Source organism: Cupressus sempervirens, chromosome 6, assembly GCF_028749045.1.
Source record: "Cupressus sempervirens isolate cs-2001-9-10 chromosome 6, ASM2874904v1, whole genome shotgun sequence".
NCBI classification, from domain to species: Eukaryota; Viridiplantae; Streptophyta; class Pinopsida; order Cupressales; family Cupressaceae; genus Cupressus; species Cupressus sempervirens.
In genome coordinates, this window is record NC_143123.1 from 624,235,827 (window position 1) to 624,307,915 (window position 72,089).

Sequence of the window (72,089 nt, forward strand, 5' to 3'; positions counted from 1 at the left end):
GTTTGAGAAGTAGAAGTTTGAGAAGTAAAATTCTTCAAGTGTAATTTCTTGTAGAAGCTCTTCGTATACAAGCTAGTTGGAAGCTCTCTCATATTGTAAGAATTTGGAGTTCTCTCATTTGGAGAATATTGTAAGGATTTTCAAGTATGATAAAAGCATGCTTTGTGAAGCATTTTTACTTCTCTTGGTCTCCATATTGTTTCATTCTTGGTTATGAGTTGGTAGGGTGGTGTGGCCCTTCATCAAGTGGTATCAAAGCGGGAGTTCCTAAGCATGTGGACAGAGTGTCAATTGTGAGGCAATCTACACTAGGACTTGGGTTGGAGAAGTAGATCTGAGTTTATCTTGATCTAGTGGTGGATTTTCTTTCTAGAGACCTAGATCTCTTAGTTGTGAGGTGGCAGATCATGGTTCTAACTTGCAATTACAAAGGGCTTGTGAATGGATCAATGGATGTGAAGATGGAAGATTGAGGCATGATCATAGAGAGCTTGTGGATTACAGATCTGTTGTCCTAGACTTGTGATGTGGTTCCTGATTATTCATGTGAGGTGGTAGGTTACGATCTAACTTGTAAAAAAATTGAGGTTGTCACAAGAAGCATGTGAAGGATTTTTTGTAGAGGATTTATGAAGATCTTGGGAGATGGCTCCAAGAGGATTGGACCGTGAGATGATTGTGAATCTCCATGATGTGGTGGAGAGGAGATTTTCTAAGATGACTACTCAACTTGAAGCTAGCTTGGCTGATCAAGTTAGGGATGGAGTGAGGAAGGAATTCCTTGAATGTTTATGGAGCTGGAGTCTACCGATTTGGAAGAGATTTGTTTGGCTGATTAAAGAGACTTGTTCGAGAGAGAAGATGGCATCATAAGGTTGAGGTGGAAGAAGTTGGTTTTATTGATCAGATTATGGAGTCTAATACAGAACTTGCAGAGCAACTAGAGGTAGTTGTTGAGGATATTCCTAACCTTGTTGATGTTGGGATGGAGATTAGTTTTTATGATCAGTTGGTTGAGTCTAACATGGAGATTGTGGAGCACTCAGTCGTGGATGATCTAGTTGTTGTTGGTGATGATTTGTATGTTGTAGAGCATCTCATTGTGAGCAATGAGACTCCTGGTGTTATGAGTTTGGCATATGTTTCTGAGAAGCTACATATTATTGTTGATATGGAGTTTTTTGTTGCTGGTGTGGATTCACTAGTTGTTGATGTGGATGAGGGTTTGGCGATGAAGCATTATGTTCAATTTTTCCTTGGGAGTGAGCATGATGATTCGATGGTTGAGATTCTAGTGTTTGACATATGGATGCAGATATGGAAGATTCGAATGTTGGTTTTCTTGTCCTTGTTGAGGTGGAAACCTTTGGTGAAGATGAAGATGGTTGTAGGTCTTTCCTTTGGCATCAAAGTGTGGGACACACTTTTCTATCTACCTGGGGAGTCTGATGTAGGAGCATCTTGCATGGAAAAATTTATTTATAAAAAATATTTATTAAAAAAAAAAATGGAGAGAGAAAGTGACAAAAATAGAACGAAAAATAATAAAAAATAGAAAAAGGAAAAAGAGGAGAGAAAGAGGAATTTCTATTTTCAAAGTGCATAAGTGGCGTAATTAGAAAAAATAAGAAAATAGTTGTCATTCCATTTCTCGAAGTGTGTAGGTAGCATCTTAGAAGCTTGTGGAAAGTTCCTTAAATCATGCATTTAATATTGGTTGTGATCCATAAAGGAAATGTAATTTTCTAATTAGGCCACATGGTGGTGCTTAGTTGTATTTGGGTGAGAATTTAATATTTATTGTAAGGTAGTTGCATTTACCTTTTATCCCACATTGGTTGTGTTTGTAATGTCTTGGGTTGGAAGTGCCTATTTAAGCAAGGCATATGAGCATTTCTAATCAGATTGGAAGGTGTGAAGGCTTCAAGGTGTGAAAGCTCTCAATGTGTAGCTCTTGAAGTAGAAGTTGAAGAAGTAAAAGTCTTCAAGTGTAATCTCTTGTAGAAGCTCTTGGTGTACAAGCTAGTTGGAAGCTCTTGGTTTTGGAAGCTCTCTCATATTGTAAGAATTTGGAGTTCTCTCATTTGGAGAATATTTTAAGGATTTTCAAGTATAATAAAAGTGTGCTTTGTGAAGCATTTTTACTTCTCTTGGTCTCCATATTGTTGCATTCTTGATTATGATTTGGTAGGGTGGTGTGGCCCTTCATCAAAATAAAAATAGGTAGAGGTGGAAGATTTCAAAGAAGTAAAGGCAAAACCTATGGAGAAAGTAGTAGATATGACAATGCAATGCAAGATAAAGGAAAGGAAAAATGGAAAGAGGAACCTGCTGGAAAAAGAGGCAATTACACTAGTAGTAGTTATACTAGTTACTCTAGGAATAATAATGGTGGAAAGAGAGAAGAAAGATCTTGGTTTAAGGGCACTTGTTTCAAGTGTAGAGAAAAACATAGAGATTTTGAGTGAGATAACTCTAGAAAGAAGATTGGAGGTAGTAGCTGAAACACTTTGACTTATGAACAAGTTGTTGAAACACCTAATGAACTTGAAACTAGTGAGAACCTAATACTGAGAAGGATCTTATGGAATGAAGAAGCTAGTGAAGAACCTCTTTTGAGAAGGAGTTTGTTCAAGATCAAATGTAAGATCATTGGAAAAATGTTTCAAAGTAATCATTAATAGTAGAAGTTCTAATAATTTAGCTTCTGAGGAGTTGGTTAACAAGTTGAAATTATAGAGATTGACACATCCTAGACCTTACCATGTTGCTCAGATCTAGAATGAGCATAATTTACTTGTAATTGAATAATGCCTTCTTAAATTCAAAATTGGGAATTATTATGATGAAGTATTTTGTGATTTATGCCTATGGAATTGTTGTCATATTATTTTAGGTAGACCTTGGCAATATGATAGACAATATTTTCATGATGCTAGATAGAATCAGTATACTATTTGGGTTGATGGAAGGAAACAGGTATTATTACTTTTGGTAGAAAAGCTTGAGGATAATCATTGTGCCACAGTCAGATTATGTTTGGTTGAAGGAAAACAGTTTACTAAGTATATGAAGGAACAAAATGTTTTTTTTTTTTTTATTCCTAAAAATATTGAGAAACAAGATAAACTAGAACATGTACCTAAGATTGAATCTTTGTTGGTGAAGTTTCAAGACATCATTTCTGATAATGTACTTAATGGTTTATATCGTATGAGAATTATTAGTCATTATATGGATTTGATAGCTGGGGCTAGTTTTCCTAGTAAACAACCACATAGGTTGGCACCTACTAAAAATGTTGAGTTGCATTGACATGTGCAATAATTTCTTGATAAGGGTCTTATTATAGAAATTTTAAGTCCTTGTGTAGTATTTGCAATATTAGCACCTAATACAAATGGAGAGTGAAAAATGTGCACTAATTCTACAGCTATTAACAAGATAATAGTGAAGTATAGATTTCCTTTGCCTAGGATGGATGACATAATGGATTTGTTTGAGTGGAACAAAGTTTTTTACCAAGATTTATTTGAAAAATAGCTATCATCACATTAAAATTTGAGAAGGATATAAATGGAAAATTTCTTTTAAGACTAGTGAGGGTTTGTATGAGTGGTTGGTTATGCTTTTTGGTTTAACTAATGCATCTAGTACTTTTATGAGGCTAATGAATGAAGTTCTCAAGAAATTCTTGGGTAAGTTTTTGATTGTATATATTGATGACATTCTAATATTCAATGAAACTAAAGAGGAACACCTTGAGCATATCAAACAAGTAATGTAGAGATTGAAGGATGATAAATTGTTGATTAAATTTAAGAAATGTCATTTATGAAGAAATAAATCGTGTACCTTGGTTTTTTAATTTTGGTGGATGGGTTGTAGATGGATCATAAAAAGGTAAAATCTATTTTGGATTGGCCTACACCTAAGAATGTTACAGGAGTGAGATCATTTCATGGATTGGTAAATTTTTATAGGAAGTTTATTATAAATTTAAATTATATTTGTAATACTATTACTGAGACTGTGAGAGAGGATAAAGGGTATTTTAAGTGGACGGGTTTTGAAACATTGAAACAAAAGATTGCAAAATTACCAAGACTTGTTTTCCCTTATTTGACTAAAGTTTTTCAAGTTGAATGTGGTGTAAGTGGAAGTGTTATTGGAACTATTTTGAGTCAAGAAGGAAGACCTATAGCTTTCTTTAGTGAGAAGTTAAATGATGCTAAGAGAAAATATTTAGTATATGATCAGGAGTTCTATGTTATTGTTCAAGATTTGAAAAAATGGAGATATTATTTGATGCCTAAAGATTTTGTGTTATACACTGACCATAAAGATTTTCAATATTTGGGAAGTTGGAATAAGTTGAATTAGAGACACATGAATTGAGTTGGGTATTTAAATAACTTTTATTTCTTAGTGAATCATAAGAATGGAAAGTCAAATAAATTTATTGATGCTTTGAGCCAAAGGAGTTTGTTGATAGAGATGAGAATTCAAGTAATTGTATGAAATTGATCCTAATTTTACGAAACCTTGGAGAGATTGCAAAGATTAGATGGCAAGAGATAAGTGGACAAATTATTTTATTTAAGAAGACATATTGTTTAAGGGAGTTCAGTTGTGTATACCTAAAGGATCTATGAGAGATAAAATCATGAACGAGAAGCATAGTGGCAGATATACAAGACACTTTGGGATTGATAAAATAGTAAAGTTGATTTTTGATAGGTAATTTTGGCCACAATCTTATAAGGATGTGTAGAGATTGGTTAGAAGTTGTAGAATTTGTCAAACAAAAAAAGGAACTAGTCAAAATTTGGGATTGTATTCACCATTGCCTGTACCTAGTAAGCATTGGGAAAATATCGACATAGACTTTGTTCTTGGTTTTCCTAGAGCTCGGAGAGGTGACAATTCTATTTTTGTAGTGGTTGACATATTTTCAAAGATGTCTCATTTCATACCTTGTAAGAATAAATTTTATGCTATACATGTGGTTGACTTATTCTTTAAGGAAGTGGTAAGATTACATGGTTTGCCTAAGATTATTGTTTCAAACAGATATACTAAGTTTAATAATTATTTATAGAGGACACTTTGGAAGAAGTTGAATATAGAGTTGAGGTTTAGTTCCACATTTCATCCACAAACAATGGAAAAACTAAGGTTATGAATAGAAGTTTGCGTAAATTGTTAAGATGTTTGGTTGGAGATAAGGCTGCTAATTGGGACTTGGTTTTGGTGCAAGAAAAGTTCATATATAAAAATTATTTGAATAGAAGCATTAAGAAGATACCTTTTCAGATTGTTACTAGAATGAATCATGAAGGAGCTACTAAATTTATGGATCTAAATATTGAGATAAAAAGAAGTTTCAAAGATGACGAATTCATAGATTTCATGAAGACTTTGCATGAGGAAGTGAAAAGGAATTTGAAGGAAAATAATTTGGGATATAAACATAGAATAGATAAAAGGAAAAGACAAATCTTTTGAGGTTGGAGATGAGCTTATGATTCATTTGAAGAAGAACATATTTCTATGTGGTACCTACAATGAGCTAAAATTGAAGAAATTTGGTCCTTGTTAAGATCTTGAGAATCTTTCACAATGGAAACACTTTTGAAGTTGAATTACCAAAAGATATGGATATTTCACCTATATTCAATATTACAAATATCTTTAAGTATTTTGAATCAGGTGATAAATGGAAAGATAACCTAGATTATCCTAAGAAGAAGATAGATAGCATTGACATGATCTTGAATAGAAGAATAAGAAAAAGTGCTAGAGGAAAAGACTACATGGAATACCTAGTTTAGTGGATAGACAAGCCAATTGAAGATAGTTCATGTATTACATAGGCTAAGTTAGATCTTTATGATTTAGCTTAGAATATCAAAAATTCCTAATGTGGACATCAATCCTTTATTAACCTCAGGTTTCCTATATGGGAACATCTTGGTGTTGGAAATATAGGATAGTATAGGTTACTAAGAGGGGAGGGGTGAATCAAGAAGCAATAAAATTTAGTCTTATTACACCAAATAATCCTTCATTTATATACTAATTAGATTGCATGCATAAAAGACTGAAAGCATTAAAACATTCATAACACTTTGACACATGATATAGTGACCCAGAAACCTTCCAAATAGAAAGTAAAACTAGGGTGGGGATGATACCCACAAGCTTTAGAATTGTATTATAAAGTTTGTTAGTTAAGGCTTACAATTGATCACTTCTAATGATCTACCCTATTAGGAGCAATAAGGACTACTAAGTCTACCTTGTTAAAGGATTTACAAAACATACAATGAAGTATGCACTCGATAAAGAGATTTACAAAAGATTGTTAAGTCTACCTTGTGAAAGGATTTGACTATTCCACCTATTAGGATGAACTAGAGGTTGATCTCTGATCTACAACTCTAATTTTCTGGTTGAGATTCCTTTGAAGTGCAATGATCACCTTGTTGTGATAGATAAATCTTTGTTGCTCCTTATATTAATTGTAGCCTTCTCAATTTGTACTTTTACTCTTATTATTTCTCACATATATTATCCTTTTGGATGTGATACAATACATTTCATATATACCAATCCAAATTACAATTCATCAAAGTTAGCTATAATACAAGCTTCTCCAAAATACACAAAGTCGGCTCAATTGTTGGCACTTGGGTTCTAAAGACAATACTTAATGAGGTTCTGATACTCAACAACCATTGCCCAACACTTAGCATCATCATACTCTTGGTAGACGTAAAATCTTGATTCATACTAATCACTTCCAAGTAGTCTTAACTCGGTCAGCACTAGTGACTCGGTGAACACTGTGAAACTCAGCATATAAATTGAATCACTTCGTTAATACTGCATGGCTTGGTCAACACTAACATTGTGAGCTCAGTATTAATTGAATCACTTGATTAACACTTCCTAGCTCTGTGAACACTAGATTCACATCATTGATATTGCAAACTTGGTAGACACTGGAGACCACAGTTGACACTGTGCAACTCGGTTAATAATAAGAAGCTCAGTTTGCACTATTACTTATCAACTCGGTAGATACTACTTGGTGTGAACTAAATATTGATTCTGGAACTTGGTAGCAACTGTAGAACTCGATAGAACCTGAATTACTTGATTAACACTGTAAACTACAAGATAAGCTCTGTAGCTACTAACCATTTGACTAAGTGTGAGTCACTAATAAACAAACTTGATCATAATGTCAACACTTGGGTCTTGAGAAATCTTATGTACATGTCTGTTGTTCATGAAGTAGTCATTGATGATTTTGTTCCAAGCTATGCATAGTTGATATCATGTCAAGGACCTATCCTAGATCCTTTTCCTAAGTGTATGTATTGTGATGTTTCATATTCTTCAAGTTATGTGTCATTCTTTACAGTTTGTGTTTCTTGCAGTTTTCATCCAATGAGGTGCATTGTTTCTTTTGGCAATGTTTCCTATGTTGACATGGAACCTTGCAAAGTTTGGAGCCAACTCCTAACTTTTGTTTCGACCTATTTCTAAGAGCACATGATCTCATGTTTCTTTTTTCTTGGGTTTTACTCTTCCAATGCTAGACTTATAATGTAATTAAATTCCTGATTAGCTAACTTGTGGCTTAATTGGCTATAAAAAAGAATTGGTTAGATATAGGAAGGAGAAGATCTTACAGAGAAGTAGATAGAAGATGCGAGCTTGGACTTTGATTTTTTTAATTCTTTGTATAAGGCCACAACCCAGATGGCCTCATAGACAAGCATATTGTTTTCTTTATATGTGAAGTGAAATAATTATGCCTATGTATCTATTGCATATGGCCTCATGTGCCCTATTGATTTATCCAAGTTAAGATTTTGTGTCTAACTCTTAGGGTGTTAGTAGGTTTAAGTTGGGTTAATTCCTCCTTATTCCTCCTAGTTTCATTCTCTTGCATCATAATGACTGAAATTGAATCTCAGTGAATAGTTGAGATTAAAAACAACTTAACAACCAATAACAAAGTTGGTTGTAAGGTGTCATTAGGGAAATCAAATAATTCATTAAATAATTGTCTCCACGTTAACAAACATTGTTTTAGAAACAATTATCTACTATTGTTTAGCAAATAGACAAATTGTTTTTTAAGCTAACCAACTAATAGGTTGAAGGTAGGGCTTGAATACTTTTTCATTAGCCTTTCCTTTATTTGACTCTTAAGGAATCTCTATGTTTGATAAATGAATGTAACTTTAAGGAAAAGTCTCATGGAATAATTTTGAGCTTTATACCATGTTAGAGAATGCAATGGTTCACACAACCACAAAACATTTGAAATCTAAACCTTATTAGTTATACCAAAGAATGATGAATCACAAGAAATGACAAATACTTAGAGAAACTTTACCTGTGACTTAGCAAGCCACCATGTGCAACCTATTTGCAAGGGAAACTATTTCATCTAGCAAACAAATGTTAAAAAAACAAAAATAAGGTCTATAGTTGAATATAATGTTGAGTATATAGATTTGTGATTCACACTCAACATGACACCTTATTAAACTCTACAACTCTACACTAATCAATTTAATCATTGAACCATTCATGATGTTCACCTAGGACATGGCACCAAAAGATAGACACAAGGTAAAATCTTAGAATAAGAAGTGAACAATTACACCTTGTTGAAAAAATTGAAGGTCACAATCTTTTATCTTGGACAAATTACAAAGCTTTATATTCAATAGAGGTGAGAAAAAAATATGTTAACGTTCCAATGGAAAAACATCTAGATGTCATAAGTGAACTAATTACAAGAAAGTTTAATGGTTATTGATAATCAAATTGAAGTAGAGTTGAGTATAATCAAAAATGGAACATAATCATACAAATTAAGAGGAGCAAGAAAGTATCTTTTCTCCCTCCATATAATTCATGCTTTATTCATTGGAAGTGTTAGTATAATAAGGTAGTTTCTTATTAATTAAAGCATTTTGATTTAATTACTAAGTTGCTTATTATCTCTAGTTTACTTAAGTTAAATATTAGACATATAATAATTTATTTATTTATTAATTATTATAATGCAACCTAGGTTAGTTACATTTTATGGTTTTATCTCCTTTTATAAAGGATTGATCTTTGTAAATTAACAACATTCAATACAATTACGATTTCTCTTTTTGCACATAAGCAATGTCTCCTCTTTCATGGATCTCTAAATTCAAACCTCCATAACTTTTCTTCTCAAACAATTCTTGGGAGTTATGGGTTGAGCTTTCCTCAACTTCAAAATGGTATCAGAGCTCAAAACATTCATATTCATGTTCTCTTTATGAGAGGTTTGGCCTTGATTTTTAGATCTATTTTTTTCAAAGGATTTTTATTGGATCTGGGGGACCTTAATTTTGGATCAGTTGAGCCCAAACAGACATCATCATTGAGCTCAGAGAGCCCAAGACCCCTATTTCCATATAAAATACATCTAGTTTGGATGACATTGCAATTTGTGGAAAAAAAAATTTGGCCCAAGGTCATACATCAAGGTAGTAGCGATTTTTATTTTTTTTATTGAAAAAAATATTATCAAAAATCTTGTTTAGCATTGGAGTTTTTTTATTGTTATTATAAAGTGCATGCAAAAATGCTTTATTAAAAGTGTTGCACTTTACTTCGAAAAAAAGCACCTATTGAAGCGTTGATGCAGGTATAGACCTACACTTGTAGGTCATGTCAAGGAGTCCCACACAGACCTCTACTCTATGAGTTGTCAAACAGTACCTCTTCCTTGGGCCATGTCCTTCAAAATGATGCCTTCTAGTATTGCCCACCTTGGGCCCACGTGGATCACCCATCTGTTGATATTTTTCACTTGTGGGTTGAGCTTTACTCAACTTTAACATGGTATTCGAGCTCAAAGCTTCCATATCCTTGTTCTCTTTATGAGAGGTTTAGCCTTGGTTTTCAGATATATTTTTTTAAAGGATTTTTATTGGATCTAGGGGATCTTTATTTTGGGTTAGTTTGGACCCAAACAAACATCATCATTGAGGTCAAAGCACCTAAGAACCCTTATTTCCATATAAAATACATCCAATTTGGATGACATTGCAATTTGTGGTTAAAAAAATTGACCCAAGGTCATACATCAAGGTAATAGTGGATTTTTTTATTTTTTTATCGAAAAAAATTATATTAAAAAAAATTGTTTAGTGCTGGAGTTTTTTTATTATTATAAAGTGCATGCAAAAGTGCTTTATTAAAAGAATTGCACTTTACTTCCACAAAAAACATCATATTGAAGCATTGATGCAGGTACAAACTTACGCTTGTAGGTCATGTTAATAAGTCCCACGTAGACCTCTGCTCTGTGAGCTATCAGACAGTACCTATGCCTTGGGCCACATTCCTCACAATGATGCCTCCTAGTACAGCCCACCCTTGGGCCCACGTGGACCACCCATCTTTTGATATTTTTTACTTATGGGGTTTTATTTCCCACGCGTACCCCACACAAGCTAGCCCCACACAAGCTAGCCCCACACATACCATAGTCAGTGTTGAAAGTGCATGGTACTAGAAGACCTTTACAACTTGCTTGGGCCCTGCACCACCCTTGTCTTTGACCACTATGCATGCCTACACATGCAATAAGGCCTCCCTTCAGACCTTACATGGACAAGTCTAACCCCATGCATCACACGCCCGAAATCTATGTGCCGTGTTGGCACCTTTCTCGACCACTTTAATGTTTTTTCCCACCACATCAACGCTGCAACATAACTTTTGGGACCACGCCTCTTTTCATGATCCCCACATTCAAGCACCACGCAATTTTTAAGGCAAAGGATGGCACATTTTTCAAGGACTCGCACCATTTTGGTGCAACTTCAATCTAGCAGCCTTGTTTACCACTAGCAAGCTAATGCACATGGTAGTCTGTGAAGGATTTGATCAAAACAAATCCACAAAGCCTTCGAATACCTGCATGCAAAAACTTGTCACAGAAGAAAAAGACAAAAAGAGGCAAGGGTTTTACTCTAAAAAATATGCTAATGTATTTTTAGAAATGGAAGAGATAAAAAAGATTACAAAAGATCAATCCTTATAAAAGGAGATCAAAACCCAAAAGGGTAACCTAAAAAGAAAAGCTATTTAATAATTACTAATTAATTATTAAATAGAGATGCAAAAAAGATACATAAAGGGAAATCTTAAGAAGGGAATAAAACAAATTTAATAAATGAAATTAAATCAACACTCTAATACCCACCTTAAGATGAGCAACAATGTAGCTACAAACAATGCAAAAAGAGCAAGGAAACTACAATGCAATGCTGAAAGCAAACTTGGGTCCCGGAAACAAGGCTTGATGAGGTACCCAATCACAACAAAATCTCTGTGAAATGGAGAAATAGAGAAAACCCAATGGGAAAAACTCTACTCCAAAAAGAGATAGCAATAAAAGAAGGAAGGAAGGACTCATCATTGAGACCCCCCAAGGACAACTTCCTTCACCCCAAGCATAGAACACAGTTGAAGATACTATGGGGATGCAAAAGGTTTAGTGAAGATGTCTACAACGTGCTCAGCAATAGGAATGTACTCCAAGCTCAAGGCACCATCTTGAATGAGATTTCGAATGAAGTGCATGTGAAGCTCAATGTGCTTGGTCCACTGATGTTCAATTGGGTTGTGTGAAATGTGTATAGCACTCTGATTGTCACACCATAGAAAGGTGGGACTATCAAGAGGAAATCCAAACTCTGTCATCAACAGTCAAAGCCACAAAATCTCCTAACTAGCCAATATAGTTGCCCTGTATTCAGCCTCAATGGATGATAATGCATGAGCATGCTACTTTCTGAAAGACCATGTGATAGGACTATAACCAAGAAAAAATACAAAACCAGAAGTAGACTTGTGATCATCAATATCACCAGCCCAATTTAAATTTTTGAAACCAATAATGTAGGATCTCCTAATGTGTAGTGAATGTCATAACATGTTGTAACTCTAATATACCTCAAGATATGTTTCGATGCTTGCCAATGACTCTCATGAGGATCACGGGAGAATTGAGAGACAAGTCCAACTACAAAGGAATATCATGACGTGTGTGTGTGTCAAGTACAAAAAACTACCCACAAGCTATCTGTATAGAGTGGAATCCACTGTAGGAGTAGAGAAAGTGGTAGATAAAGCAACACCTGACTGAAAAGGTGTGGGGGCAAGCTTGCAATCAAGCATATCGAATCTTTGAAGCATATCAAGAGCATACTTCTGTGGGAGTACAGCTATCCCATCTCAAGACTAAACAACCTAAAGGCCCAAAGAATATTGCAAAAGTCCAAGATCTATCATCTCAAACTGCTCTCTCAATTCTTTTGGAACACCCTATATCATGGAGATTGAGCTTCCTATGATGATGAGGTCATCAACATAAAGCACAAGTATCAATAAGTCAACCTCATGACACTGAATGTAAACTGTAGGATCAAAATGACACCGAGTGAGCTAGGAAGCAAGCAAGAAGGAATCCATCTTCTCATACCAAGCCCTAGGGGCCTATTTGAGACCATATAAAGACCTCCAAAGTTGGTATACCAATGAAGAATCCTGCACAAAACCATGAGGTTGCTCCATGTAGATCTCCTCATGAAGGTCTCCATGCAAAAAGGCACTATTTACATCCATTTGAAAAACTATCCATCCCTATGAAGCTACTAGAGAGAGTACAAGGTGAATAGAGTTCATCTTGGCAATAGAGGCAAAGGTCTCAGAGTAATCAATACCCTCAACCTATGAAAAACTCTTTGTAACAAGACGTGCCTTGTACCAATAGAACCATCTGTAGCATACTTGGTATGGTACACCCAAAGGCACCGAACCAACTTTCTTCCTATCGAAAGAGGACATAGATCCCATGTGTGGTTCTTCATCAAAGAAGAATACTCATCATCCATAGCCCTATCCCACTCTGAGTGTCCTATCACCTGTGAAAAATTCTGAGGATCATCAAAAATGGCATGACTCAAAAATCCACTACCTACAGTCTGAGAACAAGTACAATGAACATCTATAGGATCACCTACCAGAGGTCCAGCTGCATCAACAGTATCATGAGCCCACTTGGGCACTCATGGAACATCTATTGGAGGAGGCAAAGGGGGATCAATCTCAAAATCTTCCTCAGAGGAGGCATAATCTTGAAGAGGAGTAGATGAAGTACTGGGTAGTGAAGAAGAAGTTGAAGATGGAGAATCCATAGAAGGATAATGCTCATCAAACTGAACATACCACCAAAACAAGACATCTCTGGAATTAGGATCGAACAACCTGTAAGCCTTCACATCCTCACAATAGCCAACAAAAATAAGTGATCAGCTCTTCTTCTCCATGGCTTTCCACTGAGCATCTGGAATAAATGCCAAAGCCTCTTTACCAAAAATGCAAAAAGTAGAAACAGCAGGCTTGACATGAGTCCAAGCCTCCTCAAGAGTAATGTGTGCAATGCCTTATGAGGCATTTGATTATGAATATAGTTGGCACAATTGATAGCCTTAGCCCAAAATGAAGAACTCATAGCATGAGACTATATCATACAATTGGCCATCTCCCATAATGTCCTATTCTTTCTCTCAACAATGCCATTCTGCTAAGGTGTATGGGGAATAGAGAACTAATGTTGTAAACCATGCTCAGTGCAAAAATATCTAAAAGACTGATTCACATATTCCTCCTCATTGTCAGTGCAGATACGCCTGACTAAAAGACTAGATTGGTTCTCTACAAAAGTCTTAAAGATTTGAAATGAATCAAATACATCAGACTTGTACTTCAAAAAGTACACCCATGTGTGTCTAGAGAAGTCATCAATGAAGGTGAGCACATATCAGGCACCTAAAAAAGATGGAGTGGGAAATGACATAAGATCGTTGTGTATCAACTCCAATGGTGCCTTAGTACGTGTGGATCAACCTATTGGAAAAGGATCTCTGTGATGTTTGCCAAGTGCACAACCTTGACACACATCGTCAGTACAAGAGATATGAAGTAATCCAATCACTAGCTCCTGTGTACTCATCTACTATAAATATATGTAGTTGACATGGCCAAAACACTCATTCCAAAGTTTGCTCACTATGTCTACATGAGCAATGAGAGAAACACCTATAGAATCAGAGCTCTCAAAGCCATAAAACTGATATAAGAGAGACTGAAGATCAACACTCCCTGTAGCAATAACCAAATCAGGATCATGGAGGTCTCGAACAACCACATCATGTAGTGAGAACTCAACTATCTTTCTAGAGCCTGAAAGATAGATAGGATATTTGTAGAAATGGCTGGAACCAAGAGAACATCTTGTAGTGAACCACCCTCTAAAGAGATAGTTCTTGAACCTGTGATTGAAAGCTGGGAAGAATCACCAACTACAATTTTTGTAGTAACACTCTCAGCAAGTGAGGTAACCAAATCAGGTGAGTGTGTCATATGATGGCAAGCTCCAGAATCAAGAATCCAAGGAGCTAGAGAAGACAATGCATGTGCAGAAAGAGCATGTGCCTTCCCTATAGGTGGAGGTGGAGGCTTTAGAGAAGCAATACTAGACTATTGCATGGCCTCCTCTAATGCCTCAAAATTTTTCCAACACCTGGAAACTAGATGTCCTTCCTTGCCACAAAAATTGCAAGGTACACCTTTATACTTCTTAGTCTTGGAGGAAGACTCACCAAAATTAGAAGTATTACCCTTCTGAGAGGGTTTTTGAGCATCTAATTTGGGAGGAGGCTTGGAGGAACTCTCACTACCTGTTGAATCTATGTTATGCTTCAGTTTCTACTTTGCACTACCAATGCCTTTGTCTTAGAACCAGTCATAGTATCCAACTGTGTGAGTTTTGACTACTCTCTAGTCAAGCGATCACAAAAGACCTCAAAAGAAGGCATAACAAATCAATTCCCCAAAGAATCTTTGGTGGAATAGAATGTGGAAGAAAAATATTTGAAAATTCCCTTGAAGTTTTGAGAGAATCAAATAGATGCACTCAGTATCAGTCTTCCTCTTTCCACAATTCTGCAACAAGGATCTTTGTTGAGTAAACTTCATCAAGAAGCCATCAATAGTCGAAAAGGAATCTGGTGCAAGTGATGTAAGCTCTTTCTCTATCTAAAGTGCCCTAAACTCATTCACAGTACCAAACAAGCCCTTAAGTTTGGTCCACATAGCCAGAGGAGTATTATACCCATCCAGATGAAACTATAAACTACCTGATACTTGTAATGAAATCAATCTGATTGCCTCATCCATTTTTTTTTTATGCCGCATGATCTCAAAAGGCCTCTAAAGAACAGGCCGAACTACATCTAAACATGACCACAACCCTTTTGACTAGAGAAGTCAAGTCATTGAGGTCTTCCAGGTGTGATAATTATGAGGGATCAGAAGTTTTAGAGAAGAAGTGGTCTTGGCCATTGTTTTAAAAAGGGTTTGTTTATTTATTTTTTGATATATTGATATAATAATAGAAAAATAAGATAAAAAATGCCCCCCACAATGCAATAAATTGAACTCTAACTTATAAATAGATTGTGTAAATGAGATAAGAGAAAAAAAGCTTCAGATACAAATCAAAAATACCTGGTAACAAATACTGATGAAAAACAAATAATCTAGAAAGTTCTCAAGAAGAGCTTTCTAGTGCTTCTTTCAGAATGGAAAATGGAGCTATAACAAAGAAGTTATGCCCCCCAGAAGATAGAAGTCATTAACAGACTTCAAATGCCAAAATAGGTATCAATCTAGAAAAAAATCCCAAAAATTCCTTCTCCATCATCTCTGTCTCGAAACCAGCTTTTTGGCACTTCTTTTGGATTGAAAAAAAACCCCCGTTTGCTCAAGTTGTTGCAAAAAAACTAATAGGGACCCCGGAAGAAAAGAAATTATTTTATTTTATTTTTAAATAATAAAAAAAAATTTAAAAATAACAACTACCAAAGTAGCAGCAGAGCTAAGCTTGGGTGGTTCGACACGGCGCTAAAGCGGAGCACAGTAGGGGCGGAGGTGGAGTGGCGACAGAGCAGAGCGCAGCCCGGGCAGAGGCGGAGGCAAGGCCAAGGCGGCACGGCTGCCTCAGGCGACCAGCAGCCTAGAAAAATGAACGTCAATGCCTGTGTTAGTGCCATTGCCAGAGCGGTGCCAGATAAAGATTTTCTAGCACCGGAAAGGGCCTGTGGGCCGAAAAATGATTTTTTTGCACTTTTTAAATTTTTTGATAAAAATCTCACCTTGAAACGCATGTAGAGGTCGTGCGGCCCTGTTGGGCAAAAAAAATGGCCTCTCAAATCAACGTTGTCCAAATCAGATAAACTTTATATGGAAAGAGGGGTTTTGACACCTTCTGGATCCATCTGTTTGGCCTCAACCTACTCCAAAAATTAGTGACCCCCCTCTTTTCACAAAAAATACCCGAAAAAACTCCAGATCTATTCTGTCAAACCCTCGTTCTCCTTTTTTTCCAAATAACGAACAAGCTATAGCAAAACTAGCTCTGATACCATGAAGGATTTGATCAAAACAAATCCACAAAGCCTTCAAATACCTACATGCAAAAACCTGTCACAAAAGAAAAAATACAAGAGGAGGCAAGAGTTTTGCTTTGAAAAATATGCTAATGTATTTTTAGAAATGGAAGAGATAAAAAAGATTACAAAAGATCAATCCTTATAAAAGGAGATCAAAACCCGAAAGGATTATCTAAAAAGAAATACTATTTAATAATTACTAATTAATTATTAAATAGAGATGCAAAAAAGATGCATAAAGGGAAATCTTAAGAAGGGAATTAAATGAATTTAGTAAATGAAATTAAATCAATGCTTTACTCTAAAATTCTACTCCGACTTCAAGCTCTATTTTTTTAGGCCCCTGAGTATGGATCCACATCAATTTATTTCACCATCTATTGGGTAGTTTTTTTCTGAGGAGTCCCGATGTTTTTCATGCACATTGGTAGGTATTTTCTAGCCTGCTATGGGTGGTTTGCATGTTCAATGGTTTCACCTATTTTTTGTAGTCTTTTCACATCCACAAGTAGTTTTGGGGATTTAACAAAGGTTTTCAGGCAATCGGGACTCTTTTACCAATACCAGCCTCCTCTTTTATATCTTGTATTTTTTCTCACAACCTCGACTTTTTCTAGGCAGTCTGTCTTTTTTTAATGATCTGATTTTTTTCGGCATATGAGGGTTTTTATGTCTTTTTTTGCCATGAGAGTAAAATGACTGTCAAATTTGGGTTCGTCATATGTTGACATCAGCACTACATCAATGTGTTTGTCATCAATTTTAGCTTTGTTTGGACCTACCTCTAATTTTTCACTGACATCTTGGGCATACAATCTTCATTTTTTGCAAACGAGATATCATCAGAAAGTTGGTTCCTAGCCAGTCACAATGGTACAAGTATTTTTTAGTTTTGATGGTTGTTTTTCTTTCAAAATCAAGGGTTCATTTTGCACTCTGGGAGACATACATGAGCATTTGAACTCTATTTTGGAAAAAATTTATATCGTTGGAAAGCTTATGTTGTACTCTTTCCAGTGACATTGGTTACTTTTATGGATTCTGCTCCAAATACATGATATACATTATTTTGTATTTTTGCAACTTAGTGGATATCTTGGTGGTCCAGGTCCAGAGATCATTTTTATTGCATGGGATGACTCATCTTTAATTGCATGTTATGTTGTACCACCAATAGGTCTCTTCTAATCTTTGTTGACATCTTTTGTAGCATATTTATGCAAACACACTAAGGTAAAGTGTCATATTTCTATCTCTATTTTTTCTTTAATTGTTTACCTTGTTTGTCTTTTGATTTGAGCAATGTCATCTAAGGACACTCATATAGATTATTGTGTTCTTGGGATCTACTATATCATGTGCCTTATTGTACATGCACTACTCTAATTAAGTGTCACAAGGGGATGATATTTGTCTTTATCTTCCATCTAGCTTCATCCAATGAGTGTCACTTCCATGACATTAGCCTCATGACATGTATAAGATTGATCACCTCATGGCACTACAATGTATTTTCATGTACATGTTGTAAGGAAACTTGGCAATAAAGAATATAACCATTTCCACATAACCCATAATAGATCTAAAATAAACATGGAATTAAAAAATCCACATGTAAGAGAATAGACAACATACCCACAAAATTGTGACACAAGATATACCCTGGGAAACCCTCATTGAGGGAAAAACCCAGCCTCCAAAATCATCCATCACCATATATTATTCAGCAAAAATACCATTGCCATACAACCATGGAAGCCTTCATGGCCATAGCCACAACCAAGCAAACTATGTGAACAAGCATGAATCCACACATCCCATGCCATGCTTCCAACCTTCACAAATGCTCCCTTGGCTAACCTGTCAAGCCTTGTCGCTTGACTCTTGTCTTTCTCACTCTTACTCTCTCTACAAAAACTACCCTTGTGGCTGCTTATATAGTAGCAAGTCCCACAAAACTACCAAGTGGTATTACATAAACCATGTGCTACCTAACCCGCTGACCCCACATTTAATATTGGGCATTTAATTCTTTTCCCCAATATTAAATAATTACATAAAATATTACCACAATGTTACAATACAACTCATCAAATATATCCCATGGGAATCTTTACATGTTGCACATCCATCTAGGTACAACATTACATAATAAAATATAACAATATTATGCAATGTGTGCAACACCCATTATCTCAACAATCTCCCACTTGTTGTATACATTGCATAGGGTCAATCCGTAGCCACATAAATGAACAAGGGAACAATCCCTCCTAGCACATCCACCGTCATGGATCAAAATACACCAAGTGCTCCATCCTGGTACCCGCAACAAAAATCAAAGTATCCAGCATCTCGAACATGAATGATCTCACCTCCTATTATGTCACTGCCACTGGACATACATAGAAGCCATCCAAAGAGAAGTCACCCAACCTGTCGGATTAGAAGATCATAAAATCCTGTACCAACTAAAATTTCAAGCACAAAAAATTTGATCCAAAGGTAATCACATGTATCCGTAGTTGTCAAAATATCCATAGCTGAAATAGCACCCACAGCAAGTGCCAAACCCATCCAACTATCCATACCTCAAAGGTATAACAAGTGAATCTCATATCATCGACATATCCAATCTATATCCTACAATCACAAGCCTCAAAAGAAATACCTACCACATATATACCAAGAAGCTCCCACTGCAAAAGATAATTTCAAATCTATAACCAATCCACTCAACACATCTCAAAGAAGTGAATCCATGTAGTATCAAAGACATCCACAATACATAAACTAATATCTTGCAAGAACAACTCTCATAAAAAGTCTCCAATAGTCTCCCAAATTCTCCACAACCAACAGAGGAAAGAGAAAGAAATAACCATGTCATCTCTCACATGACATGCATGAGCACAAACCAGTGATCACAATCTCCAACCAATCTCAAATCCAATGTAGGCACAACTGAACATCCAAGAAGATAACCAAGACCAGAGAAACCATGCAAATCATAACCTGTATCATGTCCTTCTACACACACCTCTAGATGTAAAATGTGCAAGTATGATCTCCTCCATAAAACCCCAACAAGAAGCCTCAACAACACCCAAACCATACCATATAACTAATCATGGACGTACACCTCTCACAAGAAGATCAAACTCAATAAACCATTCCTAAACCAAGGAATATGCCCAATATAAAACCATCTCCCAAACTCAACCAGCATAACAACATATGCACATGGAGATAACCAATGCTAAACTATCTCTCAAATGAACTCTCCAGAACTAACTCATGTACCATAGCTCAAGATCCATATCCATGAAAGATAAGCATAAATATAATGCAACTAAGAAAAAATAATGGGCTATACCTCTCAAGTAGCAAACTGAAGAGTAGACCAAGAGTGGGGAATGAGAATGCTCATCAAGATACCCAAGTCTCCAACCAAGACTCATCTAAGAACAATCTCCTCTCAAGTCCATATCAGGTGACTGCCTCTCGGACTTCCTGTTGAAATTATCAACTGTCCCAACAAATACATCTCTAATCCAAGAAAAATCAGTGTCACCACTGTCTCTAAGTATCCATGAGCACCTGTAACCAATCAATCCATGCCAACTCCAAATGCAACATAGCAATATCATGAAGTATCCAGCTTATGATCAGTGTACTCAATACCAAGAAACTAAACCAAGATCAATGTCAAAGTTCCAACCATGGCCTCAGAAACATAAACATGACAACATGATCTTACCATCTCAACTAAAGAGATAACATGCTCCATATGAACACACCATAACTTGTCACAACTCTAAACACGTATCAAGAGTATACCATGACATAATAATGAAACCATCCTTATACCAAGGATAACATGTCAAATAAAAGCATAAACCACACCTTTGCCAAGAACCTTGTGAGTCCTCAAGATGCAACCATCTCCACCCACCATGAAGAAAACCATCTCCACATACCATGAAGAACCATCTCCACACACCATGAAGATAACCAAGAACTCCATGAGTCTTCAAGATCTAACCATCTTCACAAACCATGAAGATAACAAGTGCACCATGCAAATGTCAAAGACGCTTCTGCAGCAACAGGATCTAAGACAAACCTCCAACATCTGCAAACACTCAATAAATATATCAATGCCAACAACTCCCACTCAACCGTGGTACCAAGTCACCTATGGCATCATAAAATCCATCTCCTACATGAAGATCCAAACCAAACCAGGAACTAATCTTGCACTGTCACCCCATCACTGTCACAAGCTCCCACTAAACCATGTATCTAAGCTATCCATGACATCATGATGAAAAAATCCATCCTCTAACCATGAGAATCAACCAAGGCATCAAACCATCAAAGAACTCAAAGTGCACATCATGAGCTCCTCAAAAGAAACCAAATAACCATGATCTTCAACCAAGAAGATACACCACCATAACTGAATCAGAAATCCAAGCTAATGAACGTCAAGGATGTACCTGTATATCCAATCATGTCATGCCAAAATCCATGACACCATGATCACATCCATGAAATGAGCATCTGTCTCTCAATATGTCCAACCTGTCAGCATAAAATAGTCAACCACAATCCTCCACCATGATTGTACCTGGTAACAACATCTCATCCCTTCTACATGAAAAAAATTAGCAAGTCATGTGACTTACGGCATAGACAACCCAAATCCAAGCCACCAATCTGAATATGCATTAATAATGAAAGATCAATGGGCAAAGACAACCCATAACCAAGCTATAAATGCAACCTGTAAGTATAGACCGCTTACAACACTGCACAACTTGTAGATCCAACAAGTCATCATACATATCCAAGCGAAACACTAATAACCATATCATCATGAGACCAAATTGAATAATGAACTAAGTATACAATGGCATCAAATCTTAAATCTCCAATGCCATAAACTCATAATGTTACCATAGTCAAAATATGTCTATAAACTATTCAGATAAATATATCAACAAATAAATCATGCCAAACCTACACCAAATCTGAACCAATGTGTAGAGCTCTCCAAGAGCTTTCTGTTGACTACTCAAAGTCTAAAATTTGACTCCGTATGCCCAAGTTATGCCCTAATCTGTGCTCAAAATAAATAACATCTAACTTTAGGGCTCTTAAAACTTGACAAAATCTCAAAATCATAGAACCAAACCTATACCATGTTGTAGTGCTCTGAATTAGCTTTCCAACGCTTTTAAGAACTCTGAAATTTGATAATCTAAGAGAAAGTTATGGTTGTTTTACTAAGACAGTCTTTTTACCATTTTCACTGCGATTTTTCATTTTTTATTGTGACGAAAATTCTGACGAGATTAAATTTGACGGCCATCATGGGCTGAAACCAAAAAACTCTTTCATTTCCTCTAAACATGGCCAAACTAGGGCATATTATATATCAAAATTTATGGAAACGTCTACTCGGATCCAATGGCGAGGTCTGTTTTTACCTAAGAGGTCATTTCTGCAAGCTCCCCCCCAAAACCCTCATTTTAAATGAAACATCCGAAAAAATCTTTTGTCCAACAATTTCACATGCCCAAATCTTTTAACATCCCATCATAACAACAAATGCAAAACCTTCAAATCTGCAATAAATCATTCATATAACTTGCCCTTTTCTTTTATCCTCTCATGCATTCCCATGGATTCAATCTAGGGTTACAATAATAAAACCATAGCTCTGATACCACTTGTAAGGAAACTTGGCAATAAAGAATATAACTATTTCCACATAACCCATAATAGATCTAAAATAAACACGGAATTAAAAAATCCACATGCAAGAGAATAGACAACATACCCACAAAATTGTGACACAAGATATATCCTAGGAAACCCTCATTGAGGGAAAAACCCAGCCTCCAAAAGCATCCATCACCATATATTATTCAGCAAAAATACCATTGCCATACAACCATGGAAGCCTTCATGGCCATAGCCACAACCGAGCAAACTATGTGAACAAGCATGAATCCACAAATCTCATGCCATGCTTCCAACCTTCACAAATGCTCCCTTGACTAACCTATCAAGCCTTGTCCCGCTCGACTCTTGCCTTTCTCACTCTTACTCTCTCTACAACTACCCTTGTGGCTGCTTATATAGTAGCAAGTCCCACAAAACCACCAAGTGGTATTACATAAACCATGTGCTAAAACCATGTGCTACCTAACCCGCTGACCCCACATTTAATATTGGGCATTTAATTCTTTTCCCCAATATTAAATAATTACATAAAATATTATCACAATGTTACAATACAACTCATCAAGTATATCCGATGGAAAACTCTACATGTTGCACGTCCATCTAGGTACAACATTACATAATAAAATAAAATAATAAAATATAACAATATTATGCAATGTGTGAAATACCCATTATCTCAACACATCTTGATCACGGTTCCTTGACATGCAAGTCCTATTGGCTAACTTTTTCATTTGCCTCTCACCTCACCTTTGTATGCGTTAGGGGGGATTTATCATGTTGATTCTTATGCTTCCTTGGTTCAATGCAGTGATTTATGTATTCAGTATTTGATCCTATGTACTAGCCAGGTGCAGTGGTTGGGTACTTATGCAATTCGATGAGATTGATCATTTACCATATCGAGACTTTTCTTTTGGTTCCTATTTTGGATGCATCCTTTCATGTTTGATTGATCAACTCTTCAAGATTTGGTGTTTTATATCATTTGTATCTTTGAGTTCAGTTGTTTTCCTTTGTGTGCCTCTTGGTTTGAGTAGTGTCATATGAGGGCACTCATGTAGATTATAGTCTTCTCTACCTAGTCAGGTTCTATTTCAATGGAAGTTCTTCAAATCAACAATTACTTTTGACAAAACCATGCAACTTCTTCATGCTTCAATGGTGTTCTTCATTATCATCATTTTTGTCTGAACTTCTAGAATATTCTCTAGTTTGGAGGCTTCTACAAACCTTCATTATTTTTTCCACATTCTTTCTATCTCTTTTTGGAGTAGGGTTTTTCTCATGTGGTTTTCTTTATTTCTCCTCTTTATAGAGATTTGGTTGTGATTGGGTACCTTATCAGGCCTTGTTGTTTGGACCCATGTTTGCTTTTAGTAGTAGTTTCTATGTTTTTAGCTACTCCATAAAATTTATCTTAGTGAGGTGTTAGAGTAATAAGGTATTTTCTTATTAATTAAATCATTTTGATTTGATTATTAAGTCACTTATTATCTCTAGTTTAGTTAAGTTAAACATCAAACATTTAATATTAATTTTTTTATTAATTATTATAATGCAACCTAAGTTAGTTATCTTTTAGGGTTTTAATCTCCTTTTATAATGATAGATATCTCTTGTAATCTAAAATCATTCAATATAATTGCAATTTTTCTTTTTTTCACATCAACAATGTCTCCTCTTTCATGAATGGGGCTTCATAGCTTCGTTTCTCTATTTTTGGTGTTTGCATGAAAGTGTTTTTTGGGAGATGCGGGTTGAGCTTTCCTCATCTTCAATAGAAAGTTCTATTCTCTATGGAACATGGTAACATTAGTTGATATATATAATTCCCACCTATTGATAGAAGATAGGCTTATAAACTCATTTTGTGCACTCAACCTGTAGTTTTCAAGTATTGGTCGATGATGAACGTTTGGTATACCAATTTAAGGAGTAGATGGTTTTTGGGTTACAATGGCTTAAATAGTTGAGGAGAATGACCAATTTACAATACTTATATATTACTTTTGATACAATTTGATAAAAATATGAACTTAAAGTGATACATTCATCACCAAGTCAAATACGACGGAGAAATAATTTTTAAGAGGTTCTTGTGGCATATTGGTACAATGTGTTTTGTTTAAGCATACAACACCAAAAAAAAAAATTACTCTTCAATTTAAGAGATAATTGAATGCCATCAACAAGCATTTCATTAACAATAACAATATCATTGAATTATACTCAATAAATATCCTCATAACAAACTATCATATTCAATACTAAAATTAAATGCCACATTCTTTAAGTAAAATTCAATTGTGGATCAAATGACAAGAAATATATGAAAACCATATTTGGACATTTAGAGAGAATAATTTTTAAGATTATTGTATTCTTGGGATCTACTATATTGTGTGCCTTCTCGTACATGCACTACTCTAATTAAGTGTCATGGGGGGTTGATGTTTGTTGTCATTTCCATCTACCTTCATCCAATGAGTGTCTCTTCCATGAAATTAGCCTCATGACATGTATGAGATTGATCACCTCATGGCACTATAATGCATTTTCATGTACATCTTGATCGCGGTTCCTTGACATGCAAGTCTTTTCGACTTACTTTTTCAGTTGCCTCTCACCTCACCCTTGTATGCATTAGGCGGGATTTTCTCATGTTGATTCTTATGCTTCCTTGGTTTGATGCAGTGAGCTATGTATTCAGTATTTGATCCTATGTACTAGGCGGGTGCAGTGGTTGGGTACTTATGCAATTTGGTGAGATTTATCATTTACCATATTGACAATTTCTTTTGGTTCCTATTTGGAATGCATCCTTTCATGTTCAATTGATCAGCTCTTCAGGCTTTGGTGTTTTATGTCATTTGTATCTTCAAGTTCAGTTGTTTGCCTTTGTGTGCCTCCTGGTTCGAGTAGTGTCATATGAGGGCACTCATGTAGATTATAGTCTTCTCTACCTAGTCAGGTTCTATTTCAATGGAGGTTTTTCATATCAACAGTTACTTTTGACAGAGCTTTGTAGCTTCTTCATGCTTCAGTGGTGTTCTTCATTATCATCCTTTTTGTCCTATCTTCTGGAATATTCTCTAATTTGGAGGCTTCTACAAACCTTCACTGATTTTTCAACATTCTTTCTATCTCTTTTTGGAGTAGGGTTTTTCTCATGTGGTTTTCTTTATTTCTCCTCTTTGTAGAGATTTGGTTTTGATTGGGTACCTTATCAGGCCTTGTTGTTCGGACCCATGTTTACTTTTAGTAGTAGTTTCTATATTTTTAGCTACTCCATAAAGTTTATCTTAGGGGGGTGTTAGAGTAATAAGGTATTTTCTTATTAATTAAATCATTTTGATTTGATTATTAAGTCACTTATTATCTCTAGTTTAGTTAAACTTCAGACATTTAATATTAATTTTTTTAGGGTTTTGATCTTGTTTTATAATGATAGATCTCTCTTGTAATCTAACAGCATTCAATATTATTGCAATTTCTCTTTTTTCACATCAACAATGTCTCCTGTTTCATGAATCGGGCTTCATAGCTTTGTTTCTCTCTTGCTGTGATAGGTGTTTGCAATGCAAGTGTTTTTTGGGAGATGTGGGTAGAGTTTTCCTCATCTTCAATAGAAAGTTCTATTCTCTATGGAATATGGTAACATTAGTTGATATATATAATTCCCACCTATTGATAGAAGATAGACTTATAAACTCATTTTCTGCATTCAACCTACAGTTTTCAAGTATTGGTCGATGATGAATGTTTGGTATACCAATTTAAGGAGTAGATGGTTTTGTGTTGCAATGGCTTAAATAGTTGCGGATAATGACCAATTTTCAATACTTATATATTACTTTTGGTACAATTTGATAAAAATATGAACTTAAAGCGATACATTCATCACTAAGTTAAATACGATGGAGAAATAACTTTTAAGAGGTTCTATGTGTTTTGTTTAAGTGCACGATACAAAAAAAAAAAACTACTCTTGAATTTCAAAAGATAATTGAATGTCATCATCAGGGTTTTCACTAACAATGACAATATCATTGAATTATAATCAATAAATATCCTCAAACAAACTATCGTATTCAACACTAACAATAAATGGCACATTTTTTAGGTAAAATTTAATTGTGGATCAACTTATAAGAAATATATGAAAACCATATTTGGGCATTTAGAGAGAATAATTTTTAAGATTATTGTATGCTTGGAATCTACTATATCGTGTGCTTTATTATACATGCACTACTCTAATTAAGTGTCATGGGGGGTTGATGTTTGTCTTTATTTTCCATCTACCTTTATCCAATGATTGTCCCTTCCATGATATTAGCCTTATGACATGTATGAGATTGAACACCTTATGGCACTACAATGTATTTTCATGTACATATGCAAGTCTTGTTGACTCACTTTTTCAGTTGCCTCTCACCTCACCCTTGTATGCATTAAGGCGGTTTTCTCATGTTGATTCTTTTGCTTCCTTGGTTCGATGCAATGAGCTATGTATTTAGTATTTGATCCTATGTACTAGGTAGGTGCAATGGTTCGGTACTTATGCAATTTGGTGAGATTGATCATTTACCATATCGACACTTCTCTTTTGGTTCCTATTTTGGATACATCCTTTCATGTTTGATTGATCAGCTCTTCAGGCTTTGGTGTTTTATATCATTTGTATCTTCAAGTTCAATTGTTTGCCTTTATGTGCCTCCTGGTTCGAGTAGTGTCATATGATGGCACTCATGCAAATTATAGTCTTCTCTGCCTAGTCAGGTTCTATTTAGTGGAGGTTTTTCAAATCAACAATTACTTTTGATAAAGCTTTGCAACTTCTTCAAGCTTCACTGGTGTTCTTCATTATCATCATTTTTGTCCTATCTTCTGGAATATTTTTTACTTTGGAGGCTTCTATAGACCTTCACTGATTTTTTCAACATTCTTTCTCTCTTTTTGGAGTAGGATTTTTTTCATGTGGTTTTCTTTATTTCTCCTCTTTACAGAGATTTGGTTGTGATTGGGTACCTTATCAAGCCTTGTTGTTTGGACCCATAGTTGTTTTTAGTAGTAGTTTCTATGTTTTTAGCTACTCCATAAAGTTTATCTTAGGGGGTGTTAGAGTAATGAGGTATTTTCTCATTAATTAAATCATTTTGATTTGATTATTAAGTCACTTATCATCTCTAATTTAGTTAAGTTAAACATCAGACATTTAATATTAATTTTTTTATTAATTATTATAATGCAACCAAGGTTAGTTACCTTTTAGGGTTTTGATCTCCGTTTATAACGATAGATCTCTCTTGTAATCTAACATCATTCAATATAATTGCAATTCTCTTTTTTCACATCAGCAATGTCTCCTCTTTCATGAATCAGGCTTCATAGCTTTATTTCTCTCTTTCTGTGACAACAAGTATTTGCATGCAAGTGTTTTTTGGGAGATGTGGGTTGAGCTTTCTTCATCTTCAATAGAAAGTTCTATTTTCTATGGAATATGGTAACATTAGTTGATATATATAATTCCCACCTATTGATAGAAGATAGGCTTATAAACTCAGTTTGTGCATTCAACCTGTAGTTTCCAAGTATTGGTCAATGATGAATGTTTGGTATACCAATTTAAGGAGTAAATGGTTTTGGGTTGCAATGGCTTAAATAGTTGGGGACAATGACCAATTTTCAATACTTGTATATTACTTTTGGTACAGTTTGATAAAAATATGAACTTAAAGCGATACATTCATCACCAAGTCAAGTAGCATGGAGAAATAACTTTTAAGAGGTTCTTGTGGCATATTGGTACAATTCATTTTGTTTAAGCGTACGACAAGAAAAACTACTCTTGAATTTCAAGAGATAATTGAATACCATCAACAAGCTTTTCATTAACAATGAAAATTGAATTATACTCAATAAATATCCTCATAACAAACTATCATATTCAATACTAACAATAAATGCCACATTCTTTAAGTAAAATTTAATTGTGGGTCAAATTACAAGAAATATATGAAAACTATATTTGGACATTTAGAAAGAATAATTTTTAAGATCACAACCTTACAAGCAACTAGCACTCAAACATTAAAATATCAACTAGCACTCAAACATTAAAATATCAAGCCCACACTTAAATGTTATGGTCCTCCTAATACCCTCCATTATATAGGAAGCATATCTTTAAAAAATCCTTGCATCTCACAAACTCTCTCAAAATTCATCTCATTCTTCATGTCTCTTGTTTAGGTGAAATTAAAGGTAAGAATAGTTTATTTCAACAAGTCCTTTAAGTTGGGAGAAAGAGAAATCATATTTAAGCAAATAGAAAAAGAAAAAAACATTGACAAATAACTGAAAAAGTCATCTATGAATTTCTAATCAAAAAGAAGAATACAGTAATACCATAGAAAGATGAATAAGTCACTTGTATTGAAAGTACTAAAAATATGCTTAAATTTTTATTTTTCCAATTGTAATAATCTAACCTAAAGACTTCATTTATTTACTTAATTCTATAAGTCATTTTAATTTAACCTAAAAACTTCAATTAAGTTACCTAATCCTTTAGACTATCTTAACTAAAATGGAGGAAAACAAAACTCTCTCAAACAACTACTATAAATTATAAATATCAAATCCATAATCATTATTTTCTGATTACTAGAGGTTCACCCCCCTTTAGGTTGTTTTTTTACATTTATTTCCAATAAATATTTGACATATTCTTAGCTAGATTACATTTATCTAACACACACACACCTCTTTGAGGGAATTTATTGACTGGCAGAGAATAACGAAATATTCAACTCATAATTGTTCCTTTTAGAAATGTAATTATGGACAGTTATTTCAATTATCTTAAAGATATTTGATGTTAAATACTTATAAAGTCAAACGCAAAAAGAGTCTTGTACGAGTCATCACTTAGGCTCAATTTGGTTGTTGGAAGATGAGGGCCAAAATTGGGTTATGAGGGCCAAAACCAGGTTTTGGAGCTAAAAATGGGCATTTGGTTGCTTAAACTTATAATCTAATTTTCAATTTCGTCTTTCAATTTTGGGCCAAAATTGGATGATGCATCTTCCAACGAAATCAAGACCTGATTTTGGATTTTATGAATGGTTTTTTATTTATTTTTAACGTTTTTTGTGATCACTTCTTTGTGAATTTGTATTATGAATACATTTTGATAAAATCGTCAAATGTGCGATTTTTTGGGATTTCTTGCTAGGCAATTTTTTGGGATTTCTAAATATTAATGTTAAATATAGTTTATTCATTATTATTTTAACTTATGTCTAATCTTAAATGTAATAAATTCAAGTGTTTTTTTCTTATTTATTTTTTGTTAAGTTAAACTGAATTACCAATACATTTTGTTTTATGTTTTTAAAATAATGTAGTTAAATTAGTATTTTGTGTTTCATAAATTTAATATTTTTAAAATTAAAAATCAAATTTATTTTTATTTTTATTTTTAAGAGGCAGAAGCCATGATTAATTATTGTGTATTATCATTAATTATTATTTTATTAAGCAGGATAGATTCAAACCTAAGACCTCTTCGATAAGAGGCTCACAATATACCATTGTGTTGTAGGCTCTTGCCTTATTTATATTTATTTTTAAAATGTGATATTCTTCTATAAAAATTTCAAATCTATGTTGTAATGTTAATCTATTTTAAAAATTTATTAAATATAATTATATTTTTAAAATATTATAATAAATTATATAAAGTGAGTTTAATGTCAATTTTTTAAAAAAATTTAACCTTGTCAAACTTCATAGTAGTTGAACTTGAACTCGAACTTCTTGGAGGACAGCTATGGAGTTTCTATGTTTTGCATGAGGCAGCTTTGAAAACGATTCCAATTCCAATTTCTAAATCGACAATCAAACTCAAACTTGATTTGTATATTCATCTTCCGTGTCAACCAAATGGTTCAACTATCTTACCAAATGAAAAACTAAGTTTTTGAAAACCTAGTTATGAGATAATAAAGTTTTGAACCATATTCCTCTTCCCCAACCAAACAGGGCCTTAATTTTTAATTTGTTATTAAGTTTGTATGAGAGAATATGCGCTATGGATCTAATACACTCCGTCTTATACATAATAAAAAATGATACATTTTTCAATATATTACTTTATATAAACATGACCGGAGAAACTATTGAAATACTCATTTAGCCCTTCATGTAATGAACTTCCAAACAACTATATCAGATTAACTCGTGAGGAAAGGCCAACACCTTTTCTAATTTGTATCACTCAAGAAAACGGCAGAGTCTGCAATACACACTAAATTGTTATGACTACACGAGTGTTCCGCTATACCAAGCAGAGCGCCGAAACATGGTTTGCTAAAAAAATAAAAACTCAACAGAACTGCAATCAGCTTATAGAATAAAACCGAAGAACTAGTGCACATAAAGATCTGTGAAAAATAGAAAGCTCTTGAGGAGTGCCCTCTAGTTAGGAACACAATAAATGCAAGTACCACCAAAAATCTTGAGAAAGCTGAAAGTCTCCATGTTTCGCATTTGTTGTGTCAGCAATTCTGATTTAGCACTCCTCTCTAGCAATTTGCATATAAACTTCAAAAAAATACACCCTGTGATAAAGCGCACTTGATAGAAATAAAGTAAATATTGTATCTGCCGTGGATGCAAGTTTTGAAATGGCATTATAACATCTTGTAAAAAAATTAATACCATGGTTGTCCATTCATCAATTCAACGTCTAACCTTCTGCTAAACACTATGACCGTCAGATATAGCTCCCCTGATACTCCTACCAAAGCATGAATAAATATTCTCAACCCATGATTTTCAAGTATATCACAAAGGCACGGGTTCATAAATATACTGAAGCAATTGAAATGATCTGAATATAAAACAAACAAAAAATGTTTTCCTCTGTCCAGCAATAAGGACTCAGTTAATGGCTTGACCACTAAACTCTAGAATCAATTGCTGACAATGAAGATTCATTTTATACCAGATTTGTATTCCAGCCATGCGAATTTGGCAAAATCCATTTTCAACAGCAACTTCCTCAACTTTATTCTGAGGGGAAAAAATTCAATCAAAATTTGACACAGCCTAATACTCAAATCTTAATCTATTTGAGCATTCACTATCCATGACAGTTTCTTTCAAGGTTTGAAGACAACAGAACACCCCATCTTTGCGCTACTATCAAGGGCTTTGGTGTCAACCTCTCCAGAAAATGTAATAAAAGATTTTGGAAACCACTCGTGCTGAATCAGTCCGGCTGCCTTTCCATAGTTATTAAGGCGTGTCTTCACTAATGTCAGCGGGTCCAGAGCATACTGCATTCCTATGGTAAATGAATCCTCATTCTTTGAAAAACTATGTGATATCTCTGCTCCAATAGCAGTCTTTGTTAGAGGACTCACAGTGTGCAAGTAAGATGCCTTCAAGGTATCAAACTTGTCGGTTCTGCAAATGGACCATTTTCAGTAAGAAATTAATGTTTCTAGAAAATGCTCTCATCATAAGATCGTCATTAATATATTTTGATTATAGATGGCCATTTTTCATAAAAACATTATAGTTATCCTCCTACCAAATAGATAAATTGTTTGAATATTTAGAAATGACAAGATGAAAACCTACAAGGTAAAAGAAGTGACAAAATCGGGCTTCAAAAAACTTAAGCCTGCATCATATTTAATGAGGTTCCGTGATGCAGTGTCAAAGGCAACCTCGCCTCCTACAGAAAAGTTTCCATTTCCAATGACTCCTGAGAAGTTTGCAATAGGAGTTGCTGTCAACCCGATGCTTGTACTAATCCCTGCATTAGGATGCAGGTATTGTAGCTCAGCCTGATACCAACAGTGTAAGAAAATTGTGAGAAAAACATTTATGATAATCAATTCAGCATCACTCAATCAAATTTTAAACATCCAATAATTTTGTTAAGTCCCAGGTAGCACACAAAACAATTTTGCATCATACTGCCAAAAACCTTTTTTGGGATTGACACAGCCAATCAAAAGATGCAAAATGTTTTCATTTAATTGGGAAAAAAGGAAAAATTTGCATTAGAAGAGATAAGAGTGCTCTTCTTTTTTATTTCATGCCAAACTGTGATTAAATCATTATTTATGTATTTCTTGGGCCTTCGGGATCTTGAAATTCCAAAAACTCAATATCCAGGCCACCAGAACTCACAATTTTTTCCAGATATTTGCTGTTATGATTTGCATAAATTTAATCTTCTGATTGCGGACACTCGTTAAAAATGCTGAAATACTGCAAAGATTAAAATCTTGTACAGAAGCAATATAAAAACCAGAATAAAACACAACAGTAATGACACTGCTTTAGCAAATTTTCCCACCACTTTGTACAAGTTTTTGGCAAAGCCTGCAACTGACCATCATCAATCTGAAGTCACTGGCAGAGAATTATTTAGAAGATATTTTATCTAGCAGAACAGAATGAAGCCATGTACAGCAGATTTATTGCTGGGAAACTAAAAGAATATTACTGTAGAAAATATTCCCTGCAATTGATCTACACCATGACAATCGTCCAGCATTTGGTGGAAATAAAAACAGAAATACTAAATTTCATTTTTTTAAAATTAGTATACTAGTAAACAGAGCCCAGACATGATAGGAACAGGATATTGCTTCAATAATATTAGAACATAGACTGAGCAGGAAACTATCTATTCAATTCACACTCAAACTAAATATGCTATACACCCTCATAGAACTGAACAATATCTGAATAGAAAAGAAAATATATAAATAAGCTTCACAAGAATGCTTGGATGCTAACACAGATTTTGTTTCTATGGGGGGCTTAGGTCTGCAAGGAATAGCTTCGCCGGATTAGGTGAACTGCACTCAGCCAAAACTGAGTTATCAGAATGCTCATCCATCACCCCCATAGACTATCCGTGAGAATGTCTTTTCCTGTGTCCTTGTCATCATTGATAACCACCACCTACACAATTTTTTTTAAATCTAACGAAAACCAAAGACAGAGAAGACATGTCATAAACCATCAGATTAAGCCCTTAAAAGATCTCGCTACCAATAAAAACATTCATATGTGCAACATCACTTTCATGATTCGAAATTCAAAAAATTAAAGAACAAAGAGACAATATGTTGAGAAGCTCAACCCACATCTATATAAGCCACCTGGGTCCGGGCATTACTATTCATTTTCAAAGGACGGTCCCTTGGGTGCCTTCATTTTTCATTTCCTAATCAAATATGTGAGATCAATTCACTGTTATTACATGCATGATACGACCAATCAATACAGATAGGATTTACACCAGGTGAGATCCAACCACACAGTGGAATTAGATAATTTCTTCTACTGTTCAAATGTTTATTTCCTGTGCACCTCTAATTTTGTTGAAAGTTGGAGCGGTAAACATGTCACACTGACCAGAAAGAGAATTATCAATACCTCAATCAGGACGGGGAATCAGCTATACAGACACTCGAATTTGATCCCAACCTTAATGTCAAACCCACTCAAATTTTACCTCAACCTTAATCTCAAACACAAACCAAAGGGATAAAAGGAATGATATTAATGGCAAATTAATCCACCATTAATGTAGGCTTCAGAATAAAAGCGAATTTCTGTTTATGTGGAGAACCATTCCAGGTTAAGGTGGCAACTTCTTTCCCTCCCTGACAAGGGATAAAAGACGGTTGTAGGCAAGGCTAACTTTGTAGGTTCAAATAATTGCAGAACAAAAAGAAAAAATAGAAAAAAATACCTCAAAGTTGCACTAGTATAACTCAACCCATTTCATGAAATGCAAGCTCAACCTAGAAAAATAATTGGATCAACCTCTTGTTCCAATAGTCCTGTCCTTGCCAGCAACATAGGTATAAAAATCTACATGGGCTTCATTAATGGATACCTCAAAAAGTTTAGAGTTCCCGGTGATAGTTCTAATCTATGTCACAGGATTTGCCGAATTTCATCCATGAAGTTTGAATTTCAGCAAATTTTTACCCTTTCCAAACTTCATCCGAATTTTATGAAATTTAATATAATAGTGTTATTTATAATAAGATTATTTTATTTTAAAATAATATTAAGTTATTTAGTTTAATTATTTTAATTTAGCAATGTAAAACTATTTTGACAATTTTGTGGATATATTACTTATATTTAAATATAGATAAATATATATACGTTCAATTTAATGTCGATTTTTTTTCCGAATTTTTACCCTTGCCGAATGTCATCCGAATTTTATGATCGACGAACTCGAATTCAAATTCAAACCTTGTGACTTAGGTTCTAATTCTAAAGATTAAATGTGTCAAATGTGGGAGAGCGAGAAGCCAAAGTCCTAGACATAGGGCTTAAACCATATCTTTCCATGGGAAACATCTGCAAGGGTCCGAATAAAGGCACATCATTCCTAAAGAAAGTACAAGTCTTTCCAGCCAAGGAAACAGTGTTGACAATATTCTGAGGCAGATGAAAATAGTTCAAATAAGGGTCATAATAAAAGACCTTACTTCCTGAGACTTGCATCCTAGGACAGCAGGCTATAGGCGATGCAATTCATCCTCTGTTCTAAACTACGCTAACATCAAATAAATGTGCCCACATAAACTAACTGGAACACACCTATGAGAGTTCAGCACATGGCACCTTGACCGAATAAAAGGAAAAAGCACCGAGTACACAATCCCCATGATGTACTAAGAACAAACATGCCAAGGCGAGAGAGCGAATGCCCCAGAAAGAAAATGCTACAATATACACCCCTCAACTACAACTTACAAGCCATAGGGTCTCGTTCTCAGAAAAAGTAGAGCTCTGCAAATAGTACAGTTTATTTCCTCACCTAAAGTACAGAAGTCCAATATTCCCAACCTCTTTCAAAATACCAGTCATCAGGGCTTTATATAACAACTCTTGGTCAAGATGGCCTAAGAACGATTACAATTAGTTGCAATCAAACAGCACGCCAAGAAATCTAGCATATACCACTTGATTTCCTGAGTTGCAGGCAAATGCTTGAATATTATTGGTCCATCACAGCATGACTGTCAAATTGGCTCCAACTGCAAAGGCAAGACAGCATGATCAGAGTCACCATGATTGCGCAGGCAAATCCAAGCACTTAAAAGTGAACAACCATCTCGAAAGTCATTAGTTGTAAGGCTTTGTCCCGAAGAGGATGCTCCCAGAATGTGCATCAGCAAGGCGCCTTGAAACAGGGTTGTCCAAAGGGACACGTGGTGGTCAGTTGAAGCTTAAGGGAAGTGCATCTTTCGTGGGGTGATTAAAAAAACTCTGACAAGCTGACGTGTGTCAGCCAGCATCGGCACTATTTTGAAGCCACAACCATTTCTCACAAGGCAAAGACCAAAGGTGAAACCGTGGACTGCTCCGAAGCGGTGTTGAGGAACCTACATTTTGGCGACTTTTAGGGGATCTCAGACTGCAGAGAACAAACCTCAAAATCTTTGGTTTCGCAGACCAAGGCCTTATCCATTGGGCTGCAAAACAACTGAGCTTTGATTTCTCGGATCCGCTATCACTATTATTTAAACAAACATCTGAGGCGAAAAAACCTACATGCAAAAGGCAAAGATCAGAGTTCCCCTATTTTAAAGAAAGCGACAACATTTATTCAAGGTGCCGATCAAACCAGAGGACTTAAAACCTGACGCCACTGCAAGGAGAAGCTTCTAAGAGAAAAAGGGAAATGGTACAAAGCCCCAAACAACATTAGCTGAAAAATGCTGAGATAATGTTTCTAAAACAAGGAGCCAAGGCAGCTAAGTTGCTAACCAATGTCCTCAAAGGAAAAGGGGACACCAAAAACTGGAAACAAGCGGTTGCATTTGATTACGGCTTCGTAATGAAACTTTAAATTTGATACCCCACTAAAATAACATGTCCAACTAGCACTCCAGATTAATTAGTCATTAAGTGAAAGTAGATCATCCAGGGATTTGTGTGTACAGAGGGGGGGCAATTCTTCCCTTTACTAAGAGGAAGAAATGGTTTTCACTAGCCCGCTAGACTATGTGGGTGAGGTATTATCCCATAGCCGATCAGATAGAACCTCGCTGCCAGTCAACGTCCAAATCCCTGACGAGGTTATCGCCTTGATAACCATTTATAGTGCTCTAATGTTAGTCTGGTGTCATAGCCCCAGTAGAGTTGCTAAAGTAGCCTGAACTTTGCATTTTTACACTATTTTTTACTTTTGTTCAATTCTGCTTTATGCCCTTTGGCGTTAATATGCATGAGTGATTATGACATGATCCCTCCAAGTTGGCTGTAAAGGCGGTAGCAGGACACCTCTGATTGTGAATGAAAGACATCTCATCCTCATTATTACAGGTATTTAATCGTGGAGTCTGCGAAATCCAGGCTGGACATCACCACTTTCATGAAACGACAAGTATTGATGCATAAATATTGCGAAAAATTGTTCATGCGTACAGGATATCAAATATAATTTTTCATTTTAAGTAGATATTAAATGCGGTTACCTTTTTCCGGAGTTCAAGGAGTACTACCTTCCTCTAGTGACACTACCAATAGCTAAAACTTGGCTTTTCCATCCCAAAAGTAGACAAGTGGCAATTCTTGGAAAATAGGTGAGGTGCTTTTGCAAAATTGAAACGGCATTCTCTCAGAAGAATTAAATGCAAAATGCTTGCAGCAATAATCACTTGCTCTATAGAAGGGTAATCATTCTCAAAAGGTGGCATAGCATTTGCAGGCCCTGAGAGTTCGAGCAAAGATTAGGTTAGCTTAGCCTATAGATAATGACACTCATGTGAGATTAGCCAGCCCACTGCCTCAAGAGCCTTTCCTCAGGCTCCTGGATGATGACCACCTAGCTATGTTGGTCAGGACTGATGATAAATTGGTCCTTACAGCCCTGAAATGGATACTTGTCAAGGATTTTCTTCATTACGAAGACCAGTATAGGCTGAACACTTGACATTTTGTTGAGTTTCGAAAGCTCTTTGTTAGATTTGAGGAAATCTAGGGTCACAATTGTCTTCCTTGGAGTGCAAATGTTTGGAAAGGCTTTCTGTAAGGGGCTTGAGGACGTGCTTGCGCAAGAGGGCATGAGGTTGCAATTGGCAACCGACCTCAAGATTTATCTGGAGACGAGTGAGGTGGTGTCGTTGGTGACATTTGTTATGAACTTCCACTACCACCCCTTAACATTCGTCATTGCTACGTGAGGCATAGGGTCGAATTCCTTAAGGAATACCTTGACCCCAACGTGAAAATCTTAGAGGAAGCAATATAAGAGTTCTATCTCAGGGTAATCTTCGAGCAAATATGGTACACACCATCTGGGTCAAGGAGTAGGGGGTCTTCAAACTCGGAAGATAACTTGGCAAGGAGTGGAGATGACTCCCAAATGACAACCCTGGTTCAACGAAGCTTGACCTCCACACAGAACAAAAATATTTTGCTTTAAATAGTTTGTTTTCTTTCAAAAGATGCTTAAGATATATATGTAAATGACGAAAGAATTTTGATGATTTTGTAAATTTTGCAATGTATATAATCACTGCCGATAATATAATATGTGAATTTTGGTTCGATTATCTCAGTGCCCACATACAATTCTCTTGTCATTTGTTTTTTGAAGTGCTTTACTTCTTTAGGCCTTAGCATTCTTTTAAGTTTGACCATAGAGAATCAAAATATCATAGCATAGGACTTTACTATCGCATAGAGAATGCTAATAATGTAACTTACCGAGAACGTGCAAAAATGGGAAACCCTTGTTGCCTTGGTATGTTCACTCTTTACAAACAAATGGGGGTTAGCAAAGTAACAAGACTAAAATCACCATTAAAATAGGGGAATTACAACCGATGATGATAATCATGAAGTACTGTCAACTATACATAGGACATTGGAAATATGTCCTTGCACAATGGCGCTTATTGAAACCAAACACACCACACACAAAGCAAAAAACCTAACTCTTTACACTAATTGGAACTAACTTTTTACAAGAAGCCATTATTTGGTCTTGGGAAATAGCCAAGCCTGCAACCTAATTTTTTCCTTTTAATTAACGACTCCAACAATTTGTGGCAAAAGAAGGGAAACAAGGGTATTGCCCTTCTTGGTTATGATATGTCAGAGGTGACAAAATCATGACTTAACTTGGGTACTTCCTCTAACATTACGTGTGACAGCATCTCTGTTTCTTTAATAAGACTCTCTTCATGCTCTAACGTGAGCATACATCAACAGACTAAAAAGTGAGTGGTTCCAAAAAATACTTGACTAGGCACCCACAAACCTTTGTTAAATGAGTTACTGTAGATGTGTCGATGTGTTTTGGGGGCTCGACAAAGGTGGTCCTATTTTTCGGGATGCAAGGCATGACTTTGTCTGAGTGGTCGAAGTGCTCTCATCGAGTGAAGTGCAAAACGCTTCCAACTCATCCTAGAATCACATGCCATCATCCTTTGCTTCTCCTTGCTTGTTGGATGGCTTGGGTAGTGCTTCCCACAGTGACACTTCTTTCGAAGGTGTCTCTACTTTCTCTGAGGGTGAAATGCTATCCTTGCTCCCTTGTGCCAGTTGTGGATCTTGTTGACCTTAGTTGTTGCTTTGCTTTGAGTGCCATACCACCGGGTCACCCTCAAACAGTGAAATCATATCCAGCATCAAGAACTGGAAGAACTCTAAAAACTCACTACAAACAGGTTCATCTCTTGTCTAACTTGAACTTCTATAATCTCTTCATACAAGCTATGATTCTCTATCATAGTTTCTTATGTTGAATATGACTCCTCATAAGAAGCCTCTAGCATAGCCAAAATATGCCTAAGGGTTCTCTATTATTGTTCAAGCTCAATAATCCTCAACTTGCACTGAAGATCAAACAACATCTCGAGCACTGGGAATGGGTTCCACATGATAGGGTTGCAGAGCAACCCAATCAGCATGGGTGCAGTTATTTAGGTCCATGCCCTAATTGGACCTCAACTGCTACTAGTTGTGTACACTTTCGTGTTGCATTCATGTTGAAAATCCCAAAGCATGCACTAGCTTTGGCGACTGTGTTTGGCTCTATCCCTCTGGGTGTGCCAAGAAAAACTATAAATCCACTTATTTAGCTCTCGCCTCTATGTAGGGGCAATTCTAGTAGTGTTGCAATGGTGGGAACGAGTGCGCTCCTGCAACAAAACCTCCAAGATTTTAAAAGTTGGCTCTTCGTGATTGGTGTTCAAAGAAAAGGGGCAAGGACAACCTTCAATCAAACAGCCTAAACATAGGGGAGGCAATTCATCAATTCATAGCTTTCTTGGATGGGCTTGAAATTTGTCAAGTGGCATCTGTAGGGCTCCCCCTTTTCCAGTCAAAACTTTGTGTCATCATCCAACTCCGACACAATGCACCACGTTCCCTTCATTGTTGGAAAGAAAACAAGAAGCCAAAGTCCTAGACATGGGGCTCACACACTCATATCTTGTCGTGGGAGGCATGTGCAAGTGTCAAAAGTAAGGCACATCATTCCTAAAGTGCAAGTCTTCCCAGCTAAGGACACAATGCTCAACACTATTCCGGGGCAGATACAAATAGTTCAAATAAGGGTTGTAAGAGAAGACCTCACTTCCTAAGACTTGCATCTCAAGAGAGCAAGTTGTAGGCAATGCAATTCATCCTCCGTTCTATATTAAGCTACCATAAATAAATGAACCCACATAAACTAAATGCAACACACCTATGAGAGTCAGCACATGACACATTTACTAAACAAAAGGAAAAGGCACCAAGCACACACAGTCCCAATGATTTATTAAGAACAAATAAGCTAAGGCAATGCCCTAGAAAGAAAATGCTACAATATACACCCCTAAACTACAAGCCATAGGGTCTTGTTCTCATAAAAAGTAGAACTCTGCAAATAATACAATATATTTCCTCGCCTTCCAGACAGAAGTCCAATATTTCCAACCTCTTTCAAAATACCACTTATCGAGGCTTTATAGAACAACCCTCAGTCAAGATGGCCTAAGACTGATTACAATTAGTTACAATCAATCTGCATGTCGAGAAATTTGGCATAGATTGCTCAATTTCCTGTGATGTGAGCAAATGTGTGAATCTTATTGGTCCATTGCAGCATGACTGCCAGCTACACTCCAACTACAAAAGCACAATGGCTTGATTAGAGTCACCATGATTGCACGAACAAATCCGAGTGCTTAAAAGTGAGCAGCTGTCTAGAAAAGCCATTAGTCGTGAGGCTTTGTCTGGAAGAGAATATTCCCAGAATGCATCGGCAGGCCCTATCGAAACAGTTTGGAGGGACACATGGCAACCAGTCAAAGATTGTGGGAAGCATATCCTCCATGAGATGGTAAAGAATTCTGATGGGCCCACACGTTTCAGTCAGCATCAGCAATGCTTTGAAGTTGCGACTGCTATCATGCAGCCAAGACAGAAGGTGAGAATGTCGACTTCTCAAAAGCACTATAGAAGGATCTATGCCTACTTCAAAAATAAGCCAAGCAGTTTCATGTGGTTTGGCTATTAGATATATTTTAAATGTTCATGCTTTTATAATTTTTGTTTCTTTTAAGTTGTTTAAGTTATTTTTTATGTTTTTAACTTTTTATAATTTTTAAAAAAATTGAAAATATACATATATACATACATATATGTCTGTATGTGTATATATACATAGATACACACACACACACACACACACAAATAATTTTAATAGCCACCCCTCCACTATCCTCAAAATCCAGAAAATTCTTCCCATCCCATAATACCCAGAACTAGGAGAGATGCTAAACATTACCTGCCTATCAAGTATCAAGGTCGTTCTCACTTCATAAAAAAAATCCATTTTGATCAAGCAGGTGACAGTAAATGAAATATTAAGTATGAATATTTCCAGTTTGTGCTTCTTCCAAATGCCAGAATGAGGATGTACCCTCCAGCATAGTGCAGTTGATGAATGTTTGTCATACAACAGGTCTAGAGACACAAGATTTCCACAGTCCATAATAATGTGATTTGAGCTTCTGGTTTTAACTGTGTTCTATTTTACATCAATTTTTCGAATCACTTCATGAAAATATTTTATTCTCTTAACACTCCATCCTGATAATGAATCATAGAGTATGATTTGAAGCGTCAATAAAAAACAGAACACACAATTAAAAACAGAAGCTCAAAACACATACAGAAGGTTCATCAAACCAATACAGGGAAACAATTATTGGATCTTGTGCTGTGTACATGAACCCAACCGCAGTTGCAAGACCCTTAACAGGTTTTTTCAAAGCAAGATGGCAACATTTATCAGACCTCATGTTCTGGACATTATTACAATGAGAGCTGCAAAACTCACAAATGGCATACACATTGTGGAATAACTTGCTGTCGAGTTATTCAGAAAAAATCACCATTGTCTTGCCAATTGCAAAAGCTTGTAATATTTGGAGAGCTTCAGCTACAACTTTATAGCTGTCCACCTGGAAACAGTTCTTGTCCTGCTTATTTTGACTGTCTAATTTTAGCTCTAAATTTGGCTATGATGTGAAGGCATTTGACTAGGGTTTGTAGGCTTTAAGTTTAAACAAAGCTTTGCTGGCGTTAAAGAGCATATTTTAAAATGATTTTCAGCAGTGGTAGCCTGGTAAGCTTTTCTTTTATTTGTTTACTATTTACTTTTTTAGTCATTTCCAGATTTTTGAGTGATAGCCTGAAGTCGTTTTTCAGCTTTCATCATCATGAAGTCCAGGGTTCAATGACCTCGTGTTCTAACCAATTTACAAATAATCAGACCATGCAGAACCTTACAAAAAGCAGAAAATGACAAGCGATACAACACAAATGCCTTTAAATGGGTAGATAGGCCGAATTTTGTGTTTTGTTTCTACCCTATCGTTTGAGTTTTCCTCCTCTCTATGATTTCATCAATTCTGGTTTCAGCTATTATAGCAGATGGAGGACATTATTTTTGGCCTGCAGAATATTGGAAATTGAGAACAAATATTGGGTCTGGTAGTGTAAGTTTCAAAAGTTCTTATGCTTAATGAATTTTTTGCTACTCTCAACCTCTGTCTTCAATAACTCGCATCTGTCTTAGAATACACTTTCACATGTATTCACACAATTGAAATTGCTTCCGCAATGAAATATTTGGTATTTATAAATCTCCTATTAATATATTATCATGCAAATTTCTCCCAATCCAACAAACAACTAATTTTGTTCTAATTAGTCAATTTTTTAGTATTGGATTGCTAAATTAAAATTTTAGCATTTTCCAACACAATTTTTTTTCCTGCTGTTAGCTTTGAGCCATGTAGTTAATTTAGCTGTTGAAGCTTGATCACAATATCATCATTATGAAAAACAAGGCTAAATTGCGAAGAAAGCTAAACACTAACAGAAAGATAAGTCAAAATATTGAACATTGCTATCTATCAAAAAAAAACTATTGAACATTGCTTAGGGATGGTTATCAACAAATGATGGATATCCAAACTAAATTTACTTAACAGTTGAATATGATATTGACAGGTTAAGGGTCATTTATGAATATATATTTTTCCATTTCCCATGATACCAAAGCTTGTATGTGTTTTATGTTAAGGGCATAGTGGATTGATTGAGAGGTGTGATTGATTAGTTGGCCACCCAAGTTCAAATCCTTGCTGAGCCAGGATTGCTCATTGCCCCTGCTGGTCATCTTTGCTTGTGGATTTCTACCTGAAGTGCACGATAAAGTGAGGCTGGGGACTGGGTCCCCATTTGTGCCTTCTGTTTGGGTGAGAACCTCTCTTAAATCTGTGTACATTACCAGTATAACAAAGAAAAAAAAGCATGAGCATTGATGTGCATTGTAAACAGCATCATTTTATATCAGAGTTCCCAGACTCGGACTCGGCAAGATCAACTCGGCTTGTGACTCGGCTATGACTCTGCAACGACTCGGCAAAATGAAAAAACCCTTGAAATTATATACGTCAATAATTAAACATACATACATACATATATATATATATGAGATTATATATCATATTCCATGAGTCGGGCCAAGACAGAAAAATTTGGCAAGGTCTGCTTGGCTCAGCTATTCGGACTACTCGCACGACTTGCAGAGAGTCATGGAACTCTGTTTTATATTAAGTTAATATTTGTGAGGTCATCACAAGTTTTACGTTGAACTGTGTGTCAGTTGCTTTATCATTGAATATTGTAACAATCAAATTTTCATTAAGTTTTAAGATATACATTTTCATTATTTTTTGTCATAATTTGAATTAAATAACAAAAAAATCCACCTTGCAAGTTACAAGAAATTGCATTCCCCGTTAATATGTGTAGGAAGGCTGATCCTATCCCAGGGAATGTGAAGTGGAATGAAATGGAAAAAGGGTCTGTTAAGATTGATTTTGAAAGGGCCTCAACGGGGAACTCTAGGCCGAGTGACCAGGGTGTGTGATAAGAGACCACTTGGTTAGAATCATTGTGAGGAAGCCAAATTGTTGGGGGAAACTACGAATAATATGGCAGAATTTCAGGCAGCACTACTGGGGCTAAGGCATGGAATAGCAATCAGAGGTATGCGAATCTTGGAATAATGATGAATTGTTATCTGACAGAATGCAATACCAAACTGGAAGCTAAGGAAATGGCTAAGGCCCATTCAAGCTTTAGTAAGTAAATTTGAAGAATTTGAGTCAGTTGCATATATCGTGAGGATGACCAGGTGGCAAATGAATCAGCAGAGGATGGCTGGGGATGGCATGGATGACAAAACAGCTGAGGGCAGGATAGAATATACCCAGGATGTCCAAGGTGACAAGGAAGGTATGGGACCATGATCGTTTTTCCACAAGCCTTGCAGGAATGATGGAATGCATGTACCCACTGGACATTTCAGAGGGAGGTGATGTATTATCGGTGGATTTAGTGCAAAAGGTGGATACATTCATTTTAGGATCAAGTGAGGTAAGCAAAGATATAGCTGAAATAGGGAAGGACAATGACATGTTGGTCGTTGCCTAGTCAGCACAATTGAACAATATATTATTTTGGTGTCTCTCATAAGAAGATGCATATCAGTTACCGGAAGATGGTACACATTTGTGACTATGGGTGGTGGATGAGTTAGGTCATACCATGAGTGATAAAGAACTGGTGTATCTTGGGAATGGGACTGAATAATCATCTGATATTTTGGGGACTGCTGTTAGGGTTGCGGACCAGTGGAAAAGTTATTCATTTGCATCTATTTCAAACTCAATGGTTTCCCAGTATGGACACACCTATGAGGTTAATTTGCAGGAAAAGACAGATGTCTTTTATGGGTGACATTTTGGATGAGAACTCCGACAAAGAAATTATACCTGGACTGAACTTGTTATGGGAGCAGAGGTTGCTGCTGGATTGCAGCTCAGATTGTCCAGTCAAGACCAGGGCTGCCAACAATGCACACAGCAAGAGGAAAATGGTCACCTCATAAAGTTATGTCACTTTGTTCTATCTTGCTATCGATATGCACCACAGTTCCCAAACTCAGACTTGGCTCAGACTCAGCAAGGCCAACTCGGCTATGACTTGGCAACAACTCAGCTATGACTAGGCAAAATGACAAAAACCTTGAAATTTAGAAATTTTTAATGATTTAAAGCTTGTTTCATGCACTCTTTATTGAATAAAACTTAAAGACACTATAACATCAGCAAATAATAGCTAATTTATCATCACATACATGAAAAAGGAACATAAATGATAAATCCATCGTATATGTAAAATGTAAATTGTAGCCCAGTCTATCAGGAATATAGAATTGAAACCAAAGGGATTTTGGATGAAATGAGTAAACAAACTTAAAACTTTAGACAATCCTTGTTCTGGCTTTAGTTTGACCTTAGAAAGCAAGGATATGTTATGGGGGGTTAGAATGCTAAAGATGTGCTGAATCTTGGAATTTCGCTGAGTCTGAACATTGTTTTGGAAAACCCCAAAATCTAGATTTTGCATCCTAACTCCTATGAAGCTGAAACCTATCTCAAACATCCTGACAATATTTATACAAATATAACTTAAAGTATAAAACAATTCTTATACTTAAATGTTATATTTGTATAAATCTTTCAGCCCCCTAAGCCGAGTGTTGAATTGCAAAGTAAACTTGCAAGTGTATGCTCAGACCCAGCTGAGTTATGCATGCTTCATCTCAGCAAGTTGGGCGAGTTATGCCACAAAACTCAGTGAACCGAGTTACCGAGATGACATAACTCAGCTGGGTTGACCCAGCTCGCCAACTCGCCCAACTTGCCTGACTCGCAGCAAGTTTTGGAACTCTGATATGTACAGTTGTTATGACAAGTACAACAATTGGTAAGGATCGGTGTTTTTCTCCTTGTTTAGGCCAAGTGTCATTCGAGAGAAATATTTAGATGTAAAGCTGGATGTTAGGTAGTATCAGGTAGAAAGCTTTTGTTAGGACATTATAGATTGCTACTTACTGATCCTGCATTAATATTTTTTTTTTAATATAATATAAGGATGCTGCCCTGCAGCAGCTATTTAAGGATCAAAAAAAAGGTCACAAGAATTGACATAAAATGTAAATAATACTGTTTGAATGCATAGTATTCAGATGTTTGCTTGATCTTATGCCTTTTTTCTCAGTGCCTTAACTGTAAATATTTTTTAAAAAGAATGCTCTAGCTTTTAGGAATGTGTTTTATTCTACAATCAATGCTTAATTCAACATTCAACATAAAATTGCACTTAGAGAATACAAACTAAGTTTGAGAAGGGCCACAGACCATGTGTGCTTGTGGAAATTTTAGAGAAAACTAGCATAATTGCCACAACAGAGAATCCTTAAGATCTAGAAGGGCTTCATAAACCAGGGAATCAGTCTGTGCAGCTTTTATATCTACTGTCCATGTTGAATCAAGAAATCACGTGTGTGAATTTAAGTCATGAAATATGGTTTCACACCTTGCCAGATCTCTGGTCAGGAATACTGAAGCTGAGAATAGCCTTCACACCTGGAGCCGGTTCATCAACTGTCACTGTTGAAAATATCTGTTGATCAGAAACACAGCATAAACATTGTAAAACTAGATTTGGGCAATATAAATTCATTTGATGCCAACAGAGCACCATAAAACAGGTTCATTGTTCAAAAAAAGAAATGGGCCATAAAGATAAATGCAACAAATGACAAACAATAATATTAAAATACTTTAAAAGGCATAAAGGGGACCAACTTTAAGCGAACAGAACCATCAAACCATGCAAGCATAGCCTTAGTTTTGAGGTAAACTGAGTACATAATAGCAATCTAAAACATTAGTTAAAATAAAATAGAATGTCAAACCTTGGAGTTTGGATCCACTTTAATTTCAGCTGTAATATTATCACTTTTCAGCTCTGCTTTCACATCTCCAAGAAAGCGTGCTCCTTTCTTGGTGCCAGAAGATGTAAATGCCTGGATGTGACAAACGATGCCATTAAGACCTTAGCTATGCATATGAGAAGATAGAAACAAGTGATGGCAATCTAATGTTCAAAAGAAATTATTTGCATTAAATAGCTTATCAACCAAAACTAAATAAGAAAAATAATAAAGCTTCTCCATTATATGTGTTTACACAAAGATTTCCTCCATAAGCTCCACACTAGTTCTCCAATTTTCTTATCTTCAAAAATCTAAAAATCATGCCATGTTATGTCATGCTTTAATTTGGACATCAAGTTATTACTAAGGTAATTCATAATAGATCAAGCAGCCAATTTATATTATAATTAAATGCAATACTACAATGGTCCAAGATGTTTCTGAACCTAAGCGGTCCAGGAAGGCTCTGATAATAAAGTGGTCCAAATGGGTGGGTTGGACCCATTTTAAGTTTTTAAGTTAATCACAAGGATATATGCCACAATTAGCACAAGTGCAAATGGCATAATCAATCCAGAGACAGACAAGACAAGGACTGCGACAGTGTGCACTAAAAAGATGTAGATGGTAGACAGCAGGGAAGTGGATACCAGCAACAACATGAAAACATGATGGTGGAAGTCAAATGATGCACTCATCTGGGTTCCAGCCCAATCCCAAACCTAGAAATAGATGGTATCCAACCTTTATTGTAAATATCCTAGACAGTCATGCTATTGTTAGTGGTGTTTAGATTTTTAGGGACATAGGTAGCATACAGGTAGCATACAGAAGTACACAAGTGTCGTAGGTAAACAACCAATAATGAATATAGTCTTATGGGCACTTTGTTGAGCAAATATGTGAGCGAATGAGATTCTTTCTTTTTGTGCATGGAATTGTTTTGTGAATATTTATCTAAAATACATGTGAACACTCTTAACTCTATCAAGCATCTGATGTGTTCCAAATTCCTGATATTCTCAGCCTCAAGCAAGTGCTCAAGTCTTGCACAATACACCAGGGCCATGAGACTGGTGTTCCCAGCTACACAATCTACACATGTCCACTGTATTGTATATAAAGTTAGGGATAAAAGTAAAAACAATAGAGATCTGGTGATCAGTTGCAGCTTTTATCTCAAAAAAGGGGCAACTGGGTTCAAAGACTTATTAATAATGCTGAGGAACATGCAATCATGGTAATAAATTAATAATTAAAGACATGATATTTCCACAGTCCGTGTCATGAATTTGTAAAGGTTTGAGATGCGAAAAAAGGGTATATGCAATTTGTTTCCAGAAGCATTTACAAATTCCCTGGTGCAATAACTAACTTGATCATAATATTGATAGTTTTTCTTGGTGCAATCAGATATTGTAATGTCCCTTGTCTAATTACTTGAAAATTTAAGACAATTTTTCCTTAACAATTTAATTTGAAGTTTTTTTTTCCTAGTAAGTCTTGAATCATAACGAATTTTATAGTGTGATAGAGACAATTAAAGTCTTTATTTCCGTGTGTATCAGATGAGAACTTCAAACTTTTATGACAGCATTCTTACTTGAAGAGTATCGATTATTATTCAATGATCTCAATTGAAAATACAATAATGGTGAACTTGAATATATTCTGGACTCAGTATTTTATATCCTCGCTGATGAATATGACTGTAGTTGATCGATTATTGAATGCTTGCAATTACACTATTATGGTCACTGTTTATATATCCCTTTAATGATTTCCAACTTCAATGTATTCACCGCTACAACGGATAGTAATATTACAACTGTTAATGATATGTTTTCTACCGTGCTGCAGTGCCATCTCTGACTTGCCAGTATATGCTTGCACCAAATGCCAATAGCAATTCCCTCTAAACAGAACCGATGAAGTAATCTCCGTACTTATCTAAGGTGGTGTTTGAGGTTTTATGTATTAATGCCGAGTCTAATGATGCCGTCCACTCTTTCCTGTCCTTTTCTTTCCCCCCATATGCCTCCTTTCCATCTTCTGCTGACTTCTTGTTATATTTTATTCCTATATGAGCGTGACTATTCAAAATGAAACATCGTGATTTCACCTCTTCAGATTAACTATCAATTTATGTTATTAATCTCGTTGTTATGTTTAGGGAGTATTTCTAACATAGAGACCTTAATCAAAGTAGAAACTGAGTTTTAGTTTCTGGATTTGATTGTGTGTAGCTTTTTACCATCAATGTTTCGGATCATACTGCATGATCCATCATCCGGATGCCAGAGAACAAGAAGAACAAATCATACTACATGATCCATCATCCGGATGCCAGAGAACAAGAAGAACATTTTTGTTCTTCTTGTTCTCTGGCATCCGGATGATGGATCGTGTAGTATGATCCGAAACGTTGATGGTAAAAAGCTACACACAATCAAATCCAGAAACTAAAACTCATATTCATGGATTGTGGAAATCTCATAGATCTGAAAGTAGAAACTGCTTTAATTCTCTGAGCATGTTGGACGATATTATTGCCAAGAGGTATTCGAACACCATTAACCTTTACAGAGAACTTTCTAAGGCTTGTATGTGGTTATTACAAACTCCTGTAAACGTATGTATTCATTCATTCCCACCCTTATTTTCTGCTGCTGTTCTCAAATGATCTCGATACTATGCCCTGTTTGATTTTTACTTTTCAATGGTGAAATGAGAATCAGTTTCTTGCTTCTGCGTGGTCATTGCTGTGCGTGGGTATTCTGGAGTCATAGAAATATTCTGTTCTGGAATGACAGACGTTGCACACTAGACACCATTTCAACCGCTGAGTTTGTATGGGTATTGTCACCTTTGATATCCAATATATCTGTATTGATTTTGGATATATTAATGTCACCAAGAGTTATCATGCCAAGTTATGTCATTGTGGACATTATCATAATATGAGTTACTGGTTTTGACACTTTCCATGCTTGTATTTTTTTATTATTTTTTACATTTATTTATAATATATTATATTGTATTATAGCTTGATTTATTAAAAATATAATATCATATTATATTTAATGACATTATGTCAATTAATAATATCTTTAATTATTGTATTAATGTAATTATAATATTATTATTATAGATTTGTTTCTTATTTATTATATTGATTACGTTGCTTAATCTCTTTATTATATTTATAATAGAAAATAGTAATATATTATTATTAATTTACTTTAGTTTTATTATTAAATCTTATAAATATGGGTACATGACAGTCTGCCCTTCCTCAAATTGCTTGTCCTCAAGCAATATGAATTACTCGTCTATTCAATGATCTCAGTTGAAAATACAATAATGGTGAACTTGAATATGTTCTGGACTTGGTATTTTATATCCTCGCTGATAAATATGACTGTAGTTGATTGATTATTGAATGCTTGCAATTACAATATCATGGTCACTGTTTATATACCTCTTTAATGATTTCCAACTTCAATGTATTCACCACTACGACGGATAGTAATATTACAACTGTTATTGATATGTTTTCTGCCGTGCTGCGGTGTCATCTCTGACTTGCCAGTATATGCTTGCACCAAATGACAATGGCAATTCCCTCTAAACAGAGCCGATGAAGTAATCTCCGTACTTATCCAAGGTGGTGTTTGATGTTTTATGTATTAATGCCGAGTCTAATGATGTCGTCTACTCTTTCCTGTCCTTTTCTTTCCCCCCATATGCCTCCTTCCCATCTTCTCTTGACTTCTTTTTATATTTTATTCCTATATGAGTGCGACTATTCAAAATGAAGCATCGTGATCTCACCTCTTCAGATTAACTATCAATTTATGTTATTAATCTCGTTGTTATGTTTAGGGAGTATTTCTAACATAGAGACCTTAATCAAAATAGAAACCACTTTAATTCTCTGAGCATGTTGGACGATATTATTGCCAAGAGGTATTCGAACACCATTAACCTTTACAGAGAACTTTCTAAGGCTTGTATGTGGTTATTACAAACTCCTGTAAACGTATGTATTCATTCATTCCCACCCTTATTTTCTGCTGCTGTTCTCAAATGATCTCGATACTATGCCCTGTTTGATTTTTACTTTTCAATGGTGAAATGAGAATCAGTTTCTTGCTTCTGCGTGGTCATTGCTGTGCGTGGGTATTCTGGAGTCATAGAAATATTCTGTTCTGGAATGACAGACGTTGCACACTAGACACCATTTCAATTGCTGAGTTTGTACGGGTATTGTCACCTTTGATATCCAATATATCTGTATTGATTTTGGATATATTAATGTCACCAAGAGTTATTGTTGCAAGTTATGTCATTGTGGACATGATCATAATATGAGTTACTGGTTTTGACACTTTCCATGCTTGTATTTTTTATTATTTTTTATATTTATTTATAATATATTATATTGTATTATAGCTTGATTTATTAAAATATAATATCATATTATATTTAATGGCATTATGTCAATTACTAATATCTTTGATTATTGTATTAATGTAATTATAATTATTAATTATAATATTATTATTACAGATTTGTTTCTTATTTATTATATTGATTACGTTGTTTAATCTCTTTATTATATTTATAATAGAAAATAGTAATATATTATTATTTATTCTATTATTAATTTCCTTTAGTTTTATTATTAAATCTTATAAATATGGGTACATGACAGATATGTTGGATACTAATTTCCAGTGAAAGAACACAATTCCATAATCATAGCATTTTCATTTAAAATTTTATCATATCAATCAAATGCACCCACTTAACAAAATATACAATGACCCAAACAGCTATGGTTCCAGGCATTATGGGTCACATGAATAGATGAACGATTTTTCACATTAATTATAAGCACTCAATGCTGTGGATACAAGTAACCGAATTGAGGAATACCCAATTACGATTTGGTGACACAGCATTGCATCAATTGTAGGATATGGAGAAGCTTTGGCGGAACTGGTACAAAGCCTTTGAATACCTCAAAGCTAATCAAAAACAACTGACAGTGATGAAGATGAACTGTTTGATCTAAAGATGAATTATATTTTCAAAAAAGTTGAAATGCAGTCCAGAATAAATGATTAATAATTTTTCAACTCATTTTAAGGGATTTCTCATTATTTGACTCTGTCGATGCTACCCATCAATTCCACACGAACAAATAAACACAGATGAATGCAACCAACAACTCTACTGCCAATCATTGAGTTGAAACGGGCTACTCAAACTTGACCTACACAAGAGATGTTTTTCAATATTCTAGCATTGTACCTACAACAAACAACACAAGATAAAATGTGATAATAGCATTATACAAAATCAAATTTGGAAGGAATAAAAGTCACTGCAGTGCCATCACTAGATAAACCATAACCAGTGTTAGCTAGGCAATTCTTCATGTTCACAACAACCTCGTTAACAGTAAGCCAACCTGATTGGTGTCAACTATGATCGTGGTGAAAGAAACCCAAATGTCTGATGGTAAATACTCAAATGCCACACGTTTTCCAGACTTTTGAACTATGTTTGGTTTCTTTCATTTGATGTTTCCAGTATCCTATTGGTTGCCTAACTCCTATATATGGTTCCTTTATGTTCGGTATGTTATCTAGTTCCAGTATCATTCATTGTGGCCATTAGCCATACACTCTGCCTATTTAAATCTTTTTATATCAATATCAATCTCCATTAAATAGCTGAAGCAATATGAATAAGGTGGCTCAAATGGCGTGAATGTTTGGAATCTGGATATCTGGAAAAGCAAAGCCTTATTCAGTTTTCTTTCCACTACAAAGAAAGCTGTCCAAGGAAATCTGTTGTAATAGCAACTGGGGTGAGGTATGTGGAAAATGTGAACCGAGAGCGTAACAAATACTTCAATTTCCCTCAATGCAATAAGGCAATTCATGACCTCGTCTAATACATAGAGCGTTAAAGAAGATGCCACAGTACGGCCTCATATCCACAGAGCATTTTAACGACAAATACTACCATGCGATGGCCCAACAGAGTGGTGAGATTACAATGTCACAATTTCAGAAAAATGTGGCATTTACATCCCAGACCCAAATTCAAAATTCATGAATGTCGCCCCCGTATACCCCCAACACCAAAAAATTCTATGTGGGACGACCAAATAATGGGCCTACCGAAACCTCGCCCAAGATCTACAATCGTCAAAAGAAAATTATCAAAGCACAATGGTTTAATAAAAGTGAAGGGCACCTATTGCCTAGGTTAAAACAAAGGAGCTTACCAGTCCATTGGATGTATAGGTAGTGATAGTGAACTTGTGATCGAAGTTGTAATCCTTGTTAAGAATATCTGCCCAATATATCCAACTACAGTTATTAAATTGTAAACAAGATATGCATACAAATAAGACAGATTAAAATAGCAATCTTGCCTCTGGTCTTCTTGCCAATGTCTGAAAACAGCCCAGGACCCTTCCCCATCACTAAAATCACCTGAACACAGAGATGAAAAATCAGAAAAAAGGAAGGAACGCGATCGAGGGTGGTAAAATGATATGTTAAAATGGATGAGAAGGATCACCTATTGATCCTCGGAATGAATTCAGACACGGTCAGTGATAGATTCCGTAACAAAAGGCTCTCTTAACAAACATATGTTTTTTTTCTCGTCCTATCGATTACAAGCAGCGGATTCCGAAACCCTAGGAGAGGGTTTTGTCAGCCAATTTCTGAAGCCATGAAGACCGTCCGATCCATATTTTGTCCACGAGATTCCTCCAAATAACCGTTGATCTACACTGGCTTGGCAGAAGCAAAATAAATAACTTCTTAACGATATTGAACTTTTTTAAATGTACGGTTGAAATAAAATGTCATGTGCCTCGTAATTTCCTCATACGACCTATTCCAACTGTGCAAGTTCTTAGCACGATCTTTCCCATCACCATTCATATATATTATGACTATGAAGGGCACCTTAGCCCCTTTGTTGCACGAATTGAGCAAGAGAAAATCCAAATACCTGCATTTCTCAAGTAGAACTCATCTATCTTAATTTGATCCTAAAATGAACATAGCGGAATTCCTAAAATAAGGTAGAATAAAAATATGTTTTTAATAAACCCAATTTGGTGGGTTGTCCGGAAGGTGACTTTGACATTTGATTGTATTTTGCCACTCAAATGCATTTTTAAACTATTTTCTAGTTCATCATAAGATATAAACTAGGTCAACATTATTTTAATTTTTTTATATTAAGTGTAGGTAGATCAAAAACAAAAAAGATCCTTGAGAATATCAAAAAAAAGAGGCCTAACCTCACCACGAACTCAAAGTATTATATAAATAGCAAGACAGCAGAAGAGAAGGAGGCAAGGATCATCTAATGTAAGATATCGTAATATGTGTGTTCAACATTATTTAATATTTAATATGTGTGTTTTAAAATGACAAAAAAAGACTAATATCATTTGATATATTTTCCAAACTTTCATAAAATTATCTTTACAAATAAATCTTGTGTTTAGTCTTATAATTAAAACTATGTTGAAAGATCATTTAAATATCATATGAATGATCTTGACTTATTTGTATTTTTTATTTTCTTTAATATATTTAAAAATAAAATGATTTTAGTTTTGATCTTATACTCATTAAAATAATTTGATTTAATTTAGAATTAAATTTATAAAATATAATATAATATGTCCTTTGAATTTCAATGAATTTCAGAGCTTGTGGTATATCTTTCACTTATAAGGTCAATTTTAAAAATAAAATAAAAGTTAATTAAAATAATCTGGCTTTTAAAAAATTAATTGAAAAGTCAATTTTTATAAATAAAAAATCTTGTTTATTAAAAATATTACAAAACTAAAAAAATTAATTATTGAAATTTTAAAACAAAACTTATTCCAATTCATGTTTCAATTGTTGCAACCAAATATAGAATATGCATCTTTCGGCTCCTCTTCCAAGTCAACCAAACACGTCCAAATGATATTCCAAGACTTATTTTAAGAATGCACGAATACCAGAAGAGAGTTTATTCCAACATAGATGAATGTCGCATTCGGCAATTCTTCCAAGTAAACAGGCCCTTAGTGTGCAATAAGAATGTTCAAGAGGTGTGAAATAAAGTATATGCAATGTACGATATTTCATTTGTATATAAAAAATATTTTTCTAAGAGTTGTTCAGTTACAATTTCATTGTACTAAAAAAATGGTCCATTGCTATCATCCTAGATTTGTATTGGTGTTAATTTTAAATGTATAAGGTAACATAGATTACTACTAAAAAGATTTTGGGAAACTTGATTTTATTCTATCTGATGTCCCTAGTGATACATCGATTAGAAAGAATTCCACTCATTATTTGTTTTTAGTAAGAAATCATAAAATTTCACAATATGCAATCTACACTATGTAGAGAGCAATCAGACATACCATATTGTCAACTTTAATATAATAGGTGACACTTTGACCAAAATTTAAAAAGTAATAAAATTATGTGCGAAAAAATTATTGGATAGTTGTCATTGCTTTCTAGGATCATAGAATATGCATAATGTTATCCACTTTCTCTTTGATTGTGCTAAAGTGGGGATCTCTCTCTCTCTCTCTCTCTCTCTCTCTCTCTCTCTCTCTCTCTCTCTCTCTCTCTAAATATCAAATCATAAGTTTACATATATTAACTATAGATAGATCAATCATTTACCTATTTTTCATTTACTTTTTGATGAATAGTCCTTTAATAAAAATATACTAAGAAAACAATTCACAAAAAAGGGTCGAGGGACACAAGATCACCCTGTGAATAAGTTCACATGGCTGCAACTAGAATAAAAACACACAACTACAATTGGAATCAAATATATATATATATAAGGCAACCTCAAGCGGCCAAAGCAGTGCCAGTCGAGGGTGGTGGTTCATCTCTGTCATGGAAGCCTCAATCATCTTTGGGATTAGGGGGCGAGCTGGGAACAATCTAGCCATCATCAATAGTAGCAGCAAGAGGATCAGTGGTAGCCTTCGCATTTTTTATTTATGGCCGAGGAGGAGAAATATCCAGATCCAGGTGAGGCCATTTCTTAGAAAGCACAGAGTGCACCAGGAGGAGGAGTCGGGGACCAACCAGAGCCACCATGGGGCGGGGAAGCTGAGTGGTGCCTCCATCCACCATCGCCACCGCTGGGAGAGAGGTGGCAAGAAGCTTGGGAGTGCGGGGTGTGCAAGTGGTGACCTGAGGAATGGCACTGCGAATGGCAACCATGAGGCATCAAGGTTTTTATCGAGGCATCAGGAGGAACTCTAGGAATAGTGCAGGGGGCATTGCCCCAATGGCTCAATAGCTCCTGCAAGTGAGCTACATCAAGGGCAACTTTGTTAGCTTGCACTTGAATCTGCTTAATTACATTATTAAAAATGCACGCCTTAGTGTACATGGCAATATTGATATCCAAAAAACTATGTGTGAAAAGAACAACATTCCTATCTTTCCACAGAGTAAACCAAATTTCCATCCTGAAAGTATGCCAAATCTGGGTGAATTTCTAAGTGATTCTAGGGGAATCACCTAACAAAATCGTGTGCCAAGAAAAGAGTTCAAGCCTGAATGGCTTGAAAATATCATGAATCCAGTTCCAATAATTTTGGGCACGCCTACAAAACCAAAAGATATGCAAGAAAGACTCTGGTTGTCCAAAAAAAGGGCTTTTGGGATCTGGAACCTCAATATGCTTGAGTCGAAGTCCTAAGACCGTGGAAGGCAAGGCACCAAGCAAAATGGGCAATCTTGGGTTTTGTTATAGTACTCCAAATGGTATCAAAGCATTTTCTCCATTGAAACAGAGAAGATTGCAAATGTCATCTTTAGTTGAGCATGTCCACCATCGAAAGATGTGGTGAAATTCAAGTGGGTATTTTTCATTTACTTTATTAAGGTAATAAATAAATAATTCAAATCGAACTAAAAGTAAATCAAGGTTAACAATTAAAATAGAATAGATTCAATGTAAAATCAAAATATATTATAATTGTTAGAGTGATTAGATATCATCTAATTACTTAAGCTAAACTTTAGGCATATAATAATTAATTCTTTTATTAAGTATTATTATTATGCAACCTATGTTGGATTCCTTTTAGTGTTTTGATCTATGTTACTTAATATTAACACGTGTTAAATCTGAAAAGCTCGAATGAAAGTTAAGTACACCTTTTTTTACTTTTAGCTTATGTCCAAATTGCCAAAACATTTTTATTCATATTGAAAGAATAGATGAAAATGCCCTTCTATTATTCATTATGATAGATACAATTGATATTTACAAAATTAAATGAAAGAAATGTTGAAAGTAAAACTTCTCACACAACTGACTACAAGAGTAGCCCCTAGTCTACTGATACATGTTTCTATTCTATGAAAGTAAATAACATGAAAGAAGAGAATAGAGAAGGAAGGGTCATAGGGCACCAATCATTACCTATAATGATTGGTTACATTACATGTATCCACTCTTGCTTGTACATTGCCTCGTACCACATTCCCTCCAAGCCTCCAAATCCTGCAAGATAAGAGGAAATATGTTAGATCCAATGGATCTAAACAATGACAGTGTCTCACCTCACCTCAACATTCATAGTCTTATCATGCTATGCATCTCCACAAAATAATAACATCTACCAATAGAAGCATAAGCAAACAATCACATCAAATGCTTTATTATTAACATGTTTGTTTCTTGTGTATCATCCTATCTCTAACAAGTATGTGGACATAACTGTAGGCTCCCATGAGAGTTATTGACCTTGGTGTACCTCTTAGAGATGGGACTAATAGAGTTGATCAATAATAGCATAGAAAAAGTATAAAATCAAAGAAGAAAACATTCAAAAGCTACAGGAAGATCAAAGTAGGTAGCAAGCTACAAGTGGACTCGAATCATTATCAACGAAGTTGTAAAGACATGAATGTGAATATGAAAATAAAAAGTGCAAAGGATAAACATGGAGTGAAATGGTGATGGTAAAGAACACGAAGGAGGATTTTGATATATTCTATCACTTGTACTTGACAATTCATTCATTATTGGAGAGAGACCTTTGTTCTTAGCATTATGTTTTTAGTATTGTTTCAAAGTTGAAGTATGTATTTCAGGACCTTGGAGAAATATATTAAGAATTTGGAATCTATATTTGGTGTCATGTTTTTATATGCAAATTGGTGATTGATATTCCTTATCCTATTTCTTTCTAAAACCTTTCAATATTTATCTCATTAAGCATCTTTTATGGTTGTTATTGTTATATTTAGGTCAGGAGTTGTACCAGCTTTTTACAAGTGTTAAATGTGATTAATTTCCTTCTAACACCTTTGAATGTTGGGTCTTCTTTGAAGTAATTATGTGAAAATTAATGTGTTAGAGATTGTATCAGTCCATAGATTGCTAAAGGTTCAACTTGTGTTTGAGGAGATACTATTTTCACTCAAATCATTTTGGTGTATCACCATTTTGTCTATGCATTTCTTAATTATCAGTCATCCTTACCCATTTTCTTCACAAGTTTTATTGATAGTTCCATGTTATTAAGTGATCCATCATAGAAAAACTAATAAGAACCAACCTAGAATCTAGAGGTTCAGTCAAGTTATAGGTCACCCACACCTTTGATTGATTCCATGTTCTCCAAAAAATTTGAGTATTTGGGTGCTTGAGGTAGGGTGCAATTTTTGGAATTAACAATCTCTTTTATAAGGATGATCTCTCTTTGAATTATTATTTTTATTCAATATAATTTGCAATTCTTTTGTGTACATCAAGAACGTCTCCTCCTTTGTGGATCTGGAAATTTCAGCCTCCAAAGCTTTTGCTTCTTTCTTTCTGTGACAAGTGCTTGTATGCAGGTGATTCTTGGGAGTTACAAGGTTGATCTTTCATCAACTTCAACATGGTATTAGAGCTACATATCTTCATGCCCATGTCCACTTTTGGTGTTAATTTTTAGATTTGAGCTTTTAGAGATTATTTTATTGGATATGGAGTGACTTTTGTTGCTTGTCACTTTGAGGTCAAACAAATATCAACGTTGAGCTCAGAGCATCCAAAAACCCCCACTTTCATATACAAATTTCCCATTTTAAACAAACTCAGAGCATCTAAAAAACTCCACTTTCATATACAAATTTCCCATTTTGAACAAAGTTATTTATGAGGCAAAAACAAATTTTGCACCTAGGCCATACAATCTAGGCACACATTTCAAGGTGGTGATTTTTTTAATTAAAAAATATATTGCAAGTGTTGGTTCTTATTTTTTTAATTCCCCAAAAAAATTGAGCATGTGTAATGTGTTTTTTTAAGGTCAAAGCTCTTTTTTTTGGGCTCAAAGCCTTAGATTTTGTGGTCCTCGTTCCCTAGGATGACCACTGCCCTTGCGACAATGTGCTCCTCTACATTTTTTGGATTTGTTCCCTGTAGACAACCCATAAACTTGGTGCTAAGTTTTTGTTTTTATCAAAAACATTTTGGTGCAAATATTGGTGAAATGTGCTTATATTCCTTTTGTACCCACGACTTTGTTTTATGCTCAACACGAATTTTGGTGGATCTTGGCCTCTTTTTTGTTTGGAGGTGTGAAGTTTTTTTTGAAGTGAGGGACGCGTTGCCTCAACAATCCCTCAATGTGTGCGCAGCCCAAGTCACCACCCTTCTCAATAGTTTTTCTCATTACAATGGTGTTCTTTCTTTGGGATTGCACTCATTTTACGTGTCCAGTTCACGTCGACTCCCCCACTTGGTCTATGACAAGCATTGGGCTCACACATGCATATTTTTTGAGACATTACCTATCGTTGATACCCCTCTATTGATGAGATTGTCACCTTTCTTTCCGTGTTATCTCCACTAGATGATGTGATTTTGATTGGGGACTAGAATTTGGAGGAAAGAGCACAAACCCCTGTGCCATCTCTAAGAGTAACACCTACAACTGGACCTTGTCACTGACTGTTACTTTTGTGGATCACACTCGTGATTGGTGGAGTCGTGATTGGTGGAGTCTTTGAAGTTCTTTGGTGGTTTTATGGTCACTATCATTAGTATTCTCCAATAATTTGTGGATGGTTCCTGCCATTTACCACTTGTTTTGTTTTACCAATGGCAGATTTGATGGAGGTTTGGTGTCATTTTTTAACCTTTTGTGGGATGGATTTCATGCAACCAAGCCCTTTTTTGGTTGGTTCTCATGCTGCATGCATTTTGGGAGGCATGCCTAGTTTGTGTGGAGGGAAGTTTATTCTTTTTCGGATGGGTGATTTATGCATGGTGGTATTTGGCATTTTAAGGGTGGTTTCTACCCAATGATGGACAGGTACATGCATTTTTTAGGTGAAGTTTTGTGCCTCATGTGATCTATAACACATTTTTTTTTGCCTTAGGCACTAGACACAAGTGTCTTTCTTCGGAAAAAAATTCACACATGCACTTATTTTGCCACTAGACTTTATTTTCTAGCTTTGCCAACATTTCTTGACAAAATTATTTTTACCCCACATTAATTTTCTAGTGATAGTGATTTTTCAATCACTTGGAAAAAAAATCAGCCACTAGGTCATTTTTCATTCATTTCTTTGTCTCTACGACCATCTGATCATCAAATTTGAGCTTGTCATTTGCTAAAGTAAGCACTACATTAGCACTCATCTCACCCCTTCTAGCTCTGTTTGGACGTACCTTTGCATTTTTGCTTATATCTTGGGCATACAGACTCCATTTTCCACAAATAAAATATCATTGAAATGCTAGTTCTGAGCCCATCACAGTAGTACAGGTAAGTTTTAGTTTTGATGTTTTTTATGGCATTTATCATTGTTAAAAATGTCAAGGGTAATTGTTTTCACTACAAGAGACATATCTTGAGCATTCGATCTTTCATTTGGGAATTATTTATATCATTGGAAATGTCTTTCAGAGCTTTTTCTAGTGATATTGGTTATTTTCTCAAAATCTACTCCATACACATTCTATTCATTTTTTTGCATTTTTGCATTCTAGTGGATATCTTGGTTGTTTCAAGTTTGGGGATTGATTTTGTTGATTTAAATGATTCACCATGGGTTTTATTATCTCTTATATCAGTCTTGCATTTCTTCTAGTCTTTATAGACATCATTTGTATGCATTCTTCCAAACACACTAAGAAAAAGTATCATATGCCATCTATATTTTTGTTTTTGTTATTTTGCCTTATTTTGCCTTCTGATTTGAGCACTGTTATCTGAGGACACTCGTGCAAATTACTATATTATTGGGTTTCACCATATCTTGTGTCTTATTCTATATGCACTACTCTAGTTAAAGTGTCATGAGGGTTTGATGTTTTGCCTTTGTTTTTCATCTTCCTTTGTTCAGTGAGTTTCCCTTTTGTGACATTAGCCTCAAGACGTGTCTAAGATTGATCACTCCAGTACACACATATGTATTATTTTGTGCATCTTGATTGTAGTTCCTTGACATTAGTTATATTGGCCTACTTTTCAAGTTGCATATCACCTCACCCTCAGCTGCATTAGTGGGGTTCTTATGTTGGTCCTTATGCTTCCTTGGTTTAGTGGAGTGAATTATGTATTTAGTATTTGTTCATATCTACTAGGCAAATGCAGTGACTGGGTACCTATGCATTTTGGTGAGATAGATCATTTAACATACAAACACTTTTCATTTTGTTCCTAATTTAGTTGCAGTCTTCCATTTTTTATTGATCAACTCTTTATACTTTGGTGTTTCATGTCATCTATATCTTCGATTTCAATTGTTTGCCTTTGTGTGCCTCCTGATTTGAGTAGTGTCTTCTAAGAGCACTCATGCAAATTATAGTCTTCTCTACCTAGTTAGGTTCTATTTAAGTGGAGGTTCTTCAAATTAGCAATTACTTTTGACAAATTTTGCAGCTTCTACATGCTTTAGTGGTGCTCGAGAAGATCATCTGTTGTTCCTATCTTATGGGACATTCCTTAGTTTGGAGGCTTCTTCAATCCTTCACTAGTTCTTTCAGCATTCTTTCCATCTCTTCTTGGAGTAGGGTTTTTCTCATGTGGTTTTATCTATTTCTCCTCTTTATAGAGATTTTGTTGTGCTTAGGTACCTCATTAGACTTTGTTGTTGGGACCCAAGTCTACTTTCAACAATAGTTTCTAGGTTTTTAGCTACTCCCTAAGTTTATCTTAAGGAAGGGTGTTAGAGTAATTAAATATTTTCTAATTAACTCTATTCTACTTAAGCTACACTTTTTCCATGTAATAATTAATTCTTTTATTGATTATTATTATGCAACCTAGGTTAGATTCCTTTTAGGTTTTTGATCTCCTTTATATGGATGATCTCTCTTTGTAATTTATTTTTATTCAATACAATTTGTAATTCTTTTTGGCATATCAATAATGTATCCTCCTTTGTGGATCGGGGAATTCCAGCGTCCATAGCTTTTGCTTCTCTCTTTTTGTTACAGGTATGTGCATGCAGGTGATTCTTGGGTGTTATGGGGTTGATCTATCATCAACTTAAATAAAAATCACAAACAATAATAACATTAACTTGAATAATAGATTCAATATTGACAAATAGTTTGTAATTGTAAAACTAAATATTAATATAATTGGATTCTTAAATAAATTAACTTTGACAAATTAAAATGACACTTCAAATAAACTATATGAAAATTGATAAAGTTTAAATATTAACTATTTTATAGAAAAAGTATGAGTGAAATCAAATGAAAAAGTTTAAAATACCAAAAAAAAACATGAAAAAGAAAAAAGTGAGCTTATGTAATTTTTTAGTTATCTTTTGATATTATTAATGTTGCTCTATTTTTTTAAAACAATATTAATATAGTTTTGATTGTCACTTTTTTATACTCCCCACTTCCAATGGAAGAGAGCATCTCTCTTTTAAGAAAATTATTTTGATGCAAAATAATGTACATGCAAAGGACCATATATTAGAATGTGGAAGTCAATGAATTTGGAGAAACTAACAATTAAGGAACAATGAAAAAATTTACTTCAATAGAAACAATGAAATACACATAATGAAAGTTTGATATGCCAGTACTACTTCAAAGGCTAAAGTTACTTATTAAGATGATAAAATTAGATGATGCACAATGATAGTATTAGATGATAAAACCTATACAAACATATTGTCATATATTCCCCCTAGTAGATAAATAACCTAGACTCTACCTTATTTGATTTAGACATCACTCATGGCTCTTGTAATCCATGTGCATCAAGGCCAAACTTTGTCCACACCTATGAACCCAAAAGACATTTTTTAACTCTAATAAATTTTTAAAATAAATCTTGAGAATCAAATGGGAAATTTCCAGGTGTAACCCTAAAATATAAGAAAATGAAGGATCCAAAACATTTTTTTAATACTTCAAGTCCAAGTTCATCTATCATGTACAGATATTCAAAATAAAAGCCCACGAACAAGACTTCTTTGTTAGAGCAAAAAATATTTCCAAAATTACTAACCCAAAAGCATAAAAATGATATCCTCATGACCAAAATTAACGTGGAGCCATAAAATTAAAAAGATTGTTTTATAGAAAATGTGTGTGAGGACCATGAAAATGAAGGTTCATAAGAAAATAGTCTTGAATTTTTATTGTTGAAACTATGATTTAGACAGTGTAGGCAATCTCTTGTTTTTATGTGGAATAAGTAAAGTTTGTCTAATTGGTCCACATTTTGGGCCAACAAAAAAATGTCAAGTTATTACTTACACATCCTTCTAGATAATCTGCATCTAATTTATTTTGGGGCATTTTGCATATACATTCAAGAAAAGGTAAAAAAATGAAAAGGAATTCTTAAGAAGAACACACAAAAAATCAAGTTTGCAACTCTAAAAATATATTAGATATATTGGCCTACAACTAACAGAACATGTTAGAATCCTATGGATGTATGATGAATCAGAAATTTGGTAATTATTTTAACCCTGTTGTAGGTTTTAGTTACTTTAAAATTGCATCCCTAAAGATCCAGCATACCAGATCATCGATGATGAGTTGATGTTGGATGGGAATCAAAGGCTATATTTGGCCTCATTTGTTACTATTTGGAAGGAATCTGAGTATGAAAAGCTCATCATGGCTATGATTACTATAAAATTACAGGTTTTTGGTTTCAAACTGGTGACTTTTCTACCATTCAAATATGATTTTTTTTTTCAAATTTAGTACAGATCCAAACATTAACTTGAAATTTTGAATTCATTTTCTGAATATATTTTAAATAAACATGATCTAAACACTTACTTTGAACAATTGATGATGGATTCATTAATTTCTTTTATTTTAAGGTTTAATATTTGTATATTTGTGAAAAAAACAATAGTATCGATTTGTAAATATAAATGTTGCATTGTTTAATGCCCTACTTGGAAAGGAAGAGAATAATTGTGTGGAGCAAGGGAAACCCTTTGATAGGCCCAATATTGTTACTGGCTCTGGTGTGCAGTTGAAATAAATAAATAGATGAAGTTTTAAGTTCCATGACAATTTGCCTCCATAGGAAATCCTTGTCTACACTTTCTCCAATTGATTTTTTATTATTATAATAAAACAAGTACTTTAGAACCTTAACATCAAATCACCTTTGGTGTTTTTGACTCCACAAAATCATAAAATATAGATTAAGACAAGTTTATAACTTTGGACACTGAGATGAGTTTAGATTTTTTTCTCATTTCATTTCTTTCATGTTCTTATAGCTAAGAATTGATCCTTACTGATTTCAAACATTTGAGATGGGAGAAATCAACACAACAGGGTTCCACAGAAAAATCAACATCAAAGAGATATACACTTTTTTTTAAAGATAGTCTCATTATCTCTAGAAGTCCCATATTTCCATGTTTTGAGAGGTGAAGGGAATTGTTCTGTATGCCAAGTTATTATCACTAAGAAGAATGACTCTATGTAAATATCTTTGTCACTCTTACCTATCATTTCTTGATTTTTCTTTGCGTGGGTGGTTTTTGTCATAGCATTTGATAAAGAGGAAAAATAATAACTCATATTTAATCTAGTTTCCTCTGCAAAGAAGCTACCATGTAACCAAAGATACAGGCCAAAGAAATGGTCTTGCTTGCTCGTTGCTTCATTAGACGAATGGAAAATAATTAGCAATTCAAAAAATGGAGAAAAGAATGGGACACATTTGAATAGTAGCTCAAAATATCCTATGACCAACCAAAGTTCTATGGTCATCCACCCCTTTAGTGGATTCTAAATTATTGATATGAAATTTCAGGTCACTCTTCTTCAAATAAGGAAACACCTTCACTGTACTAATACTTGTACCAAAATGAGGTGCAAGGAATACATCGATAGGTTTTTGGTTTGAAAGCATAATTAAAGTTATATATAATTGAAGAAGCATATAAAACTGACATTAAATGAATATGTTGAATTGTAGAAGTGAGTCATGTATTATACAATAGTAACCTTTAAGGAGGAATTAAATATCTATTACTTGAAATATTGTATTTAATGTATGATAACTAAGTGAATTGTTGGTTTAAAATGTCTTGAAAGACAAAATAATAGTTGGATATGTAAATATAATTGTTATTTGAATCCTCTTTGTAGTCAACTAGTGAGAACCTATAGGAAAAGAAAAAAAAAATGGATTAATTTATAAGAAAATCAAGATATGACAAAATGGTCAGTTTTTTATTTGAATTCTTGAAATTAAATACTCATTGAAATGTAACTATACATACCTAGTCTTTTTGTGATAACAAATAATTTTTTTGTGCACCTTCTTCATAGTAATTTGTTTTCAACCTGTAGAATAGAGTAATGGATTACTTGTGAAACCAAAAACAAATTGTAATAAATGAGTAAAAGAAGAAATTTGGATTGTTATACTTCACAAATTTGCATAAAAGTAGCTTCACAAACCTATGTTGTATACGAGATCAAGTGCAAGTGAGCTTCTTCTTTCTTTCCAATAATGCTGTATGGATTGTTTTACATTTTTCAAAAATGATTGAAAGTGAAGGCATGCTCTATATGAAGACCTTGGAGGGATTTTACTTTGCATATTGTGGTGAATGTGAGGTCATGTCTCTCATTTCTACCTACACCAATTGTGCCTCTATCCAGGGCTAGAGCTTGTGAACTATGTATAATGATAGCCTAGGTTGTGGCTAGTGGTATTTGTGTGTGACTTCTTCATGTTGTGGGTTATATTGCAATAGTTTTTGGGTTCCTTGAATCCTGATGTGGATCATTATAAATATTGAATTCTACCATAATATGAAGGAAACAAAAGAGGTTCAAAGTCTATTAGATACATAATATCTTTGACCACTAAAAGAGATCCATTGACAAGCCTAACTTTGATCCAGAGATTTTTTGTAAGCATCACACATTGATTCTTACATAATAAGACCTCTTTGGAAATTTGGTCATCATCAAATGATTCCATGAGCTTACATTATGTATTTAGTGCAACACAAAGTACAATAGGTACATATATTTATTTTAGATTTTTTTTGTTGTGGAGTGCTACATGTTCATTTGTTGCAAAAAATTGTGTTTTCTTGTCAAACTTTGTTCACATTCAATTGATGTTGGGTACTTGTTTGTACAAGTTATTAACAACTCTAAATTATGTGGCATTGGTCCTACATTGTGCATGTTTTTTAATGTTTGAAAAAATTATATTTGAATTGGATAATCATATTCTTGTCTAAAATTGTTTGCAATGTTAGAACTTTATTAAAATTGCATCATAGTTTTTTTTTAATTTGTCTATGATGTATAGATATGTTTATCTATAATATGTGGAAGTATATTGGTTGACATGTATTATAGAACCCTTAGGATCATTCAATTTTCTTAGCAACCTATATGTGCTTGTAAGTGCAAGCCATTAGAGAGCTCTAACTATTGGAAATATAAGAGGAGTAACCAAGAGAGGAGGGATGAATAAGTTACCAAAAAAATATATCTTATATCCCTTAAATGTCAATATAGATCAAAACCAAACTCTATTGAAACTAAAAACACTATTGTAACTCGGTTAGCACTGAATCACTCGACAAACACCAAGAATCTCTGTTTCTCGACAATTGATAAAATAAATGCTTCTTAAGATGTTTAATGTTATTAACCTCAATTAACTTAGTCGCAAAAACCAAAAGCAAATAACATGAACACATATGACACCGAGATTTAACGTAGAAACCCAATTTGGGAAAAACCACCAATTACAACTTGTTACTATTTTTCACTCTTCTAAAGTGAGCTCTGTTAGGAGCCAACCCTATTAAAAGTTATGAAACACACTACTAGGTGTGACCCTATTAAAGGATTTAATCACCCTGTTAGGAGTGGTCTTGTTAGAGGTCTTTAGACACTTCAATCTAGAAATGCCACCTTGTTAGATGAGTTGGCAAATAGCTATTAAGATAACTCTGTTAAGAGATTTGATAAATTGCTACAATTATTAGAGAGTAACAATGATATGACCTGATTGTTGATGCAACCATATTGTTGATTTCAGATCTTTGTTCTAGCTTGAATACTTAATCCTCCTTGATTAGATAATACTTTGCAACTTGGTCAACTCAGGATACTCTGTTATCCTTCCAATTTTCTTCCTTGGTTTATCTTTTCAGTCCCACAACTTGAACTTATATCTTTTTCCTTGTCAAGTCAGCTTGAATACACTTGCAAATATTCAATATTCATCCCTTAAGTTGACTAGACTTAACAAATAAATTCATCAAACTAAATATGCTTATTCAAGAAAATCCTTAGTTAGCCAACCCAACTTGGTCAACACTAACTTAGAAAAGACTTTTTCAGACTTCCTTTGTTAACTATGTGAACTCAGTTAATACTACATCCTAAACTAAATTCCTTTGGTAACTAAGTGAGCTTGGTTAACACTAGTTCCATGCCAACTTCTCTTTGGTGCCTGAGTGAACTTGGTAGACATTGTCTTTTTGCAAACTTCCTTTGGTACCTAAGTGAACTTGATAGACATTGTCTTTGAACTTGATTATCTCTAGAACACTTGGTAGATGCTGGAAACTATCTTCATCGCCCGAGTGAGCTCAGCAGACACTGATAGGTAAAAACTTGAAATTTTGTGTAACATCAAAGACTATACAATTGAACAATTATTATCAATACTAACTTGCATCTATTTATTGCCTTAGTTCCTTGACCAAATATAGTGTATACAAGAAGAGCCTGCTGCCCTAACATGCAATTATACAATTTAGTTCTTCATAAGAGTAGATATACATACAATACTTTCTTTCTGTTGTATTTTTCACTTGCTCTGATCATATATCAGATATAGTTCACATATCATCAACTTCACATCAATCATAGATCATACATATGTCACATAGTTTATCACATATCACACTTATCTTCGCAAGATAAGATCTTTACTTATACCTCACGTTTTCATAATTTACTACTTAGTCGGCCTTCATGCTTTCACATGCTTGGAATAATATGAAATAACTTATGGAATAATATCCACATAGTCGGCTCATCATGACTTAGTAATTTTTTTTTTACCAAAATAATTCCTTAGATCATACAATCCAATTCTCTACTATGCTCTATTCTACTTTGTTAAATGCTCATATTGGTATTTCAATCATAATTTGCATAGTATTGTTCGTATACACCTGCACACTGGTATAAATCATCATGACACTATCATAAAGATTTCCTTAACTGTGCATAAGCTAACTCTCAATGAGTTGTTCGTATACATCACATCTTCTCTCTGTGCTGCTATAAGTTGTTTGATACTTAGAAAATTTTCTATCTCTAAATATATAAATGAAATGTTGAATACATGTTTCCATAAATGACAACCATCAATACATCTATCTGACCATATTGCCAACAATTTCCCCCTTTGGCATTGATGGAAACATTTGGAAAAATTTACTAAATCCCAAAATGATGTCATACATGGTCAAGAAACAAATGAAAGTAACTAAATAAAACTGCCTTCAAAACATAACATTTTTATTCATGTTTTGGTGGATCATTACATTCCTTATGTCTCCTTTACATTGATACATAAGTGTACTCCCCCTTACATATCCAATATACAACTATACGATTTTTCTTTACATAATACTCCCCCTTTGACATCAATGGCAAAGGTGCCAAAAACTATATCAACAAAAACTGGGTGGCTTGCTACTTATCAACTTGTTATTCTAGAAAAACAATCTGCATATACAAGTTTTAGTCTTTCCACTTCCTTCTTCCAGTTCTCCTTCATTGTATCTAAAATACTGATTAGTGTGCATAGTGCATAAGATGCCACTTTAACTGTGCTCAAGTCAATATAGGAAAATTTGTCATAAGAAGTCTTTCATGCAAGACATTCCTCCAATTGCCTTTGCAAAATGCTGATATTTGCTAATAAATTTTCTTTGTGACTAGAGAATCTCTTTGCTACCTTCTCCTTATTAGATTTTAGGCCTCTGATCACATCATGTATAGTCTCAACTTTTACTCTACAGTCCTTAATACCAGTTTCTGGAAGTTGCAACCGAGCAGTGAGTGTTTCAAGTTCACTCAACTTACCCTTTATTTGTCTCTCAAAATCAGTCAGGTACTTTTATGACAACATGCATTGTCCATGCAATCTCTTCCCTTAATTATTTTGTTTTCTAATTCCCTTGATTCTTCCATCAAGTGCTTTCAAATCATTTCTCACATTAGCGCATATTGTATCAAATAGTGATGCATCATGCTTCACCTATGCTTGCGTTGAAGCTACTTCTGCTAAAGTTGTGAAATCTTCATCAAAGATCTTCACCAACTCCTTGGCCTTTGACTGTAAGTCTTGATTTGCTAAAGTTGTAGTAACTATCTTCTACATTCTATCCAAGACTTCAATTAATGTCTTCTCCCAAGACTTTACTAATTTGCTCTTCTCAAACAACTTGCACAGTGACATCATTAATCCTTTTTTATCTTCATCATCTAATATTGCTACTGATGGGCTAGTTGCTGGTACTATAATAGATATAATTGTTGGGGCTATATAACGTATGTTAGCCTCATGTTGGAACACTACCTTCCCAATTTCTAACTCCACATATTTTAGATTGGGCAAGCATGTCCATTCTTGCTCTATAATCTTCCACTCATGCATAAGTCCAAAATCTTGCTTTTTCTTCTCCTCTTCTTCTTTCTTTTTATTTTATGTTTCCTTTCTCTTCTTATCTTCTTCCTTTTTCTTCTGATCCTCCACTTCTTTCTTCTTCTTCTCCTCTTCTCCATCATCATCAGAGCTAAAGTAAGCTATATAATTGCCAACAATAGTTTGGCCATAGGCTACAAATGGGTTTTCTTTTGTGTCCATAGTTATGTGCATACTATCCACTTGCATGGATTTAGTATTCATAACAATGTGTAGTGGTGAAAGTGCTTGTTGTGTCTTCTCTACTTCTTCCTCATTTTTGGAAGGTGTACTAACTTAGACATACATTGGGCTATCAGGTTTTGACTACGCACTCACCTCTGGCACTAAGGTCATGAATTTCACAATTACATCCTTTGCTTCTTTCCTTACTTCCTCATAATTGCCTCCTATTAGAAGAATTTATCTTCTTTTGTTCCTTAGCAAAGGTTCAATAACTTTCAAAATTTTGTTTAAGTCCTCCTTAGAGTCAACCTCACACAATTTATTTATCATAGAGATCCTCATATCAAGATCTTCTTCCAATGCTCTCTTCTTTCTATTTATAAGCCTATTATATAGATCTTCTAGTATCTTATTCTGTATATTCTTAAATTTCTTATTCCTCAAAATCATATTTCTCACTATGGCATTTTCTAACTGCCTACTATCCATATTATTGTACAAGTTATAATACTTATTCAATTGAAAAAAATTATCATCATTTATTATCTACATGTTAAGGTTCTCTACCTTTGGTTTCCATTCTCTTTTTCCAACTATAGTTCTGGTTTCCTGATGTAGGAGCATCCAGAGGTATAAGGGCAATCCTGTGTCACCCAAAAAAATGTACTTAGACTTAGTTTCTGTTTCATGTGTTTTCATTTTTGGACACCCATTTGGGTCAAATAAAGGTTCCAACTCTCACAGTTCAACTATCAGTGTGCTAGAAAATCCCAAAAAAATAGGAGCATGCAATTTGGCCATCATTTTGGTGACCTAGAAGGTGTGAATTGGCGAAATGAATGTAATTGTGATTTAGAGCATTCCAGAAAAAGAATCAGGTCAAAAGGCCCCACGGTTTGAAAGTTATTGTAGTTTTTCGAGTTTTGGAGACCTCCTAAGAATGCTTCAAAGTCAAGTTAGGGGCATTAAATGACCTCGAAAAGGGCCAAAAAATGGGGGACAAGAAAAGCTGTCCATAGGGCTATAGAATGCTTTGAGAGTTTTCTGAAAATGTAAATGGTTTGTCAATCGGAGCTACGGTTCAAAAGTTATGCCTCCCGAAAGTTCGGTTACCATTTCTGGATTCTTCTAGATTTGCACCGACTTCTAACACAGCTTCTGGAACCTTCTATTTTGTCGGTGGATGCCTACTAGCACTTTCTAGAATGTACTCCTAATCCTTAACCCTTCGAGGTCTATTTAAGGAGATTTCTGGCATTGTAAAAGGGAGTTCGGAGTGGAGTTTGAGAGGAGGTATTGAAAGGAGAAATTATCTCCAGATTTATGCTATTGTAAGCCCTTAGGGCATGTTTTGAAGTTTATTTTCTCTGTACTGTTTGTACGAGCTTATTTTCTCAGTTAATATAATTTCCCCTTTTCTATTGTGTCCATTTTGTTCTTGGGTTGTGCCCCATCATTTCCTGTGCATCTTGCACTACTAGTCTATCTTTAGCTTCATCCTTATAACTCTCTGAATCACTTACTTGCATCATTTTCCTCCTTTTGCATGATCCACTAGTGGTCTACTTGACCCTTTTCTTTGGTGAAGGTGTAGGTTATTGCTTCACCTTGACCAATCTCTCATATTTTCCATGTGTTATAGGTGCCTCTACCTCTGGTTGCTTCCTTGACTAATCACTTTTGGTTCTCCTAGGTTGCACTTGTGCTACTGTTGCATAAGGTGCAATGGGGGCTTGTGCACATGGTTGTGCTACTATCACACCTTCTGAAGGTCCTACTACAACAATGGGAGTTGTTGTAATCACTTCAGACTATCCGCTTGCTTTTATTTCCATCGCAA

The 72,089-nt window shown here is 34.9% G+C and overlaps 1 protein-coding gene across 1 annotated transcript; it reads right to left on the minus strand.

Annotated features, from left to right (window-relative positions):
* Nucleotides 1-31,223: 31,223 nt before the first annotated feature.
* LOC149553775 (mitochondrial outer membrane protein porin of 36 kDa-like) lies at nucleotides 31,224-53,458 on the minus strand. Its single transcript, XM_089789133.1, has 7 exons — nucleotides 53,386-53,458; nucleotides 53,237-53,297; nucleotides 53,087-53,154; nucleotides 46,762-46,872; nucleotides 46,380-46,466; nucleotides 32,010-32,218; nucleotides 31,224-31,832 (listed from the first exon to the last, which is right to left on the minus strand). Exons 2-7 carry the CDS (start codon nucleotides 53,283-53,285, stop codon nucleotides 31,526-31,528), a joined length of 831 nt encoding a protein of 276 aa, XP_089645259.1. The 5' UTR covers nucleotides 53,286-53,297; nucleotides 53,386-53,458; the 3' UTR covers nucleotides 31,224-31,525.
* Between the last annotated feature and the right edge of the window lie 18,631 nt (nucleotides 53,459-72,089).

Bases quoted from the DNA above. Each gene is read 5' to 3' on its own strand.
- LOC149553775 (XM_089789133.1), bottom strand. From the start codon at position 53,285: ATGGGGAAGGGTCCTGGGCTGTTTTCAGACATTGGCAAGAAGACCAGA. The intron at 46,467-46,761 runs GTTTGACATTCT...TCTGATCAACAG, and splicing joins AAGTGGATCCAAACTCCAAG to ATATTTTCAACAGTGACAGT. The intron at 31,833-32,009 runs GTAGGTTTTCAT...GTCCATTTGCAG, and splicing joins TTTGTCACTTCTTTTACCTT to AACCGACAAGTTTGATACCT.